The sequence below is a fragment of the Ranitomeya imitator genome, chromosome 1 (assembly GCF_032444005.1).
Source record: "Ranitomeya imitator isolate aRanImi1 chromosome 1, aRanImi1.pri, whole genome shotgun sequence".
Lineage (NCBI taxonomy): Eukaryota > Metazoa > Chordata > Amphibia > Anura > Dendrobatidae > Ranitomeya > Ranitomeya imitator.
The window spans coordinates 933,419,482-933,491,570 of NC_091282.1; the positions used below are offsets into that span (position 1 = coordinate 933,419,482).

At 45.5% G+C, this 72,089-nt stretch overlaps 1 pseudogene; it reads left to right on the forward strand.

The window, feature by feature from the left end:
- The first annotated feature begins 875 nt into the window (after nt 1–875).
- On the forward strand, nt 876–20,675 carry LOC138651042 (polyamine-modulated factor 1-like; annotated as a pseudogene).
- Nucleotides 20,676–72,089: the final 51,414 nt, after the last annotated feature.

Here is a 72,089-nt window from a genome sequence, read left to right on the forward strand (position 1 = left end):
TTCAGGTGAGAGGTTCCCTTTAACATAGGGACGCATGGACCTGCGTTAGCATCAGGATCAGTATGCAACAGGATTTTTCATGTGCTCTCAAAATGCAGTTTTGTTGCAAATTTTGGGTGTTAAAAAAATCTGCAGACATCCTGATACGTGGCAGCGAATCCAAAACAAATATGATTGTCAATGTAGATGCCCCAAATCAGGATGCCTGCGTCCAATCTGCATGTGGATGTCATAGTGCTCAGGCTCGGAGCCCCATTTTTTTCCTTTCACTTTCAGCAGTCTCTCTCCCCTCTCCTCTTTCCCCTCTGCCCCAGAAGACAGCATTTGACATTTCCAACAAAATCCTGATCAGGATGCAGTTCCGTGCGTTTGCTTCCGTTTGCAGAAAAAATATGGATGCAGATAAATTGTGTCTAAGAGGGAATGACTACAGCAATGTACAAAAACTGCCACATATTAGAAAGTAATATGTTAAGACTACTGTACAACCAAGTAGCACGGGCCCTGTTCACAAGAGCGAACAACCTGGGGAAACAGCAATGCTGAAAACACTGTCTGTGTTGCTTCACTAGATAGTTATCCAGGTCTATAATGAGGCTCTCTCTGTACAGGCAAAGACCTGGAACAATGACAGTGGAAAACGCATTTCTATTTTAAAAAGTGCTGGTTCGTGAGCTTAAAGAGTCGGCTCTTTATGGTGAGTGGAGCCGAATGAACCCGATCATGAAAAAGAACCGGACTGCCCATCACTAGTATCATTCCTGCTTCTTCAGACAGTCACGTGACATGCCGGAAGCTGCTCTTGTGAGTGACAGCCAGATCAGCCAATCAGGAAGTAAGAAGCGTGTGGCGGGAAAAACAGTGGATCAGCGACGATGGCAGAGAAGGTGGAAGTGGAGGAAAGAGCCTCGTTATCTGCAGCTGAGGCTCCAGAACCAGAGACTGCCGAACCGGATGAGTTCGGGCATCTCCTCTTGTTCAACATGGTGGTGGACAAGTTCCTTGCGGGGCTGATGGATGTGGGAAAGTGAGGTCCTCTCTCGCATCCTCATTCGATGTAATTGGTTGCTGTGACTTTTCTTATGTTGTCATTATTCCGTGTGTGTCGTTGTTAGTTGCTTCTGCGTCCTGATTGGTTGTGTGTTTTGTTAAACAGTTTGTGATTGGTTTTACGTTTCATAGGCTCATTTTGATTGGCTGCTTCTATGGTGACTCTTCGCACAATTTAGCTCTAAACTGAGGAGCTGACAATCCATATATTCTTACACTGTCTGCCTGCAGCGATGATCACACCCAGATGTCCTCACCCCGCATTTCATTCCCTGTCTTTTCCCATCCCTCCATTTTTATAGAAAACCTAACAAATTGCATACTGCACCCAGGGTGCCTTGTCACAGGATGTGAAGGTGTACCAAGATGGCGGCCCAAAAGTCATGCGAATACATATAAGTAGCCCCACCTCTGTTTAACTGTGCACATGCTGTCCCTGCAATTAACTGAGCTCTAAGAGGTTAAACTGCTGTGATCAGAGCAATTCCTGATACCAGTAGCAGGCATTAAGAGCACTGCTGGGAAGTGATGTCCAGCAGTGAAAAAAATGGGAAAATCCAGCAACCGCAAAAGTCATAAAACATTTATTAAATTTAACACATGAAAAGGAAAAATGTAAAAAACATAACGTTATTTTTTTTTCTTTTCATGTGTTAAATCTAATAAATGTGATGTTTTATGACTTTTGCGGTTGCTGGATTTTCTCATTTTTTTCCACTGTTCATTTACTCAGGAAACCAGCCTGAAGTCTCCATGCACTGCGCCCCTATTCTAGGAATTTCTCAACCCAGTGAGCTGGTGGTTGCTCCATTGTGTTTTTCTACCATGTCCAGCACTGCTCGGGTTCAGGTAGGTGACGTCCAGCACTGCTCTTACTGGTCCGGGTGCTGGTAGGTGACATCCAGCACTGCTCTTACTGGTCCGGCTGCTGGTAGGCGACGTCCAGCACTGCTCTTACTGGTCCGGCTGCTGGTAGGCGATGTCCAGCACTGCTCTTACTGCCCGGCTGCTGGTAGGCGACGTCCAGGACTGCTCTTACTGGTCCGGCTGCTGGTAGGCGATGTCCAGCACTGCTCTTACTGGTCCAGCTGTTGGTAGGCGTTGTCCAGCAGTGCTCTTACTGCCCTGCTGCTGGTAGGCGTTGTCCAGCAGTGCTCTTACTGCCCTGCTGCTGGTAGGCGATGTCCAGCGGTGCTTTTACTGTTTGGCTGTTGGTAGGTGACGTCTAGCAGTGATCTTACTACCCACCTGTTAATAGGTTCTGCACAGCAGTACTCTTTCTGCCCATTTTTTTAATATGTGCCGCCTAGCTGTTCTCTCCATGCTTGGCTGCTGGTAGCTGATGCCCAACAGTGCTATGTTAGTAGGTGATGCTTAGCAGTTTTCTTACGGACTGACTGTTGGTAAGTGACTCCTAGCTGTGCTGTTAATGTCCGCCTGTTAGTAGGAGACCACCAGCAGCACTCTTATTGTCCGGTTGTTATAAGGTGAAGCCTAACAGTGCTCTTACTGCCCGACTGTTTGTGGGTGACTCTCAGCAGTGCTATTACTGCCTGGCTGTTACTTAGGGACTGGCTGTTGATAGGTGACTTCTAGCAGTGCTATTAAGGCTTGGCTGTTGGTATTTGATGCTCAGCAGTGCTTCTTACCATCCGGCTGTTAGTAGGTGACTCCTAGCTTTGCTCTTAGAGCCTGGCTGTTAGTATGTGATGCATAGCAATGCTTTTACAGCCCGGCTGTTAGTAGGTGACGTCTAGCAGTGCTCTTGCTGCCCAGCTGTTAGTAGGTGACACCTAGCAGTGCTCTCACTGCCCAGCTGTTAGTAGGTGACACCAAGCTGTGCTCTTACCGGGCTTTCAGTAGGTGATGCCCAGCAGTGCTCTTACTGCCCGGTTGTTGGTAAGTGACTCCTAGCAGTTCTCTTTCTGCCTGTCTATTGATAGGTTACACCTAGCATTGCTCTTACTGCTCGGATATTAGTAGGTGATGTCTATCAGACCTCTTACTTCCCAGGTGTTGGTAGGTGCTTCCTGCAGTGCTTCTCACTGGCTGTTAGTTGGTGATGCCAAGCAGTGCTCTTATTGCCCAGCAGTTCTCTTACTGCCTGGCTGTTATTAGACGCCATCTAGCAGTGCACTTATTGCCCTGCTATTTGCTGCCTCCTAGCAGTGGTCTTAGTGCCCAGCTTCTGGTAAAAGACATACAGCAGTGCCTTGACTGCTTGGTTGTTGGTAGGTAACACCCTGGAGTGTATTTACTGCCCTGTGTTAGTAGGTGATGCTTACCAGTGCTCTTATGAACTGGCTGTTGGTATGTGGACTCCTAGCAGTGCTTCTTACTGTCCGGCTGTTGGTGGGTGACGCCAAGCATTGCTGTTACCGCCCATCCGTTGGTAGGTAACACCCAGCAGTACTCTTATTGCCCGGCTGATGGTAGGTGATGACTTACAGTGCTCTTACTTCCTGGTTGTAGGTAAAGGCCGCCCAACAGTGCTCTATTTGCTTGGCTTCTGGTAAGCAATGCTCACCACCAGTGCTTTTACTGTCTGTTGGTAGGTGCTGACTAGCAGTGGTCTTATTGCCTGGCTGTTGGTAGGTGACCCCTAGCAGTGCTGTTACTGCCCTGCTGTTAGGAGGTGACAATTAGCAATGCTATTAATGCCTGGCTTTTAGATAGTGAAATCTAGAGGTGCCCTTACTGCCTAGCTGTAGTAAGTGATGCCTAGAGGTGCTCTTAAAGTACGGCTGTTAGTAGGTGATGCCTAGCGGTGCTCCCACCGGCCAGCTGTTGGTGCATGACTCCTAGGAGAGCTCTTACTGATATGCTGTTAGTAAGTGATGTCCAACTATGCTGTTACCGCTTGGCTGTTAGTGGTTGACGCTCAGCAGTGCTCTCACTGACCGTCTGTTAGGTGATGCTTTGCAGTGCTCTTACAGCCCGGCTGTTGGTACAAGACTCCTAGCAGTTCTCTTCTTGCCAAGCTGTTTGTAGCTGACGACTAATAGTGCTGTTGCTGCCCAGCTATTAGTATGTGATGCCTTTTGCCTAGCAGTGCTCTTACAACCCGGCTGTTAGTAGGTCATGCATAGCAATGCTCTTATAGCGCGGCTGTTAGTAGGTGATGCCTAGCAGAGCTCTTACAGCCCAGCTGTTAGTAGGCGACGCCCAGCAGTGCTCTTACATCCTTTTTGTTAGTAGGTCATGCAAAGCAATGCTCTAATATCCCGGCTGTTAGTATGTGATGCCTAGCAGTGCTCTTACATCCCGGTTGTTAGTAAATGATGCCTAGCAGTGCTCTTACAGCCTGGCTGTTTGTAAGTGATGAATAGCAATGCTCTTACAGCCTGGCTATTAGTATGTGATGCTGAGCAATGCTCTTACAGTCCGGCTGTTAGTAGGTGATGCCTAGCAATGCTCTTACAGCCCGACTGTTAGTAGATGATGCCTCGCAGTGCTCCTTCAGCCTGGCTGTTAGTATGTGATGCATAGCAATGCTTTTATAGCGCAGCTGTTAGTAGGTGATGCCTAGCAGTGCTCTTACAGCCTGGCTGTTAGTATGTGATGCCTAGCAGTGCTCTTACAGCCATAGGCTATTAGTAGGTGACGACCAGCAGTGCTCTTACAGCGCGGCTGTTAGTAGGTGATGCCTAGCAGTGCTCTTACAGCCCAGCTGTTAGTAGGTGATGCCCAGCACTGCTCTTACAGCCCGGCTGTTAGTAGGTGATACCCATCAGTGCTCTAACAGCCCGGCTGTTAGGTGATTCCTAGCAGTGCTCTTACAGCCCGACTGTTAGTAGGTGATGCCTAGCAGTGCTCATACAGCCTGGTTGTTGGTAGGACATGCATAGCAATGCTCTTATAGGCTGGCTGTTAGAAGTTGATGCCTAGCAGTGCTCTTACAGTCCGATTGCTAGTAGGTGATGCCTAGCAGTGCCCTTACAGCTTGGTTATTACTAGGTGATGTCCAGCAGTGCTCTTACAGACAGGCTATTAGTAGGTGACACCCAGCAGTGGTCTTACAGCCCAGCTGTTAGTAGGTGACGCCTAGCAGTGCTCTTACAGCTCGGCTATTAGTAGATGATACCTCGATGTGCTCTTTCAGCCCAGCTTTTAGTAGGTGATGCCTATGAGTGCTCTTAGAGCCCAGCTGTTAGTAGGTGAAACCCAGCAGGGCTCTTACAGCCCGGCTGTTAGTAGATGATGCCTAGTAGTGCTCTTAGAGCCTGGCTGTTAGTAGGTGACACCCAGCAGTGCTTTTACAGCCCAGCTGTTAATACGTAATGCCTAGCAGTGCTCTTACAGCCTGGCTGTTAGTATGTGATGCATAGCAATGCTCTATCAGCCTGACTTTTATTAAGTGACGCCCAGCAGTGCTCATACCTCCTCGTTATTAGTAGATCATGCATAGCAATGCTCTTATAGCCCGGCTGTTAGAAGTTGATGCCTAGCAGTGCTCTTACAGTCCGACTGCTAGTAGGTGATGCCTAGCAGTGCTCTTACAGCCCAGCTGTTAGCAGGTGATGCCCAGCACTGCTCTTACAGCCCGACTGTTAGGTGATTCCTAGCAGTGCTCTTACAGCCCGACTGTTAGTAGGTGATGCCTAGCAGTGCTCTTTCAGCCTGGTTATTGGGTAGGTGATGGCTAGCAGTGCTGTTACAGCCCAGCTGTTAGTAGGTGACGCCCAGCATTGGTCTTACAGCCCGGCTGTTAGTAGGTGATGCCCAGCAGTGTTCTTACAGCCCAGCTGTTAGTAGGTGATGCCTAGCAGTGCTCTTACAGCCCAACTGTTAGTAGGTGATGCCTAGGAGTGCTCTTACAGCCTGGCTGTTAGTATGTGATGCATAGCAATGCTCTATCAGCCTGACTTTTATTAAGTGACGCCCAGCAGTGCTCATACCTCCTCGTTATTAGTAGATCATGCATAGCAATGCTCTTATAGCCCGGCTGTTAGAAGTTGATGCCTAGCAGTGCTCTTACAGTCCGACTGCTAGTAGGTGATGCCTAGCAGTGCTCTTACAGCCCAGCTGTTAGCAGGTGATGCCCAGCACTGCTCTTACAGCCCGACTGTTAGGTGATTCCTAGCAGTGCTCTTACAGCCCGACTGTTAGTAGGTGATGCCTAGCAGTGCTCTTTCAGCCTGGTTATTGGGTAGGTGATGGCTAGCAGTGCTGTTACAGCCCAGCTGTTAGTAGGTGACGCCCAGCATTGGTCTTACAGCCCGGCTGTTAGTAGGTGATGCCCAGCAGTGTTCTTACAGCCCAGCTGTTAGTAGGTGATGCCTAGCAGTGCTCTTACAGCCCGACTGTTAGTAGGTGATGCCTAGGAGTGTTCTTACAGCACAGTTGTTAGTAGGTAACACCCAGCAGTGCTTTTACAGCCGGGCTGTTAGTAGGTGATGCCTAGCAATGCTCTTACAGCCGAGCTGTTAGTAGGTGACGCCTAGGAGTGCTCTTACAGCCTGGCTGTTAGTATGTGATGCATAGCAATGCTTTTATAGCTCGGCTATTAGTAGGTGAGCCCTGGTAGTGCTCTTACAGTCTGGTTGTTAGTAGGTCATACATAGCAATGCTCTTATAGCCCGGCTGTTAGTAGGTGATGCCTAGCAGTGCTCTTACAGCCCAGCTGTTAGTAGGTGATGCCAAGCAGTGCCCTTACAGCCTGGTTATTAGTAGGTGATGCCTAGCAGTGCTCTTACAGCCCGGCTTTTAGTAGGTGATGCCTCGCAGTGCTCTTTCAGCCCGGTTGTTAGTAGGTGATGCCTATGAGTGCTCTTAGTGCCCAGCTGTTAGTATGTGACACCGAGCAGGGATTTTACAGCCCAGATGTTAGTAGGTGATGCCTAGTAATGCTCTTAGAGCCTGGCTGTTAGTAGGTGACACCCAGCAGTGCTCTAACAGCCCGGCTGTTAGTAGGTGATGCCTAGCAGTGCTCTTTCAGCCCGACTGTTAGTAGGTGATGCCTAGGAGTACTCTTACAGCCTGGCTGTTAGTAGGTGACGTCCAGCAGTGCTCTTATAGCCCGGCTGTTAGTAGGTGATGCCTAGCAGTGCTCCTACAGTCCGACTGCTAGTAGGTAAGACATGCATAGCAATGCTCTTATAGCCCGGCTGTTAGAAGGTGATGCCTAGCAGTGCTCTTACAGTCCGATTGCTAGTAGGTGATGCCTAGCAGTGCTCACACAGCCCAGCTGTTAGAAGGTGATGCCCAGCACTGCTCTTACAGCCAGGCTGTTAGTAGGTGACACCTAGCAGTGCTCTTACAGCCCGACTGTTAGTAGGTGATTCCTAGCAGTGCTCTTACAGCCCGAATGTTAGTAGGTGATGGCTAGCAGTGCTGTTACAGCCCAGCTGTTAGTAGGTGACGCCCAGCAGTGTTCTTACAGCCTGGCTGTTAGTAGGTGATGCCGAGCAGTGCTCTTACAGCCCAGCTGTTAGTAGGTGATGCCTAGCAGTGCTCTTACATTCCGGCTGTTAGTAGGTGATGCCTAGGAGTGCTCTTACAGCCCAGTTGTTAGTAGGTAACACCCAGCAGTGATTTTACAGCCCGGCTGTTAGTAGGTGATGCCTAGCAATGCTCTTACAGCCCAGCTGTTAGTAGGTGATGCCTAGGAGTGCTCTTACAGCCTGGCTGTTAGAAGGTGACGTCCACCAGTGCTCTTTTAGCCCGGCTGTTAGTAGGTGCTGCCTAGCTGTGCTCTTACAGCCCAACTTTTAGTAGGTGACGCCCAGCAGTGCTCTTACAGCCTGGTTGTTAGTAGGTCATGCATAGCAATGCTCTTACAGCCCAGCTGTTAGCAGGGGATGCCCAGCAGTGCTCTTACAGCCCAGCTCTTAGTAGGTGAAGTCTAACAGTGCTCTTAGAGCCCCGCTGTTAGTAGGTGATGCCTAGAAGTGTTCTTACCACCCAGCTGTTAGTAGGTGAAACGAGCAGTGCTCTTACAGCCCGGCTGTTAGTAGGTGATGCCTAGCAGTGCTCTTACAGCCCGGCTGTTAGTAGGTGATGCCTAGGAGTGCTCTTACAGTCTGATTGTTAGTAGGTGATGCCCAGCAGTGCTCTTACAGCCTGGCTGTTAGTAGGTCATGCATAGCAATGCTCTTATAGCCTGGCTGTTAGTAGGTGATGCCTAGCAGTGCTCTTACAGCCAGCTGTTAGTAGGTGATGCCTAGCAGTGCCCTTACTGTCTGGTTATTAGTAGGTGATGCCTAGCAGTGCTCTTACAGACAGGCAGTTAGTAGGTGACGCCCAGCAGTGGTCTTACAGCCCAGCTGTTAGTAGGTGATGCCTAGCAGGGCTCTTACAGCCCGGCTTTTAGTAGGTGATGCCTCGCAGTGCTCTTTCAGCCCGGTTCTTAGTAGTTGATGCCTATGAGTGCTCTTAGTGCCCAGCTGTTAGTAGGTGACACCAAGCAGGGCTCTTACAGCCCGGCTGTTAGTAGGTGATGCCTAGTAGTGCTCTTAGAGCCTGGCTGTTAGTATGTGACACCCAGCAGTGCTCATACAGCCCAGCTGTTAGTAGGTGATGCCTAGCAGTGCTCTTTCAGCCCGACTGTTAATAGGTGATGCCTAGGAGTACTCTTACAGCCTGGCTGTTAGTAGGTGACGTCCAGCAGTGCTCTTATAGCCCGGCTGTTAGTAGGTGATGCCTGGCAGTGCTCATACAGCCTGGTTGTTAGTAAGACATGCATAGCAATGCTCTTATAGCCCGGCTGTTAGAAGGTGATGCCTAGCAGTGCTCTAACAGCCCAGCTGTTAGTAGGTGATGCCCAGCACTGCTCTTACAGCCCGGCTGTTAGTAGGTGACACCTAGCAGTGCTCTTACAGCCCAGCTGTTTGTATGTGATGCCTAGCAGTGCTCTTACAGCCCGGTTATTGGGTGGGTGATGGCTAGCAGTGCTGTTACAGCCCAGCTGTTAGTAGGTGACGCCCAGCAGTGTTCTTACAGCCCGGCTGTTAGTAGGTGATGCCCAGCAGTGCTCTTACAGCCCAGCTGTTAGTAGGTGATGCCTAGCAGTGCTCTTACATTCCGGCTGTTAGTAGGTGATGCCTAGGAGTGCTCTTACAGCCCAGATGTTAGTAGGTAACACCCAGCAGTGCTTTTACAGCCCAGCTGTTAGTAGGTGATGCCTAGCAAGGCTCTTACAGCACAGCTGTTAGTAGGTGATGCCTAGGAGTTCTCTTACAGCCTGGCTGTTAGTAGGTGACGTCCACCAGTGCTCTTATAGCCCGGCTGTTATTAGGTGCTGCCTAGCTGTGCTCTTACAGCCCAACTGTTAGTAGGTGACGCCCAGCAGTGCTCTTACAGCCTGGTTGTTAGTAGGTCATGCGTAGCAATGCTTTTATAGCCCGGCTGTTACTGTAGTAGGTGATGCCTAACAGTGCTCTTACAGCCCAGCTGTTAGCAGGGGATGCCCAGCAGTGCTCTTACAGCCCAGCTCTTAATAAGTGATGTCTAACAGTGCTCTTAGAGCCCCGCTGTTAGTAGGTGATGCCTAGAAGTGTTCTTACCACCCAGCTGTTAGTAGGTGACACCAGCAGTGCTCTTACAGCCCGGCTGTTAGTAGGTGATGCCTAGCAGTGATCTTACAGCCTGGCTGTTAGTAGGTGATGCCTAGGAGTGCTCTTACAGCTTGGCTATTTGTAGGTGATGCCTAGCAGTGCTCTTTCAGCTCAACTAATATTAGGTAATGCCCAGCAGTGCTCTTGCAGGCTGGTTGTTAGTAGGTCATGCATAACAATGCTCTTATAGCCTGGCTGCTAGTAGGTGATGCCTAGCAGTGCTCTTACAGTCTGATTGTTAGTAGGTGATGCACAGCAGTGCTCTTACAGCCTGGCTGTTAGTATGTGATGCATAGCAATTCTTTTATAGCTCGGTTATTAGTAGGTAAGGCCTAGCAGTGCTCTTACAGCTTTGTTGTTAGTAGGTCATGCATAGCAATGCTCTTATAGCCCGGCTGTTAGTAGGTGATGCCTAGCAGTGCTCTTACAGCCCAGCTGTTAGTAGGTGATGCCTAGCAGTGCCCTTACAGCCTGGTTATTAGTAGGTGATGCCTAGCAGTTCTGTTGTGAACAGGTAATTCAGAACCACAATGGACCTTGAAGTTCAGAGCACACAAAGTGACCTGACAATTACCAAAAACATAGGACGAGCTCTGAGACGTGGGAACTCTGCTGACCGCAATCCCTAATCCTATCCAACCACACTAGAGGTAGCCGTGGAGCGCTCCTGACCAGTCCTATGCGCCTCGAGCACAGCCTGAGAAACTAGCTAGCCCTAAGAAAGAAAAATAAGCCTAGCTTGCCTCAGAGAAATACCCCAAAGGAAAAGGTAGCCCCCCACATATAATGACTGTGAGTTGAGATGAAAATACAAATGCAGAGATGAAATAGATTTAGCAAAGTGAGGCCCAACTTACTGAACAGACCGAAGATAGGAAAGATTGCTTTGCGGTCAACACAAAACCCTACAAACAACCACGCAGAGGGGGCAAAAAGACCCTCCGCACCGACTAAGGGTACGGAGGTGCTCCCTCTGCGTCCCCGAGCTTCCAGCAAGCAAGAAAAACCAATATAGCAAGCTGGACAGAAAAAATAGCAAACAAAAATAACACAAGCAAAACTTAGCTTATGCAGGAAGACAGGCCACAGGAATGATCCATGAGAATGCAAGACCAATACTAGAACATTGACTGGAGGCCAGGATCAAAGCACTAGGTGGAGTTAAATAGAGCAGCACCTAACGACTTAACCTCATCACCTGAGGAAGGAAACTCAGAAACCGCAGTACCACTCTCATCCACCAAAGGAAGCTCATAGACAGAACCAGCCGAAGTACCACTCACGACCACAGGAGGGAGCTTGGCCACAGAATTCACAACAGTACCCCCCCCTTGAGGAGGGGTCACCAAACCCTCACCAGAGCCCCCAGGCCGACCAGGATGAGCCACATGAAAGGCACGAACCAGATCGGCAGCATGGACATCAGAGGCAAAGACCCAGGAATTATCTTCCTGACCATAACCTTTCCACTTAACCAGATACTGGAGTTTCCGTCTCGAAACACGAGAATCCAAAATCTTCTCCACTATATACTCTAACTCCCCTTCAATCAAAACCGGAGCAGGAGGAACCACAGGTGCCACGTATCTCCGCAACAATGACCTATGGAACACGTTATGGATGGAAAAAGAAGCTGGAAGAGTCAAACGAAAAGACACAGGATTAAGAACCTCAGAAATCCTATATGGACCAATGAAACGAGGCTTAAACTTAGGAGAGGAAACCTTCATAGGAATATAACGAGATGACAACCAAACCAAATCCCCAACACAAAGTCGGGGACCCACACAGCGCCTGCGGTTAGCGAAACGTTGAGCCTTCTCCTGGGACAAAGTCAAATTGTCCACTACATGAGTCCAAATCTGCTGCAACCTTTCCACCACAGTATCCACACCAGGACAGTCCGAAGACTCAACCTGCCCTGAAGAGAAACGAGGGTGGAACCCAGAATTGCAGAAAAACGGCGAAACCAAAGTAGCCGAGCTGGCCCGATTATTAAGGGCGAACTCAGCCAAAGGCAAAAAGGACACCCAATCATCCTGATCAGCAGAAACAAAACATCTCAGATATGTTTCCAAGGTCTGATTGGTTTCGTTCAGTCTGGCCATTTGTCTGAGGATGGAAAGCCGAGGAAAAAGACAAATCAATGCCCATCCTAGCACAAAAGGCTCGCCAAAACCTCGAAACAAACTGGGAACCTCTGTCAGAAACGATGTTCTCTGGAATGCCATGTAAACGAACCACATGCTGGAAAAACAATGGCACCAAATCAGAGGAGGAAGGCAATTTAGACAAGGGCACCAAATGGACCATCTTAGAGAAGCGATCACAAACCACCCAAATGACCGACATTCTTTGAGAGACGGGGAGATCTGAAATAAAATCCATAGAGATATGTGTCCAAGGCCTCTTCGGGACCGGCAAGGGCAAAAGCAACCCACTGGCACGAGAACAGCAGGGCTTAGCCCGAGCACAAATCCCACAGGACTGCACGAAAGAACGCACATCCCGCGACAGAGACGGCCACCAAAAGGATCTAGCCACCAAATCTCTGGTACCAAAGATTCCAGGATGACCAGCCAACACCGAACAATGAACCTCAGAGATAACTTTATTTGTCCTCCTATCAGGGACAAACAGTTTCTCCGCTGGGCAACGGTCAGGTCTATTAGCCTGAAATTTTTGCAGCACCCACCGCAAATCAGGGGAGATGGCAGACAAAATTACCTCCTCTTTGAGAACACCCGCCGGCTCAGGCAAACCCGGAGAATCGGGCACAAAACTCCTAGACAGGGCATCCGCCTTCACATTTTTAGAGCCCGGAAGGTACGAAACCACAAAGTCAAAACGGGAGAAAAACAGTGACCAACGAGCCTGTCTAGGATTCAACTGTTTGGCAGACTCGAGATAAGTCAAGTTCTTGTGATCAGTCAAGACCACCATGCGATGCTTAGCTCCTTCAAGCCAATGACGCCACTCCTCGAATGCCCACTTCATGGCTAGCAACTCTCGATTGCCAACATCATAATTTCGCTCAGCAGGCGAAAATTTCCTGGAAAAGAAGGCGCATGGTTTCATCACCGAGCAATCAGAACTTCTCTGCGACAAAACAGCCCCTGCTCCAATTTCAGAAGTATCAACCTCGACCTGGAACGGAAGCGAAACATCTGGTTGGCACAACACAGGGGCAGAAGAAAAACGACGCTTCAACTCCTGAAAAGCTTCCACAGCAGCAGAAGACCAATTGACCACATCAGCACCCTTCTTGGTTAAATCAGTCAACGGTTTAGCAATACTAGAAAAATTATTGATGAAGCGACGATAAAAATTAGCAAAGCCCAGGAACTTCTGCAGACTCTTCAGAGATGTTGGCTGAGTCCAATCATAAATGGCCTGAACTTTAACAGGGTCTATCTCGATAGTAGAAGGAGAAAAAATGAACCCCAAAAATGAAACCTTCTGAACACCAAAGAGACACTTTGACCCCTTCACAAACAAAGAATTAGCACGCAGGACCTGGAACACCATTCTGACCTGCTTCACATGAGACTCCCAATCATCCGAGAAGACCAAAATATCATCCAAGTATACAATTAGGAATTTATCCAGGTACTCTCGGAAGATGTCATGCATAAAGGACTGAAACACTGATGGAGCATTAGAAAGCCCGAATGGCATAACCAGGTACTCAAAATGGCCTTTGGGCGTATTAAATGCTGTTTTCCATTCATTGCCCCGTTTAATACGCACAAGATTATATGCACCACGAAGATCTATCTTGGTGAACCAAGTAGCCCCCTTAATCCGAGCAAACAAATCAGACAGCAGTGGCAAGGGGTACTGAAATTTGACCGTAATTTTATTTAGAAGGCGGTAATCAATACAAGGTCTCAGCGAACCATCCTTCTTGGCCACAAAAAAGAACCCCGCTCCCAATGGCGACGATGACGGGCGAATATGACCCTTCTCCAAAGACTCCTTCACGTAACTCCGTATAGCGGCGTGCTCAGGTATAGATAAATTAAACAGTCGACCCTTAGGAAACTTACTACCAGGAATCAAATCGATAGCACAATCACAATCCCTATGCGGAGGTAGGGCATTGGACTTGGGCTCATCGAATACATCCCGGTAATCAGACAAGAACTCTGGGACCTCAGAAGGGGTGGATGATGAGATAGACAGAAATGGAACATCACCATGTACCCCCTGACAACCCCAGCTGGACACAGACATTGATTTCCAATCTAATACTGGGTTATGGACTTGTAGCCATGGCAACCCCAACACGACCACATCATGCAGATTATGCAACACCAGAAAGCGAATATCCTCCTGGTGCGCAGGAGCCATGCACATGGTCAGCTGGGTCCAATACTGAGGCTTATTCTTGGCCAAAGGCATAGCATCAATTCTTCTCAATGGAATAGGACACTGCAAGGGTTCCAAGACAAACACACAGCGCCTAGCAAACTCCAAGTCCATCAAATTCAGGGCAGCGCCTGAATCCACAAATGCCATGACAGAATAGGAAGACAAAGAGCAGATCAAAGTAACGGACAAAAGAAATTTCGACTGTACCGTACCAATGGTGGCAGACCTAGAAAACCGCTTAGTGCGCTTAGGACAATCGGAGATAGCATGAGTGGAATCACCACAGTAGAAACACAGCCCATTCTGACGTCTGTGTTCTTGCCTTTCAGCTCTGGTCAAAGTCCTATCGAACTGCATAGGCTCAGGTTTATGCTCAGATAATACCGCCAAATGGTGCACAGATTTACGCTCACGCAAGCGTCGACCGATCTGAATGGCCAAAGACATAGACTCATTCAGACCAGCAGGCATAGGAAATCCCACCATGACATCCTTAAGGGCTTCAGAGAGACCCTTTCTGAAAATAGCTGCCAGCGCACATTCATTCCATTGAGTGAGCACGGACCACTTTCTAAACTTCTGACAATAAATGTCTATCTCATCCTGACCCTGACACAGAGCCAGCAAATTTTTCTCTGCCTGATCCACTGAATTAGGTTCATCGTACAGCAATCCGAGCGCCAGAAAAAACGCATCAATATTACATAATGCAGGATCTCCTGGCGCAAGGGAAAATGCCCAGTCTTGAGGGTCGCCACGTAATAAAGAAATAATGATCTTAACTTGTTGAACTGGGTCACCAGAGGAGCGGGGTTTCAAAGCCAGAAATAGTTTACAATTATTTTTAAAATTCAAAAACTTAGCTCTATCTCCAGAAAATAACTCAGGAATAGGAATTTTAGGTTCTAACATAGGATTCTGAACCACTAAATCTTGAATATTCTGTACATTGATAGCGAGATTATCCATCAAAGAGAACAGACCCTGAATGTCCATGTCCACACCTGTGTTCTGAACCACCCTGATGTAAAGGGGAAAAGAAAGACAGAACACAGTGCAAATAAAAAAAAATGGTCTCAGAACTTCTCCTTTCCCTCTATTGAGAAGCATTAGTACTTTGGGCCTCCAGTACTGTTGTGAACAGGTAATTCAGAACCACAATGGACCTTGAAGTTCAGAGCACACAAAGTGACCTGACAATTACCAAAAACATAGGACGAGCTCTGAGATGTGGGAACTCTGCTGACCGCAATCCCTAATCCTATCCAACCACACTAGAGGTAGCCGTGGAGCGCTCCTGACCAGTCCTATGCGCCTCGAGCACAGCCTGAGAAACTAGCTAGCCCTAAGAAAGAAAAATAAGCCTAGCTTGCCTCAGAGAAATACCCCAAAGGAAAAGGCAGCCCCCCACATATAATGACTGTGAGTTGAGATGAAAATACAAACTCAGAGATGAAATAGATTTAGCAAAGTGAGGCCCAACTTACTGAACAGACCGAAGATAGGAAAGATTGCTTTGCGGTCAACACAAAACCCTACATACAACCACGCAGAGGGGGCAAAAAGACCCTCCGCACCGACTAACGGTACGGAGGTGCTCCCTTTGCGTCCCAGAGCTTCCAGCAAGCAAGAAAAACCAATATAGCAAGCTGGACAGAAAAAATAGCAAACAAATATAACACAAGCAAAACTTAGCTTATGCAGGAAGACAGGCCACAGGAATGATCCATGAGAATGCAAGACCAATACTAGAACATTGATTGGAGGCCAGGATCAAAGCACTAGGTGGAGTTAAATAGAGCAGCACCTAACGACTTAACCTCATCACCTGAGGAAGGAAACTCAGAAGCCGCAGTACCACTCTCATCCACCAAAGGAAGCTCATAGACAGAACCAGCCGAAGTACCACTCACGACCACAGGAGGGAGCTTGGCCACAGAATTCACAACACAGTGCTCTTACAGACAGGCAGTTAGTAGGTGACGCCCAGCAGTGGTCTTACAGCCCAGCTGTTAGTAGGTGATGCCTAGCAGGGCTCTTACAGCCCGGCTTTTAGTAGGTGATGCCTCGCAGTGCTCTTTCAGCCCGGTTGTTAGTAGGTGATGCCTATGAGTGCTCTTAGTGCCCAGCTGTTAGTAGGTGACACCAAGCAGGGCTCTTACAGCCCGGCTGTTAGTAGGTGATGCCTAGTAGTGCTCTTAGAGCCTGGCTGTTAGTAGGTGACACCCAGCAGTGCTCTTACAGCTCGGCTGTTAGTAGGTGATGCCTAGCAGTGCTCTTTCAGCCCAACTGTTAGTAGGTGATGCCTAAGAGTACCCTTACAGCCTGGCTGTTAGTAGGTGACGTCCAGCAGTCCTCTTATAGCCCGGCTGTTAGTAGGTGATGCCTAGCAGTGCTCATACAGCCTGATTGTTAGTAAGGCATGCATAGCAATGCTCTTATAGCCCGGCTGTTAGAAGGTGATGCCTAGCAGTGCTCTTACAGTCCGATTGCTAGTAGGTGACACCTAGCAGTGCTCTTACAGCCCGGCTGTTAGTAGGTGATGCCTAGCAGTGCTCTTACAGCCCGACTGTTAGTAGTTGATGCCTAGCAGTGCTCCTACAGCCCGGTTATTGGGTAGGTGATGGCTAGCAGTGCTGTTACAGCCCAGCTGTTAGTAGGTGACGCCCAGCAGTGTTCTTACAGCCCGGCTGTTAGTAGGTGATGCCCAGCAGTGCTCTTGCAGCCCAGTTGTTATTAGGTGATGCCTAGCAGTGCTCTTACATTACGGCTGTTAGTAGGTGATGCCTAGGAGTGCTCTTACAGCCCAGTTTTTAGTAGGTAACACCCAGCAGTGCTTTTACAGCCCGGCTGTTAGTAGGTAATGCCTAGCAATGCTCTTACAGCCCGGCTGTTAGTAGGTGATGCCTAGGAGTGCTCTTACAGCCTGGCTTTTAGTAGGTGACGTCCACCAGTGCTCTTATAGCCCGGCTGTTAGTAGGTGCTGCCTAGCTGTGATCTTACAGCCCAACTGTTAGTAGGTGACGCCCAGCAGTGCTCTTACAGCCTGGTTGTTAGTAGGTCATGCATAGCAATGCTTTTATAGCCCGGCTGTTACTGTAGTAGGTGATGCCTAACAGTGCTCTTACAGCCCAGCTGTTAGCAGGGGATGCCCAGCAGTGCTCTTACAGCCTGGCTGTTATTATGTGATGCATAGCAATGCTCTTTTAGCATGGCTGTTAGTAGGTGACGCCCAGCAGTGCTCTTACAGCCCAGCTGTTAGTAGGTGATGCCCAGCAGTGCTCTTACAGACCAGCTTTTATTAGGTGATGTCTAGCAGTGCTCTTAGAGACCCGCTGTTAGTAGGTGATGCCTAGCAGTGCTTTTACAGTCCGGCTGTTAGTAGGTGAAGTCTAGCAGTGCTCTTTCAGCCTGGCTGTTAGTATGTGATGCATAGCAATGCTCTTATAGCACGGCTGCTAGTAGGTGACGCCCAGCAGTGCTCTTACAGCCCAGCTGTTAGTAGGTGATGCCCAGCAGTGCTCTTACAGCCCAGCAGTTAGTAGGTGATGTCTAGCAGTGCTCTTAGAGCCCTGCTGTTAGTAGGTGATGCCTAGAAGTGTTCTTACAACCCAGCTGTTAGTAGATGACACCAACAGTGCTCTTACAGCCCGGCTGTTAGTAGGTGATGCCTAGCAGTGCTCTTACAGCCCGGCTGTTAGTAGGTGATGCCTAGGAGTGTTCTAACAGCTTGGCTGTTTGTAGGTGATGCCTAGCAGTGCTCTTTCAGCTCAACTATTATTAGGTAACGCCCAGCAGTGCTCTTGCAGGCTGGTTGTTAGTAGGTCATGCATAGCAATGCTTTTATAGCCAGGCTGTTAGTAGGTGATGTCTAGCAGTGCGATTACAGCTCGGCTATTAGTAGGTGACGCCCAGCACTGCTCTTACAGCTCACCTGTTAGTAGGTGACACCTAGCAGTGCTCTTACAGCCCGGCTGATAGTAGGTGATGCCTAGCAGTGATCCTACAGCCCGGCTATTAGTAGGTGATGCCTAGCAGTGCTCTTACAGCCCGGCTGTTAGTAGGTGATACCTAGCAATGCTCTTAGTGCCCAGCTATTAGTAGTTGATGCCTAGCAGTGATCCTACAGCCCGGCTATTAGTAGGTGATGCCTAGCAGTGCTCTTACAGCCCGGCTGTTAGTAGGTGATACCTAGCAATGCTCTTACTGCCCAGCTATTAGTAGGTGATGCCTAGCAGTGATCCTACAGCCCGGCTATTAGTAGGTGATGCCTAGCAGTGCTCTTAAAGCCCGGCTGTTAGCAGGTGATACTTAGCAATGCTCTTACTGCCCAGCTATTAGTAGGTGATGCCTAGCAGTGCTTTTGCAGCCCAACTGTTAATAGGTTATGCCTAGCAGTGCTCTTACAACCCGGCTATTAGTAGGTGATGCCTCGCAGTGCTCTTACAGCCCGGCTATTAGTAGGTGATGCCTCGCAGTGCTCTTACAGCCTGACTGTTAGTAGGTGATGCCTAGCAGTGCTCTTACAGCCCAACTATTAGTAGGTGATGCCTAACAGTGCTCTCTACAGCCCGGCTATTAGTAGGTGATGCCTAGCAATGCTCTTACAGCCCGGCTGTTAGTAGTTGATGCCTAGCAGTGCTCTTACAGCCCGTCTGTTAGTAGATGATGCCTAGCTGTGCTCTTACAACCTGACTGTTAGTAGGTGATGCCTCGCAGTGCTCTTACAGCCTGACTGCGCTCAGTCACACAGCTGTCCCATTAATTGCTCGCAGTATGTTTCTGGGCAGATGTGCGGATGACTGAAGTATGAAATTTTCTTTTGATGACACTTCTCCCCTCTTTCTGCAGTTATCAGAGATTCGACAACTGTTACTGCAGGTTGTACAAGATGGGACCGGAGATTACCCGGAGCATCTACGAGCAGTTTATGGCCCTGCTGCACTCCTTCATCAATGTTTGTATCTTGCAGAGCCCCTGGCGGGCAGTGTCTTGACCCAGGAGCACAAGTTTTCAAATCTCTTCCATTTTCAGGCAGAGATCCGGGAGCTTAAGGAGGATGGAAAGCTTGCGGTTCTGCTAGACTCTCTTGACAGCCTGGAGCGAGAGGCTGGAGATAACATTGAGCTGCAGTGGTGAGTGCCGAGGTCTTCATAACTGTGCACAGATTTCATAGCTGAGGGTTTGTTACAATTGTAGTCCCCCACCTTCAGGCATCCTAGTGGGATCCCAGAGGATGATGAGCGCAGCCACCTGGTGCCGTACCTCCTCAAGCAGCGGGAATACCTGCGCAGGCTCTTAAAGGAGAAGCGGCAGGAGGACGCACGGATGGCGCAGTCCGTCCTGGCCAGGAGGGAGAAGATAGAGGAGATGCAGAAAGAGATCCAGAGGCGGCAGCAGGTCTGGCAGGTAATTAAGGAGGAGCGATTCTATAATGACCTTGTATGTGGCATTCAGAGCAGAATTTGAATGTTTGCAGATGACACTCTGCAGGGTAATCAATACAGAGGAGGATAATTTTATATTACAGGATGATTTATGTAAACTAGAAGCTTGGGCTGATAAATAGCAAATGAGCTTTACTGGGGATAAATGTAAGGTCACGCACTTGGGTAGAAGTAATAAGATGTATAACTATGCGCTTAATTCTAAAACTCTGGGCAAAACCGTCAATGAAAAAGACCTGGGTGTATGGGTGGATGACAAACTCATGTTCAGTGGCCAGTGTCAGGCAGCTGCTACAAAGGCAAATAAAATAATGGGATGCATTAAAAGAGGCATAGATGCACATGAGGAGAACATAATTTTACCTCTATACAAGTCACTAGTTCGACCACACTTAGAATACTGTGCACAGTTCTGGTCTCCGGTGTATAAGAAAGACATAGCTGAACTGGAGCGGGTGCAGAGAAGAGCAACCAAGGTTATTAGAGGACTGGGGGGTCTGCAATTCCAAGATAGGTTATTACACTTGGGGCTATTTAGTTTGGAAAAACGAAGACTAAGGGGTGATCTTATTTTAATGTATAAATATATGAGGAGACCGAACAAAGACCTTTCTGGTGATCTTTTTAATCATAGACCTGAGACAGGGACAATGGGGCATCCTCTACGTCTGGAGGAAAGAAGGTTTAGGCATAATAACAGACGCGGATTCTTTACTGTAAGAGCAGTGAGACTATGGAACTCTCTGCCATATGATGTTGTAATGAGTGATTCATTACTTAAATTTAAGAGGGGATTGGATACCTTTCTGGAAAAGTATAATGTTGCAGGGTATACTGTATATACTAGATTCCTTGATAGGGCGTTGATCCAGGGAACTAGTCTGATTGCCGTATGTGGAGTCGGGAAGGAATTTTTTTTCCCAAAGTGGAGCTTACTTTTTGTCACATGAGTTATTTTGCCTTCCTCTTGATCAACATGTTAGGGCATGTTAGGTTAGGCTATGGGTTGAACTAAATGGACTTAAAGTCTTCCTTCAACCTTAGTAACTATGTATAACACAAGTACTACAACTCCCAGCAGTACCATATTTAGTCCTTGTCTTCTTCAATTAGATTCTGAGCCAGTAACAACAGGATCTGCTCCTCTCCCTTCACGGCTCCAGGGATGGGATCTGATTATCACGGCTCCGATTCTCCTGCGTCTTTCTTCATATTGTGAGACATTGACTTTGTTGTTTTCTGTGTCAATAAAGTTTTTTTCTTTCTCACTCCGTTTCCAGCAGTTTAGAATAAACCTATAGTAATATAATGTTCACCATCTAATGGCAGTGATGGAGGGGGGATTGGGGTCTCAGTGGTGCACACTCAGAGGGCTTCTGTGCCACCACTGTGAGGACATTCTACTGAGAGTACATTGGGAGTTATAGTTGTGAATGATGGAGGTCATGGTTGATACTGTGGTTAGAAATCACTGTGGTCCTTCCCATCTGTAACTAAACAAGGTGTGGTTTCACTCTCGGACCAAGGTCTGTGGCTGCTGTCTCCTGTGAACTCCATCCCCTCAGCAATGACATGTGGATGAGACTTTACTGCTATCAGTCCCAGCAGTGGAAAATATCCGTGCACCCCAAACCACTGCAAAAAATATACCTTCACCCCCATAGCATGGCAGAAAATATCCCTGCACCCCCAAACCACTCCTAAAAATATCCCAGCTCCTCACCCCAAAACCACTTCACCCACCAAACCATTGCTGAATATATCCCTGCCCCTCTACCCCACGACCACCTCATTGCGGAAAGTATCCCTGCACCCCTAAACTGCAGAAAACAGCCCTGCATAGCACGGCAGAAAATATCGCTGCAAAATGCAAATTTATATAATTTATAATGTGATTTTCTGGACTTTACTTTTGATATGCTATCTCTCATTGATAGAATTAACCTACCCTTAAAATTATAGACTATTCATGTATTTGTCAGTGGGCAAACTTACAAAATCAGCAAGGTGTCAAAGGGCTCATCTCCACTTGTGAGGAAAACGGACGAGTGCAATCCGATAAAAAATTGGATTGCACTCGGACCAATGTTAATCAATATGTGACACTCCATTTGCGATTTTTTTCCCAGCCGAAATCAGACTGAGAAAAATCTGTGTCGGCTGAGAAAAAAATCTCAGCATGCTGCGTATTGCTGAGATTCTCGGACGAGACTCGCCAATGCAAGTCAATGGGTGCGAGAAAAAAAACGCACAGCACTCGCACCATGCGAGTGCTGTACGATTTTTACGCACCCGTGTCCTTAGAAAAGCCGGCAATTCAGCCCAGAGTACAGTAAAATCACACTGACAGGTTAGATGAGAGTAGATATATACACATAGAATAGGTATATATACATATATATATGTCAGGGAGACACCTATATATATATATATTTGTATTTAATGCAGCGCGAGATAGCTTTAAAGCTGGTAATTCAATTACCGGCTTTTGCTTTCTCCTTCACAAACTCGACATGATATGAGACCTGGTTTACATACAGTAAACCATCTCATATCACCATTTTTTTTGCATATTCCACACTACTAATGTTAGTAGTGTGTCTATGCAAAATTTGGGCGTTCTAGCTATTATATTTAAGGGTTAAATGGCGGAAAAAATTGGCGTGGGCTCCCGCACAATTTTCTCCGCCAGAGTAGTAAAGCCAGTGACTGAGGGCAGATATTAATAGCCTGGAGAGGGTCCATGGTTATTGGCCCCCCCCTGGCTAAAAACACCTGCCCCCAGCCACCCCAGAAAAGGCACATCTGGAAGATGCGCCTATTCTGGCACTTGGCCACTCTCTTCCCATTCCTGTGTAGCGGTGGGATATGGGGTAATGAAGGGTTAATGCCACCTTGCAATTGTAAGGTGACATTAAGCCTAATTAATAATGGAGAGGCGTCAATTATGACACCTATCAATTATTAATCCAATTGAAAGAAAGGGTTAAAAAAATACACACACACATTATTAAAAATTATTTTAATGAAATAAAAACAAAGGTTGTTGTAATTTTTTATTTAACGCCCAATCCAGTCACTGAAGACCCTCGTTCTGTGACAAAAAAAAAATAATAAACCAACAATATACTTACCTTCCACAGATCTGTAAAGTCCAACGATGTAAAGCCTTCTGAAGGGGTTAAAACATTTTGCAGCCAGGAGCTTTGCTAATGCAATGCTACTCCTCGCTGCAAAACCCCGGGGAATGAGTCTAAATATAGATCAATGAGCTATATTTAGCTTCATTTGCGGTGAGGCGCCCTCTGCTGGCTGTTCATAGATCGTGGGAACTTTCCTTGAAAGCCTGGGAGCTTTCAAGGAAATTTCCCATGATCTAGGAACAGCCAGCAGAGGGCGCCTCACCGCAAATGAAGCTAAATATAGCTCATTGATCTATATTTAGACTCATTCCCCGGGGTTTTGCAGCGAGGAGTAGCATTGCATTAGCAAAGCTCCTGGCTGCAAAATGTTTTAACCCCTTCAGAAGGATTTACATCGTTGGACTTTACAGATCTGTGGAAGGTAAGTATATTGTTGGTTTATTATTTTTTTTTTGTCACAGAACGAGGGTCTTCAGTGACTGGATTGGGCGTTAAATAAAAAATTACAACAACCTTTGTTTTTATTTCATTAAAATAATTTTTAATAATGTGTGTGTGTATTTTTTTAACCCTTTCTTTCAATTGGATTAATAATGGATAGGTGTCATAATTGACGCCTCTCCATTATTAATTAGGCTTAATGTCACCTTACAATTGCAAGGTGGCATTAACCCTTCATTACCCCATATCCCACCGCTACACGGGAATGGGAAGAGAGTGGCCAAGTGCCAGAATAGGCGCATCTTTCAGATGTGCCATTTCTGGGGTGGCTGGGGGCAGGTGTTTTTAGCCAGGGGGGGGCCAATAACCATGGACCCTCTCCAGGCTATTAATATCTGCCCTCAGTCACTGGCTTTACTACTCTGGCGGAGAAAATTGTGCGGGAGCCCACGCCAATTTTTTCCGCAATTTAACCCTTAAATATAATAGCTAGAACGCCCAAATTTTGCATAGACACACTACTAACATTAGTAGTGTGGAATATGCAAAAAAAAATGGTGATATGAGATGGTTTACTGTATGTAAACCAGGTCTCATATCATGTCGGGTTTGTGAAGGAGAAAGCAAAAGCCGGTAATTGAATTACCAGCTTTAAAGCTATCTCGCGCTGCATTAAATATAAATATATAGGTGTCTCCCTGACATATATATATGTATATATACCTATTCTATGTGTATATATCTACTCTCATCTAACCTGTCACTGTGATTTTACTGTACTCTGCGCTGAATTACCGGCTTTTCAAAGGAGACCCGTGCGTAAAAATCGGACAGCAATACGGATGTCATATGGATGTTGCGAGAAAAAAATCGCATGACACTCGCATGGCACTCGCATGGCACTCGCAGACGTTACATCAGTTTTTTCGGTCCGTAAATCGGACCGTTTTTTTCTCACACAAGTGGAGATGAGCCCAAATACTTATTTCCCCCACTATATATCTCTGCACCCCTCCCAAACCACTGCAGAATAAATCCCAGCACTTCAACCCCCCAAAACCACTGCTGCAAATATCCCTGCAGATTCCCCTCCCCGACCAAGCAGAAAATATTTTTGCTCCCCCAAATACTGCGGTAAATATCCCCGCACCTCCACATCATTGCGGAAAATATCCAGCACCCTCCCTCTCCCACGCAAACCACTATATCCCTGCAATTCTCAGAATACAGCAGTTGTGTTATCGCTAGATGTGATGTACAGATCTGCACCAGAATGCTGACGAGGACCCTTGGGGCGCAGGATGACTCCCTGGCCCTGGTGCTCATGTGATCCTCTGGGCACACAGCATTACAGGACGTGGCTCTGGAGTCCCCAGCTGGTTGAGTTCTCTGGTTGCAGTGTGGGGGAAATGTTTTCTCGCTTGTGTTAATAACAGGGGAGATGAGCAGCGGATAATTCTATGTTGTTGATGCCATGGGCAGACATACTGCCTGTTCAACCTGTGCAACCGCACAGGGGCCCAGAGTGGGAGGGGGCCCCCGACGGACATAAAATGCAATGAATGTGAATGACAGCTGGTGGTAGAATTACTGCTAACAGGAGAAGCAGGGGGCCCGCTCTGCTGCAAGCATGTGATATGACAGTTAAACGGGTCCCCCTACTCACCTGCTAGCATATATTATGCTGCTGTCCACTGCTGCTGTCACTGTTGCGGTCTGCGGTGAGGCGACGGGTAGCAGACGCTAGACCAGGAAGAGGGGAGGGAGGGGGAGGGCCTCTCAGTCACAGTGAGTCACTGAAGCTTTTTCAGAACCTGTGATGAGGTAACAGGAGGGGAGGAGTCAGAAGTCACATGATCAAGGGCTACCATGTATTGCAGGACTCTGCTGTGCGGTCAAGGTGCTAGACAGTAAGCTTATGTGTGGTGTCAGGAGTTGTTTACAGTGTGGGTGTAGGAGAGCCGTGTGTGTGTACAAGTTGTACAGAGTGGAGCCATGTGTGTGAGGTGTACAGAGCGGAGCCGTGTCTGTGTATGAGGTGTACAGAGCAGAGCCGTGTGTGTATGAGGTGTACGGAGCGGAGCTGTGTGTGTATGACATCTACGGAGTGGAGCCGTGTATGCAAGGTGTACGGAGCGGTGCCGCGTGTGTACGAGTAACTATGTGTGGCAATTATACTGTATGCAGTATCATGTGTGGCCATTATACAGTATGTAGCATCATATGTGGCCATTATACAGTATGGAGCATCATGTGTGGCCATTATACAATATGGAGCATCATGTGTGGCCATTATACAGTATGGAGCACTGTGTGGCCATTATACAGTATGGAGCATCATGTGAGTGTGGCCATTATACAGTATGGAGCATCATGTGTGGCCATAATACAGTATGGAGCATCATGTGTGGCCATTATACAATATAGAGCATCATGTGAATGTGGCCATTATACAGTATGGAGCATCATGTGTGGCCATTATATAGTATGGAGCATCATATGTGGCCATTATACAGTATGGAGCATCATGTGAGTGTGGCCATTATACAGTATGGAGCATCATGTGAGTGTGATTATTATACAGTATGGAGCATCATGTGTGGCTATTACACAGTATGGAGCATCATGTGTGACCATTATACAGTATTGAGCATCATGTGGGGCTATTATACAGTATGGAGCACTGTGTGGCCATTTTACAGTATGGAGCATCATGTGTGGCCATTATACAGTATAGAGCACTGTGTGGCCATTATACAGTATGGAGCATCATGTGTGGCCATTTACAGTATGGAGCACTGTGTGGCCATATTTTTTTGTTTATAATTATTGTTTATGAAACAGTGTGATCAGCAATGCTAAATGGCTGTGGTTGGGATGTGGATATGAGTGTGACTAGTTGTGAAATCGGTGTGGTCAGAGGTGTAGCAGCACGCCACAAACTTTATCCCTCTTTCCCCTCTTCAAAAGTTGGGAAGTATGGTTTGACTGTGCCCCTACTTGTATATGTTTGAGGAAAAGGTGTGTGTAAATGGGTTTTGTTAAAAAATGAGTGTGATTTTCCTACACACAAACACAGAAACTGCTGTTAAAAATTTGAATCCCACCGCTGCCTATATGTTTACATATCTTTGTTGCACTATGGAGGGGGGGGGCGGGAAGATTTCTTGCACAGGGGCCCTCTGCAGACTGCATCCGCCCCTGCAAGTACCTGACCATCATGAATCTGAGCCGGATATATTAGCAGATTCACCTGACCAGTGAGTAGTGTTGAGCATTCCGATACCGCAAGTATCGGGTATCGGACGATATTTGTGGTATCGGAATTCCGATACCGAGTTCCGATATTTTTGCGATATCGGGAATCGGTATCGGGATGAAGATTGATGTGTAAAATAAAGAATAAAAATAAAAAATATTGATATACTTACCCTCGGACGCGCCCTAGTTGTAACCGCTGCAACCGCCATGCTTCTGTTCCTAAGCATGAGCGCGTGAAGGACCTTCGATGACGTTGCGGCTTGTGATTGGTCACGCGACCAATCACAAGCCGGGACGTCATCGAAGGTCCTTTACGCGCTCATTCTTAGGAAGGGAATCATGGCGGTTGCAGCGCTTACAACCAGGGCGCGTCCGAGGGTAAGTATATCAATATTTTTTATTTTTATTCTTTATTTTACACATGAATATGGATCCCAGGGCCTGAAGGAGAGTTTCCTCTCCTTCAGACCCTGGGAACCATAGAGGATACCTTCCGATATTTGTGTCCCATTGACTTGTATTGGTATCGGATATCGGTATCGGCGATATCCGATATTTTTCGGATATCGGCCGATACCATCCGATACCGATACTTTCAAATATCGGACGGTATCGCTCAACACTACCAGTGAGGCATGGGAATGCTCTGCCTTTATTACCCCTATTGGACTGATGCTGTTTGGCATGAAGAATGCCCCTGCCACTTTTCAGCAGATATGTGAAGAAAAAGACCTATGCATAAAATGCACACACCTCAGAATAGGAAAAATATACAAAATATCTTTATTGACCACAAATAGCACGGAATGAATAAAAACATTTAAAAGTCAAAAAATGACAATACAACAACCTTGGTACCAGTAAAGTCCATATGACTATATATGCATATATAATAATAATAATAATAAAGTGTATGCAACCCTTATAACTTTGGTACGGGGAGTACATTTACTTTATGCCCCTGCTTTCAACATTATCAGTTTATATTTAATGATAGATCCTCTCAGCACAAGCACTTTCTGATTGTTGCAATATTACTACATTTGCACTAGGAGAGTATATGTTTGCATGATCTTCCAATGCTTAAACTTATATAATTTGTGGAACTGTCTCTTACCCCAACCCCCTATTCTCAGGGTTTCCATTGTGGATCCTATAAGTTCCTTCCTCAATATTTTTTGCATATAAGATTATGTATGTTACTTATCATTGTATCAATAAAATAATGTTTAATTTTTGAAGTCAGCACTCCAATTATCTTTATTTATATATTTTAGGAGTTTCTGCTATAATTTTTATCCTCATTTTTTTATTAAGACTGCATTATTGATTATGCTCATTATATTAATCACAACTTGTCTTATAATCAATTACCCTGCAAATTATTTAATATTCAGTTGTCCCTTGTCAGCATATAAGTCTGTTCACAAATTGTATTTAGATAGGGCATACATATTCGTTAGCACTTTACATTGTCCCGTGCTGCCCAAAGACCATTGCTGACTTTTCCAGGCTCCTAAATGACACTTGTGTCTCTTTATTAAACTGTTGCTTCCCTTACATTTTCTAAATTTGAGCCCTTCCAAAACAATGGTGGTGGGGTATTGGCCAATTTCTGTACATTTTAAGCATGTCTAAGAGACAGAGTTAATACACTCCACAGACCTATTCAAGCTGCAGCCTTACACATATTGGAACATGGTCATTGCCATGCTAAGACCTTTAACTGAGCTTTGTAGCACTGCCTGTCACCTGAGTAATACATTCCACAGACCTTGACACTCTCTGGGACATATCTTGTAATTACTTCATTATTGCTCAAAACCATGCATAGGATACATTCTGCCTGGTTGGGTAGTTTCCAGAAGTGCATACGCTTGTGCAGATTGGTCAATGGCACTCCTGTCCCATTCCTTTGAGGAGGCTGCTTCCAAGTAAAAAAAGGATTGTACATACAGCTATGGAAGCGTATCTTAACGAGAAACAGCCGTTTTTTTTGCCTGTTTTATCTGCACTTGTCCTGCCCATAAAATTATGTCCATGAAAAACTTTTTGTAATAAAGGACTAAGGTTTACATGCCACGAAAGAATGAAGTGTTGCTGCTTTTTTTTTTCTCTTAATTGGATTAGTTTTGATAAATAACATTTTTGTTTTTTCTTTCCTGTTCAAAGATGAACAGATTTATGGCAGTTCCAACTCTTGAACAGGTTATGTAAAGTTGACCATGAGAAAAGCATGGAGATTGCAAATCGATCCCTACTAGTGATGAGCGAACGTGCTCACCACTACTCGGTACTTGCCCGAGTATCACTATACTTGGTGTACTCGTCGAGCACCGAGTATTTCCGGGATTATTCAGCAGGAGCTCGGGTCTCCTCCTTTTAATTTTGGCACTTTTTAGAGCACCAACCAGCATGCAGGGATTGTCTGCCATGCACTGTAATACCGCAGCCATCTTTGTTGTGATACTACAGTGATTGGCTGGCCGCACAGCATCATCAGGTCTATAAGAGACCTGGCGCCACCCTGCTCACCGCATTCTGCTCCAGACACAGCTAGTGTAGGGAGAGTTACTGCTGAGATAGGGTCAGATTCTTACATTTATTATTTAGTGTGGTTCTACTAGTGTTCAATCCACAAATTCTGATAAACCAACAGTTCTTTTTAGGGCTAATTCGCGGGTACCTAAATTGCAGCTCTACGTAGGCAGGGGAGTCTATGTACAGATATCCACATCAGTGCAAGGCATGCAGGCACTGTATGTGAGTATATAGATCTGACTGCATGCCTCAAAAAGCTCAACTCCTGTCTGCTGCTGCATATTTTATATATACGCAGCTGCAGGTATCCGTGGCAATTTTTTTTTTTTTTTTTCAGCTTATACTTGCTAATTTTATTAGAAAGCATTCCATAGCCCTCTTTTTTCTACATTTATTTGCTTGGTCATGCTGCAAACTAGAGCAAGGTCATTGCAATACAAGAGTGTAAAAATCTAACAATTTAAACAAAAAATGTCTCAAGCATCAGATGTCAGTGCGCAAAAAAATCTGGCCTTTTTTGTGCTCTATTATTTTTTGGAGTGTCTTACAACATTTTTGGACACCATTTTGCTGTCGCAAAAATCTGTAGCTGTAAAAAAAATTTTAGCTATAGTTCTTATATTTATCACTGTGGTTTGTATGCCACACGTATCACATATCATTGCGCTAAATATTTTACAATTTTATTACTCCGATTTTTTTTTGTGTCATAGCCTACTTATTGACACAATTTTGGTGGGCCCCCAAAAAATCAAGACCACATTATTATCAGTCTGTTACCTCCATCTGATGCCTGGTTTATCTGTGGTCTCCAAAATCTTGCTTTTCAGGCACACATTGCATTTTTTGGTCTGCCAGCCTTGGTCTACTCAGTATTTTGTGGTTTAAAACTTTTTTTTTTTTTAAAAAGCCCACATATTTAAACAGTCTGTTATGTCCATTAGGCGCCAGGTGTATCTTTGGTGTCAAAGTCCTCGCTTTGCTGGCATGCATTGTATATTTTTGTCTGCTAGCCTTAGTCTATTCAGTATTTTGTGGTTTAAATGGTTATTTTTTTTAAAAGCCCACATATTTAAACAGTCTGTTATCTCCGTCAGATGCCCAGTGTATCTGTGGTGTCAAAATCCTCGCTTTGCTGGCATACATTGTATTTTTTGTCTCCTAGCCTTGGTCTACACTGTATTTAATGGCTTAAAAAAAGGTTTTTTTTATAAAAAAAAGGCCACAAGTTTAACCCCTTAATGACAGCCAATAAGTCTTTTAACTGACCTGAGATATAAGAGAATAGCCTTCCCATACAGGTGACAATCCAATAGCTGTCGGCTGTCCACTATAACTGACAACTTGCTGTATCAGCCACGATCAGTGTTTGCACAGTCCAACTCTGTTTAACCCCTTAGATGCTGCTGTCAATAGTGACTACATCATTATAAATGGTTAACAGAGTGTGGGGGCTTCCTACTTAACCAAACTGGTGCCCTCAGATCTTGATTTTGTGGTCCTGATGTTTGCCATGTCAATTCATGACCAAATCGTGGCCTTAGGGTACCGTCACACAGTGGCATTTTGATCGCTACGACGGCACAATTTGTGACGTTCCAGCGATATAGTTACGATCTCGCAGTGTCTGACACGCTCCTGCGATCAGGGACCCCGCTGAGAATCATACGTCGTAGCAGATCGTTTGAAACTTTCTTTCGTCGTCTAGTGTCCCGCTGTGGCGGCATGATCGCATGGTGTAACAAAGGTGTGCACGATATTGTATACGATGTGCGCATAGTAACCAACGGCTTCTACATCGCACATACGTCATGAAATTATTGCTCCAGCGTCGTACATTGCAAAGTGTGACAGCAGTCTACGACGCTGGAGCGATATTGTTACAATGCTGGAGCGTCATGGATCGTGCCGTCGTAGCAATCAAAATGCCACTGTGTGACGGTACCCTTAGAGTCTGATTGCTGTAGTAATCTGTTCAGAAGTTAGAGACATTTAGGTGGTAAAAATGCACATTTTCATTCCCAGCATGCCACTTTGCATTAATTACTGTAAAGCACCTGAAGAGTTAATAAACTACCTGACTGCAGTTTTCAATATGTCAGGAGGTGCTGTTTTTAAAATGGTATAACGTTTGGGGGTTTCCCAATATATGAGACCCCTAAAGTAACTTCAAACATGGGTAAGTCCCTAAAAAAATACATTTTGTAAATTTCCTTGAAAAAGTGAAAAATTGCTGCTACATTTTTAATCCTCCTAAAATGCTAACAAAATAAAATAACATTTTACAAATGGTGCTGATGTAAAGCAGACATGTGGGAAATGTTATTTATTAATGGTTTGCTGAGGTATGGCCATCTGGATTAAAGGGATAATCATTCAAAGTTTGAAAATTGCTAATTTTTTAACATTTTTCTCAAATATTTTATATTTTTTATAAATAAACACAAAACATATTGACCTAAATTTACCATCATCATAAAGTATAATGTGTCACAAAAAACAGTCTCAAAATCACTGGTATTTGTTGAAGCATTGCAGAGTAATTACCACATAAAATGACACTGATCAGATTTAAAAAATTTGGCTCCGTCACTAAGGGGTTAAACACTGTTATCTCCATCAGACACCGGGTGTACCTGTGGTGTCAAAATTGTTGCTTTGCAGGCATACATTGTATTTTTTTGCCTGCTAGCCTTGGTCTACTCATTATCTAGTGGTTTAAAGACTAAAAAAAGACACATATTTATACAGTCTGTTATCTCCGTCAGACGCCCGGTGTATCTGTGGTCTCCAAAGTCTTGCTTTTCAGGCATGCATTCCACTTTTTTGTCTGCTATCTTTGTTCTATACAGTATTTTGTGGTTAAAAGAAGCAATAATAAAAAAGTCACATACTGAAACCATCTGTTATCTCCGTTAGATAACCGGTGTATCTGTGATGTCCAAATCTTTGCTTTGCAGGCATACATCTACTCCTCCTCCTCTCCAGCCTCTATCTCTGAACTTTGAAATGAGCATACCAGTCAGAAGCTGGAAGCACTGCCGCACTGCCTCAGCCAAGCGGCAATAGGCTGTGCTGAAGCTAATCTGCTTAGGTGACAAACCGCACAATGCTGAAGAGTTGTGGACAGCGCTGAAAGAGCAGTCAGATTTTTGGATGACACCGCTGAACATACAGCCAGGCATGGTCGTTAGCGTTGAGCGACCTTGACCTTTTTAGAGTCGAGTCGTGTTTCGCGAAACCCGACTATCTTAGAAGTCGAGTCGAGTGGAATCGGCCGATTATCGCGAAAAGTCGTGTATCGACCGAAACACGAAACCCAATGCAAGTCAATGGGGGAGCATAGTCGGCAGTGAGTGGAGGCCAGGAAAACACCTACACTGCCCATTTTAATGGCAAAAACATCCATTCTTGTTACAGAAGCTTGTCAATTGTAATTTACCTTATAATAATTGGAAGGCATTTGAAATTGAGGGTCATTTGGCTAAAGTTGTGGGGGGTAGGGCTGGTTCAAGTAATTAGTGGGCCCAGTAAATCTGGACCACGTCACGGCAGTGGAGCAGGGAGAGGTAAGTATTTCAACTTTGCAAGTGCTGTGATCCTGAGCAAGCAGGGGGGGTCCACTCGTTAGCATTGGCACTGGCACAGGGCCCCTCAAGTACAGCGGTGTGTTTGCACGGCGGGGGCGCCTCCCACCGGCAGCAACACTTTTGCGTACTATGAGAGGCCCTATGCCAGTGACGTCGCCAACTAGTATTCCTCCCCCCACCTGATGAAGGAACCTGCACTTTCATCTGCACCTTCCTCTTTGTCCCCGTGTAAGGTGGTATGGTATGCGGGAAGAGGAACCTGACTTTCAGCAGGGTCACAATCTTGCTGTGTAGCGTGCACAGGGAATGTTGCATTATGGGTCAATGTACCAGCAGACTCATCTATCACTGGCTGGGCAATGGGCAGGATGAGGAGGAAACACAGATATAGGCCCAAAGAATAAAGTGGGCTAAATGCAGTTCAAAATTGGTAACACAGGAGTAACCAGGGGGCATTGCAGTGGAGGACAACTGGAATGAGAGGCTGACACAGAGAGTAGGCCCAAATCAGTAAGTAGTCGAAATGCAGTTCAAAATTGGCAACCGTAGTAAACAGGCGGCACAGCTTTGTTCAGTGGAGGAGAACAGCAAGGAGTGGCAGACACCGATAGTAGGCCCCAACCCAACTAGTAGGCCAAATGCAGTCTAACATTAACAACTACTTAACGAGAGCCTGAAAATGGAATTTCAGGACATGAAACCAGGAGAACAGCAAGGAGAGGCAGACACTGTTAGTAGGCCCCAAACCAACTAGTACGCCAAATGCAGTTGTTCCATTTAACCACTATTTAACAAGAGCCTGAAGATAGAAGCTCAGGAAAGGCAACCTGGAGAACACCTTGGAGTGGAAGACACCGTCTCTACACCCCATACCCAATTTGTAGGCCTAATGCAGTGTAGTTTCCAACAACTACTAAACAAGAGTAGGAAGATCGAAGCAATGTGGACGAAACCTGGGGAACACCTTGGAGTGTAACACACCGTCTCTCTACACCCCATACCAAATTTGTAGGCCTAATGCAGTGTAGTTTGCAACAACTACTAAACAAAAGTAGGAAGATCGAAGCAATGTGGACGAAACCTGGGGCACACCTTGAGGCGGCAGACACCGTTAGTAGGCCCTACCAAAGTTGTAGCCCCAATGCAGTTTTAAAATTCCTAGAGGCTGAAAACAAGACGATTGACGCTCAGATTTTTTCAAAGGAACACAGCTGTATTGAGTGGCGCAGACAGACACAGGTAGTAGGCCTTAAACCAAAAATGTGGCTCACTGCAGCTTAAAAAAGGTTACAGGGGTACACGGGCAGCAGTGGTCTGGTCAGTGTAGGAGTAGTAGAAAGAACGGGCCGCAGACAGGCTTCGAAGGCCTAACATAATAAAATATTGGGCTGTAGGCACTTTTAAATAGGTTCCAGGGGAACACAGGCAGCAGTGGTCTGGTCAGTGTAGGAGTAGTAGAAAGAACGGGCCGCAGACATGCTTCGAAGGCCTAACATAATAAAATTGGACAGGCTGTAGGCACTTTATAATTGGTTCAAGGGGTACACGGGCAGCAGTAGACTGGTCAGTGTAGTAGTAGTAAAAAGAACTGGCCGCAGACAGGTTTCAAAGGCCTAACATAATAAAATATTGGGCTGTAGGCACTTTTAAATAGGTTCCAGGGGAACACAGGCAGCAGTGGTCTGGTCAGTGTAGGAGTAGTAGAAAGAACGGGCCGCAGACAGGCTTCGAAGGCCTAACATAAAAAAATATTGGTCTGTAGGCACTTTTAAATAGGTTCCAGGGGTACACGGGCAGCAGTGGTCTGGTCAGTGAAGGAGTAGTAGAAAGAACGGGCCGCAGACAGGCTTCGAAGGCCTAACATAAAAAAATATTGGGCTGTAGGCACTTTTAAATAGGTTCCAGGGGTACACGGGCAGCAATAGACTGGTCAGTGTAGTAGCAGTAGAAAGAACGGGCCGCAGACAGGTTTCGAAGGCCTAGCATAAAAAAATATTGGGCTGTACACACTTTTAAATAGGTTCCAGGGGTACACGGGCAGCAGTAGACTGGTCAGTGTAGTAGTAGTAGAAAGAACGGGTCGCAGACAGGCTTCAAAGGCCTAACATAAAAAAATATTGGGCTGTAGGCACATTTAAATAGGTTCCAGGGGTACACGGGCAGCAGTAGACTGGTCAGTGTAGTAGTAGTAGAAAGAACTGGCCTCAGACAGGCTTCAAAGGCCTAACATAAAAAATTGGGCTGGCTGTAGGCAATTTAAAATTGGTTCCAGGGGTACACGGGCAGCAGTGGTCTGGTCAGTGTAGGAGTAGTAGAAAGAACGGGCCGCAGACAGGCTTCGAAGGCCTAACATAAAAAAATATTGGGCTGTAGGCACTTTTAAATAGGTTCCAGGGGTACACGGGCAGCAGTAGACTGGTCAGTGTAGTAGTAGTAGAAAGAACGGGCCGCAGACAGGCTTCGAAGGCCTAACATAAAAAAATATTGGGCTGTAGGCACTTTTAAATAGGTTCCAGGGGTACACGGGCAGCAGTGGTCTGGTCAGTGTAGGAGTAGTAGAAAGAACAGGCCGCAGACAGGCTTCGAAGGCCTAACATAAAAAAATATTGGGCTGTAGGCACTTTTAAATAGGTTCCAGTGGTACACGGGCAGCAGTAGACTGGTCAGTGTAGTAGTAGTAGAAAGAACGGGCCGTAGACAGGCTTCGAAGGTCTAACATAAAAAAATATTGGGCTGTAGGCACTTTTAAATAGGTTCCAGGGGTACATGGGCAGCAGTAGACTGGTCAGTGTAGTAGTAGTAGAAAGAACGGGCCGCAGACAGGCTTTGAAGGCCTAACATAAAAAAATATTGGGCTGTAGGCACTTTTAAATAGGTTCCAGGGGTACACGGGCAGCAGTGGTCTGGTCAGTGTAGGAGTAGTAGAAAGAACGGGTCGCAGACAGGCTTCGAAGGCCTAACATAAAAAAATATTGGGCTGTAGGCACTTTTAAATAGGTTCCAGGGGTACACGGGCAGCAGTGGTCTGGTCAGTGTAGTAGTAGTAGAAAGAACGGGCCGCAGACAGGCTTCGAAGGCCTAACATAAAAAAATATTGGGCTGTAGGCACTTTTAAATAGGTTCCAGGGGTACACGGGCAGCAGTGGTCTGGTCAGTGTAGGAGTAGTAGAAAGAACGGGCCGCAGACAGGCTTCGAAGGCCTAACATAATAATATTGGACAGTCTGTAGGCACTTTATAATTGGTTCCAGGGGTACACGGGCAGCAGTAGACAGGTCAGTGGAGGCCTAGTGGAAGGAGGGACCGCAGACAGGCTTCGAAGGCCTAACATAATAAATTGGGCTGGCTGTAGGCAATTTACAATTGGTTCCAGGGGTACACGGGCAGCAGTAGACAGGTCAGTGGAGGCCTAGTGGAAGGAGAGACCGCAGACAGGCTTCGAAGGCCTAACATAATAAATTGGGCTGGCTGTAGGCAATTTACAATTGGTTCCAGGGGTACACGGGCAGCAGTAGACAGGTCAGTGGAGGCCTAGTGGAAGGATGGACCGCAGACAGGCTTCGAAGGCCTAACATAATAAATTGGGCTGGCTGTAGGCAATTTACAATTGGTTCCAGGGGTACACGGGCAGCAGTAGACAGGTCAGTGGAGGCCTAGTGGAAGGAGGGACCGCAGACAGGCTTCGAAGGCCTAACATAATAAATTGGGCTGGCTGTAGGCAATTTATAATTGGTTCCAGGGGTACACGGGCAGCAGTAGACAGGTCAGTGGAGGCCTAGTGGAAGGAGGGACCGCAGACAGGCTTCGAAGGCCTAACATAATAAATTGGGCTGGCTGTAGGCAATTTACAATTGGTTCCAGGGGTACACGGGCAGCAGTAGACAGGTCAGTGGGGGCCTAGTGGAAGGAGGGACCGCAGACAGGCTTCGAAGGCCTAACATAATAAATTGGGCTGGCTGTAGGCAATTTAAAATTGGTTCCAGGGGTACACGGGCAGCAGTAGACAGGTCAGTGGAGGCCTAGTGGAAAGAGGGACCGCAGGCAGGCTTCGAAGGCCTAACATAATAAATTGGGCTGGCTGTAGGCAATTTAAAATTGGTTCCAGGTGTACACGGGCAGCAGTAGACAGGTCATTGGAGGCCTAGTGGAAGGAGGGACCGCAGACAGGCTTCGACGGCCTAACATAATAAAATTGGACTGGCTGTAGGCACTTTATAATTGGTTCCAGGGGTACACGGGCAGCAGTGGTCTGGTCAGCGGAGGCCGATTGTAATGGGTGTCTGCCAGTTAGTAGTCCAAAACAATAAATAAATGTAAATGTCTCGCATTAAAACAAAACGAAAACACTAAAGGGTGCAATCATTAGGTACAGGGGTGGGATCCTCTGCGTAGTTTCAGACCTACTAATTTGGTGCAAAGTATTTACTTTGGTAAATAGAGGACACTGCCCCTGCCTATGTTAAGTACCATCATACATGTCAACACAATGGTATTGTCAGTGGCAGGAATGGAAGGATGTCAGCGCATAGACTAAACATTGGTGGAAGTGTGAGAGATAACTGTGGAAGTGGTAGAGCAATGTTTGACCTGGGGGTGGGTGAACTCTCTTGTGGCCGGCGGTACAGGCCCAGGGCCTCTCATGTTACAACAGTGTGTCTGACGTTGGGTGCGCACCACCACCGCCAGAGACACTTTATTGTACTATGAGGGACCCAGTGGCAGTGCTGTCGACCAAAAGTGGGCACACCCACCTCTTCAGACAAACAGCACTCTCACGGGTGCTTGCGCCAAGTCGCGATACCACGGCCCCGTGTGGGGAGTTTGGCCATTTAGGGAGGTGTAAACATGTCGTATGATGGACAATCAGCTGCAGCAAATTAAGACATTAGAAAAGTAATTCACAGTAATCCACAAGCAAGAGCTTTTCATAGGAAAGCTAGGTGTCGGCCGGGCAAGGTGGGGCAAAAGAATTCGAAATCCAGTTGTGGTTCTTTTAATGAATGTTAGATCATCAACATTTTGGGTAGCCAGACGAGTCCTTTTTTCGGTTAATATTGAACCTGCAGCACTGAATACTCTTTCTGATAGGACACTAGCTGCCGGGCAAGCAAGCTCCTGCAATGCATATTCTGCCAATTCTGGCCAGGTGTCTAATTTGGATGCCCAGTAATCAAATGGGAATGACGGTTGAGGGAGAACATTGATAAGGGATGAAAAATAGTTTGTAACCATACTGGACAAATGTTGTCTCCTGTCACTTTCAATTGATGCAGCAGTACCTGTCCTGTCTGCGGTCATAGCAAAATCACTCCACAACCTGGTCAGAAAACCCCTCTGTCCAACGCCACTTCTGATGTGTGCACCCCTAACACTCCTGGTCTGCTGCCCCCTGGAGCTCGTGTGAGAACGATCACGGGCGCTGTGTGCTGGGAATGCCTGAAGCAAACGGTCAACAAGAGTTGATTGTTTGGTTGCTAATATTAGTTCCAAGTTCTCATGTGGCATAATAAGGATCAAGGAGGCAGGCCAACCAGTAATCGTCATCGTTCATCATTTTCGTAATGCGTGTGTCCCTTTTGAGGATACGTAAGGCATAATCCGCCATGTGGGCCAAAGTTCCAGTTGTCAAATCTGCGGTTGTGATTGGTTGAGGGGCAGTTTCAGGCAAATCTACGTCACTTGTGTCCCTCAAAAAACCAGAACCCGGCCCTGCCAAGCAACCAATTTCCAGTGCCCCCGGGAAAGCTTCCTCATTAAAAATATACTCATCCCCATCATCCTCCTCGTCCTCCACCTCCTCTTCGCCCGCTACCTCGTCCTGTACACTGCCCTGACCAGACAATGGCTGACTGTCATCAAGGCTTTCCTCTTCCTCTGGTGCAGACGCCTGATCCTTTATGTGCGTCAAACTTTGCATCAGCAGACACATTAGGGGGATGCTCATGCTTATTATGGCGTTGTCTGCACTAACCAGCCGTGTGCATTCCTCAAAACACTGAAGGACTTGACACATGTCTTGTATCTTCGACCACTGCACACCTGACAACTCCATGTCTGCCATCCTACTGCCTGCCCGTGTATGTGTATCCTCCCACAAAAACATAACAGCCCGCCTCTGTTCGCACAGTCTCTGAAGCATGTGCAGTGTTGAGTTCCACCTTTTTGCAACGTCTATGATTAGGCGATGCTGGGGAAGGTTCAAAAACCGCTGATAGGTTTGCATACGGCTGGACTGTACAGGCGAACAGTGGATATGTGAGCAAAGTCCACGCACTTTGAGGAGCAGGTCGGAGAACCCAGGATAAGTTTTCAATAAGCACTGCACCACCAGGTTTAAGGTGTGAGCCAGGCAAGGAATGTGTTTCAGTTGGGAAAGGGAGATTGCAGCCATGAAATTCCTTCCGTTATCACTCACTACCTTGCCTGCCTCAAGATCTACTGTGCCCAGCCACGACTGCGTTTCTTGCTGCAAGAACTCGGACAGAACTTCCGCGGTGTGTCTGTTGTCGCCCAAACACTTCATAGCCAATACAGCCTGCTGACGCTTGCCAGTAGCTGGCCCATAATGGGACAACTGGTGTGCAACAGTGTCAGCTGCCGATGGAGTGGTTGGGCGACTGCGGTCTGTGGAAGAGCTCTCGCTTCTGCAGGAGGACGAGGAGGAGGAGGAGGGGGTGCGAACGCCTACAGCCAACTGTTTCCTAGACCGTGGGCTAGGCACAACTGTCCCGAAATTGATGTCCCCTGTGGACCCTGCATCCACCACATTCACCCAGTGTGCCGTGATGGACACGTAACGTCCCTGGCCATGCCTACTGGTCCATGCATCTGTAGTCAGGTGCACCTTTGTACTCACAGATTGCCTGAGTGCATGGACGATGCGCTGTTTAACATGCTGGTGCAGGGCTGAGATGGCTTTTCTGGAAAAAAAGTGTCGACTGGGTAGCTCGTAGCGTGGTTCAGCGTACTCCATCAGGGCTTTGAAAGCTTCGCTTTCAACTAACCGGTAGGGCATCATCTCTAACGAGATTAGTCTAGCTATGTGGGCGTTAAAACCCTGTGTATGCGGATGCGAGGATAAGTACTTCCTTTTTCTAACCAGAGTCTCATGTTGGGTGAGCTGGACTGGAGAGCTGGAGATCGTGGAACTAGCGGGTGTGCCGGTGGACATGGCAGACTGAGAGACGGTTGGAGACGGTATTGTTTCCGCCGGTGCCCTAGATGCAATATTTCCTCCTACAAAACTGGTGATTCCCTGACCCTGACTGCTTTTGGCTGGCAAAGAAACCTGCACAGATACTGCCGGTGGTGCGGAAAATGGTGGCCTTACAGTGACAGAAGGGATGTTGCGTTGCTGACTAGCTTCATTGGCCGAGGGTGCTACAACCTTAAGGGACGTTTGGTAGTTAGTCCAGGCTTGGAAATGCATGGTGGTTAAATGTCTATGCATGCAACTTGTATTGAGACTTTTCAGATTCTGACCTCTGCTTAAGCTAGTTGAACATTTTTGACAGATGACTTTGCGCAGATCAATTGGATGTTGTTTAAAAAAATGCCAGACTGCACTCTTCCTAGCATCGGATCCCTTTTCAGGGATTGCAGACTGAGCTTTAACCGGATGGCCACGCTGTCCTCCAACAGGTTTTGGCTTTGCCACGCGTTTTGGGCCAGATACAGGCCCGGCAGATGGAACCTGTTGCGATGTTGATGCCTGCTGCGGCCCCTCCTCCAGCTCCGCTTCAGAACTACTGCCGCCTGCACCCTGTTCCCCCAATGGCTGCCAATCGGGGTCAACAACTGTGTCATCTATTACCTCCTCTTCTAGCTCATGTGCAACTTCGTCTGTGTCACCGTGTCGGTCGGTGGTATAGCGTTCGTGACGGGGCAACATAGTCTCATCAGGGTCTGATTGTGGATCAGTACCCTGAGAGGGCAATGTTGTGGTCTGAGTCAAAGGACCAGCATAGTAGTCTGGCTGTGGCTGTGCATCAGTGCACTCCATGTCAGAATCTACTTGTAATGGGCATGGCCTGTTAACTGTTTCACTCTCTAAGCCAGGGACGGTATGTGTAAAGAGCTCCATGGAGTAACCCGTTGTGTCGCCTGCTGCATCCTTCTCTCTTGTTGTTGTTTTTGCTGAAGAGGACAAGGAAGCGACTTGTCCCTGACCGTGAACATCCACAAACGACGCGCTGCTTTTACATTTACCAGTTTCAGAAGAGGAGGCAAAAGAGCTAGAGGCTGAGTCTGCAAGGTAAGCCAAAACTTGCTGTTGCTGCTCCGGCTTTAAAAGCGGTTTTCCTACTCCCAGAAAAGAGAGCGTTCGAGGCCTTGTGTAGCCAGACGACGAACCTGGCTCCACAGCTCCAGACTTAGGTGGAATATTTTTTTTCCCACGACCACCTGATGCTCCACTACCACTACCATCATTACCAGCTGACAATGAACGCCCACGGCCACGACCTCTTGCACCAGACTTCCTCATTGTTTTAAAAACTTAACCAAAGTAACTTTATTTGTTGCTGTCAAACTACTTACACGGTGAGCTATAACTTCAGTATGATTTCGATATCCCTTTACAGGTTGGTGAGACCGCAAGGAAAATCAGGCACAATGTTACACACTCTGTTTTCTGTGGCACCAAATCACAGAGATGCCCCACACGCAGGACTGTCACTCAAGCACAAATGTCAATATTAATCTCCAATTTTTTTTTTTTTTTTTTCAGGGAGACTTTAGAAACAAAATAAAATAAAATGATTTTTTCAGGGAGAATTTAGAAACCAAATAAAAAAAAATAAATAGGCTTTCTATGGCCCACTGAGTGAGAGATGGCACACACAGGAGTCAGGAGTGGCACACAAGCCCAGAGGCCAATATTTATCTCCCACTGATTGATTTATTGATTTTTTCAGGTAGAATTTAGAACCCAAATCAAGCAACAAAATAAATAGGCTTTCTATGGCCCACTATTTGAGAGAGAGAGAGAGAGAGATGGCACACCCAGGAGTCAAGACTGGCACACAAGCAGAAAGGGCAAGATTAATCTCCCACTGTTTTTTTTTTTTTCAGGGAGACGTTGTTAGGACTGGCGGAACGCACCAAGTACAAGAAGAAATGGAACTAGGTGCGTTCACAGTCCGAGGTCCACCGTGCAGGTAAAAACCCTGCTGCTAGTAAGACGGACTATATGGCGGTACTACAAGTATACACGCACGGGTTAACTGCACCCTGCGTGAAGGAAGCGATCCTGTTGCGTTACAGGACCGCGGTACCGCACATAGAGCGCGAGCAATAAGTCAGCGAACTCAACCCCAACTAGGATTGAAGTCCGATTAGACACTTGCTGGCACAACACCGCAACTGGGTGTGTAAGGAAACTAAATAATAATATAAAGGCACAAGAGTGCGTGCGGTGCCGCACAGACGAACGCCACTAACCACCCAGGCTTGGGTCAGGAAAGCGCAGAGCAAGCGCACGGCGCCGTACAGGCGGACACAGCAACTGGTAGCTGTAATGTGTGTTACGTGCTGTTGGATAAGTCGGGCGCTAGATAGCAAACATACACCTTCCGCGAACAGACATTCAATAGGGAGGGTATTTTATAGAGCGACTTTCACTCACAACACACACACATATTTACAAGACAATACTAGCACATGGCCGTGCGGTCATGCGCAGTTTATATAGCTGCAGCACAGGAAACAGCTACAGAAGTTTGGCCCTTTCAGGACCTGCCAAAAGGACCAATGGGATGTGCTGCAGTACCTGAGCATGTGACCCTCGATCTCCAACAGGAGATCTTGCCCTGGGCATGCTCAGTGTGTGCAAATAAGGACTTAGATCCAGAAACGTCCAGTCGCCGCTGCCCAGCACTGGCTTCAATGGCAGAAGCAGGAAAAGCAGCAGTAACTCTTCGCACAGAGTCAGACTGAGCGAGACACTGGGATCGCTGTCCCTGCTGAGCAGACTCCACTGCGGCTGGAAGAGAATGGGAGACCGCAGCGGAGATGGATCGAGATTCCCCCTGTGCAGCAGAGGAAACTCGACTCCTAACAGACGTTAGAAACAAAATAAAATAAAATGATTTTTTCAGGGAGAATTTAGAAACCAAATAAAAAAAAAATAGGCTTTCTATGGCCCACTGAGTGAGAGATGGCACACACAGGAGTCAGGAGTGGCACACAAGCCCAGAGGCCAATATTTATCTCCCACTGAGTGATTTATTGATTTTTTCAGGTAGAGTTTAGAACCCAAATCAAGCAAAAAAATAAATAGGCTTTCTATGGCCCACTGAGTGAGAGATGGCACACACAGGAGTCAGAAGTGGCACACAAGCCCAGAGGCCAATATTTATCTCCCACTGATTGATTTATTGATTTTTTCAGGTAGAATTTAGAACCCAAATCAACCAAAAAAATAAATAGGCTTTCTATGGCCCACTATTTGAGAGAGAGAGAGAGATGGCACACCCAGGAGTCAAGACTGGTACACAAGCAGAAAGGGCAATATTAATCTCCCACTGATTATTTTTTTTTCAGGGAGACGTTAGAAACAAAATAAAATAAAATGATTTTTTCAGGAAGAATTTAGAAACCAAATAAAATAAAATGATTTTTTCAGGGAGAATTTAGAAACCAAATTAGAAAAAATAGGCTTTCTATGGACCACTGAGTGAGAGATGGCACACACAGGAGTCAGGAGTGGCACACAAGCCCAGAGGCCAATATTTATCTCCCACTGATTGATTTATTGATTTTTTCAGGTAGAATTTAGAACCCAAATCAACCAAAAAAATAAATAGGCTTTCTATGGCCCACTGAGTGAGAGATGGCACACACAGGAGTCAGGAGTGGCACACAAGCCCAGAGGCCAATATTTATCTCCCACTGATTGATTTAGTGATTTTTTCAGGTAGATTTTAGAACCCAAATCAAGCAAAAAAATAAATAGGCTTTCTATGGCCCACTGAGTGAGAGATGGCACACACAGGAGTCAGGAGTGGCACACAAGCCCAGAGGCCAATATTTATCTCCCACTGATTGATTTATTGATTTTTTCAGGTAGAATTTAGAACCCAAATCAACCAAAAAAATAAATAGGCTTTCTATGGCCCACTGAGTGAGAGATGGCACACACAGGAATCAGGAGTGGCACACAAGCCCAGAGGCCAATATTTATCTCCCACTGATTGATTTAGTGATTTTTTCAGGTAGATTTTAGAACCCAAATCAAGCAAAAAAATAAATAGGCTTTCTATGGCCCACTGAGTGAGAGATGGCACACACAGGAGTCAGGAGTGGCACACAAGCCCAGAGGCCAATATTTATCTCCCACTGATTGATTTAGTGATTTTTTCAGGTAGAATTTAGAACCTAAATCAACCAAAAAAATAAATAGGCTTTATATGGCCCACTGAGTGAGAGATGGCACACACAGGGATGGCACTCTAGCAGAAATGCCAATCTTAATCTCCCACCAAAAACAAAACAAAACAGGGACTGTCCTACAATTACTATCTCCCTGCAGTAATCTCAGCCAGGTATGGCAGGCAGCAATAAGGAGTGGACTGATGCACAAATTAAATAAAAAGTGTGGACAAACAAAAAAGATAGCTGTGCAGAAAGGAAGGAACAAGAGGATTTGTGCTTTGAAAAAAGCAGTTGGTTTGCACAGCGGCGTACACACAGCAATGCAGCTATCAGGGAGCCTTCTAGGGCAGCCCAATGAGCTACAGCGCTGAGAAAAAAAAAATGTAGCTTCCACTATCCCTGCACACCGAAGGTGGTGTTGGACAGTGGAAATCGCTACAGCACAAGCGGTTTGGGGGTTAATGGACCCTGCCTAACGCTATCCCTGCTTCTGATGAAGCGGCAGCAACCTCTCCCTAAGCTCAGATCAGCAGCAGTAACATGGCGGTCGGCGGGAACGCCCCTTTATAGCCCCTGTGACGCCGCAGACAGCAAGCCAATCACTGCAATGCCCTTCTCTAAGATGGTGGGGACCAGGACCTATGTCATCACGCTGCCCACACTCTGCGTTCACCTTCATTGGCTGAGAAATGGCGCTTTTCGTGTCATTGAAACGCGACTTTGGAGCGAAAGTCGCGTACCGCATGGCCGACCCCGAACAGGGGTCGGGTCGGGTTTCATGAAACCCGACTTTGCCAAAAGTCGGCGACTTTTGAAAATGAACGACCCGTTTCGCTCAACCCTAATGGTCGTGTGTGACAATGGCCGGAACCTGGTGGCAACTCTGGGGCAAGGTGAGCTCACACACGTACCTTGCCTGGCCCATGTGCTTAACCTTGTCGTTCAACATTTTCTCAAAAGCTACCCGAAGCTGCCAGATCTGCTAGTGAAAGTACGCTGCCTTTCTGCCCATTTTAGACAGTTAGCTACAGCTTCAGCCACCCTTGCCATGCTTCAGCAGCATTTGCATCTTCTGGCTCACCGACTGGTGTGTGATGTCCCCACGCGTTGGACCTCTGCACTGCATATGTTGGAAAGGATTTTTGAGCTGAAGAGGGCAGTTGCTGACTACCAGCATCAACAAGGCCATCGATATTCAGTTCAGACTCCACAGATAAGACCTCAGTAGTGGACATAGATGTCAGACATATGTACCATCCTCAAAAACTTTGAGGACTGCACCAAGATAGTGAGCTGCGATGATGCCATAATTAGCATCACCATCCCACTTCTCTGCATTCTGAAAACCTCTCTGCTCACAATTAAAGAGGATGCATTGCAGGCGGAGCACGAGGACAAGGATCAAGGAACCATACAGGGTGATTACACTCAAACCAGCCTCATGTCGTCCCAATGTGGTTTGTTTGACAATGAGGAAAAGGAGGAGAAGGAAATGGGAGCTACTTTCATGCACTATAGACAGAACTACAAGCACAGCTGTCACGCTGTCGGTCTAGCGTGGATGGTCTGAGGACAGGGAGGAGGAGGAGGACAGCATGGTCAGTTGTCTTGTTGGTGAGGACACGGAAGTCTTGCCTGTTAGCAGTCTGACACGCATGGCTGACTTTATGTTGCACTGCGTTTCTCGTGACCCCCGCATTTTTAAAATTTTTGGTGACCCTCATTACTGGTTGGTAACACTTCTAGACCCATGCTACAAGGAGAACTTTCAATATCTTCTTCAAGAGGCAGGCAGGTGTACTAAAATGTTGCAGTATCAGAGGGCCCTTGTAACAGAATTACTAAAAAAATTCCAATCTGAGAACTCTGGCAGCAGAGTTTGTTGTACAACCAAGGAGTCCAAGTGAGAAAAACAGAAGTAAATCAAGCTCAGGCAAGGGAACAATGGCAAAGTTCTGGGACAGTTTTCTCAGACCCTCCCATCGTTACATCACAGAGGCAAGGGGTGCTGTCACAAGAAGTGTAATGTTTGGGAACATGCTGATGGAGTACCTTGCTGATCGTACAAATGTCCTCCGTGATTCCTCTGTACTCTTTAAGTATTGGGTATCCAAGCTGAACACGTGGCATGAAATGGCTCTCTACGCCTTGGAGGTCCTGGCCTTCCCTGCTGCTAACGTTCTGTCAGGGCGGGTTTTTTAGTGCCGCTGGTGGAATTATAACAGATAAGCACATCCACCTGTCAACTGAAAATGCTGACAGGCTGACAAATGAACAAGGGCTGGATTGGGCAAGACTTCTATACACCATCAGATAAAAACAGTGAAACATAACCTTAAATACATTGTCTTTTTTGTGAAGATGTATTCTCATGCACCTCTTCACAACCACACATGGGTGTATGCTTCCTAATTTGGTCTGTTTGGTGTTATCTACCACCTTATCCTCATCCTCCTCATCATCCACATCCATACGAACACCGGGGGGAATGTATTCCGTGATGCAAAAGTCACTCATTTCTTGTGATAGGGTGTTTTTAATAATTTTAAACAAAATAAAAATTTACTCCCCAGGAGGAATGTTTGTCAGCCCATACACATAATGTTTGGGCATTAGAAGTCTAGGAGACCCGCTCCTTTACATTGGGCCTAGTTTTTAATGAGGCCTTCATCAATGTCTCATCATTCTCCTCCACTAGATCACCATAATTAACGTGTTCCGTGCTGCTACAACCAGTCCCAATTTTTTGGCCAGGGTGTCTATGATGCCCATAAAATATTTTTAAAAACTGTACAACCCATGGGGGAAATGTTTGTCAGCCCATGCACGTAGTGTAAGGGCATTACAAGTTAAGGAGACCCGCTCCTTTAAATTGGTCCTAGTTTTAAATGAGGCCGTCCTCAACATCTCATCATTCTCCACTAGATTACCAGCGTTTATGTGTTCCTTTCTGCCACAACCAGTCAATTTTTGGGCAAAGGCGTCTATGATCCCCATAAAATATTTTTAAAAAATGTACCCCCCATGGGGAAATGTTTGTCAGCCCATGCACTAAGTGTATTTGCATTACAAGTCTATGAGACCCGCTCCTTTGTAATTGGACAATTTATTATGAGGCCCTCCTCCATGTTTCTTCCAAGGGGGAATTGTGTTGAGTGCAAATTTGGGTCAAGGCGGCCCTTACATTCAATGCATAAAGAAACAGGATGGCAGGACCAACTGAAGAATGTGAAGTGTATTTTCCAGTGGCCATCCAGTATCTGGGTTCAAAGACTTATTGGGGTGCATATGACTTGGTAGCAGGGCAGGCCTTGCTGTTAATACATAAGAAAAAAGTATGGCAAGACCAACTGAATAATGTGAAGTGGGTTTTCCTGTGGCCTTCCAGTACCTGGGTTCAAAGCCTTTTTGGGGTGCATATGACTTGGTAGCAGGACAAGCCTTGCAGTCAATACATAAGAAGACAGTATGGGATTACAAAATGACTAATGTGAAGTGGATTTTCCTGTGACAATCCAGTACCTGGGTTCAAAAGATTCTTGAGGTGCATATGACTTGATAGCAGGGCAGGCCTTGCATTCAATGCAACATTTTTTCAGGAAGCCCACCTGTATCTCTCATGAAATGGGTATTGGGGTGTCTCGCATTTCTTAGCAGCCCAGCTGCTCACTGCATAGGCAATAACAGCATAGGAGACCCACTGTTTAATAATGGCCTTTTAAGAATATTATAGGGAACCTGTCACCCCCCCCCAGGCGTTTGAAACTAAAAGAGCCACCTTGTGCAGCACTAAGCACAACACAGTGCTGTGTCTTCTGATTTGTTCACACTGCTGGGTGGGATCTCGGGCAGCACGGCCGCATAGGCGCAGTCAGCAAGACATCAAATGATGTCAGAAGACGTGCAGCGCTAACTGCGCATGCCGAAGGCATAAGATAACAGCGCAGGTGCCGGGACAGTTGAGAACAATGCTGAGGAGGCGGCACCAGGCACCAAGAGGGCATAAGTGACGGCCGTGCTGCATCTGCATTTGGGGGGAAAGACCTGCCCCCCAGGACTATTTCACAGTATGTTGAACAAATTGCAAAATTGATTATTTCTGCAGTTACAGCACCAAGAACTAAAAGAGCCACCTTGTCAGAATGCAGAATTGGTGCTTCACAAGGTGGCTCTTTTAGTTACAAACGTATGGGGGGGTGGACAGGTTCCCTTCAATGCCGCCTGATGCCCCTCTAAATATAGGCTTTGTGACTTTAAGAGTCCATCTTCATAAATGAAACAAGATGCGTCCTTATGTGTCACACAACACATGGCCAGCTAGGGTTGTTAAATGTTACAATGACATTTCCCAGTGAATGCATTTGTATTGGTTGAAAGCAATGTTAAAGTTGAAAAACACATAAAAATGCTGCGTGTGAACATATCCCAAGTGGTGGAGGAACATTTTGGTCTGGGGTTAATTATTTTGCCTTATATACAAGTCATTATCCTGGAAAGGATGTACCTGAACATATTTCCCAGCAAAATCCATTTTGGTTTTGTTTTTGTATGTTTTTTGGTGCCCCTGCAAATATGGCGTGAAACTCTGACAACATTGCTTACAGCTGTGACCAAGGAGTCAGAAATGCTTCCAAGGGCGATCCCCATTATGTTTTTGTGTCATTTGAGCAGTGTTTCCATCATTTTAAGATGTTTTTAGACCTTAAAAGGACCCCCGGGGGTGATCACGGTAAAAATACTCGGGTTTCTCATAGACTTACATTGGGCTCGTTGCTTGGGTTGAGTACCCAAGTATTCCAATTTGCTTGACCCGAGCAATGAGCACCCAAGCATTTTAGTGCTCACCCATCACTAATCCCTACTACTTTCAAGGACTGGCCTTGAGCCTTGTTAATGGACATTACAAATGCCAGTCAAACTGGAAACTGGAGGCGTTTAAAATCAAAAGGCAAATCAGATGGAATGAGTGGAATTCTTGGAATGAAAATGTCAAGAGTCTGGTTCTATTACACAGCTTTGGTGGATCTAAAATTCTCAATAGCCGAATAGGTGCTAGGTGCTCCAAGTTTTAGAAAGAGTTTATGTGGGCTGTGTATCTAATCCTATCCTGTGTGACACTGTCTGCTGATCTATGTATCTAATTCTAACCTATGTGCTACTGTCTGCTGAGCTGTGTATCTAATCCTATCCTGTGTGTTATGGTCTGCTGAGATGTGTATCTAATCCTATCCTGTGTGTTATAGTCTACTGAGCTGTGTATCTAATCCTATCCTGTGAGATACTGTCTGCTGAGCTGTGCATCTAATCCTATCCTGTGTGATACTGTCTGCTGAGCTGTGCATCTAAACCTATCCTGTGTGATACTGTCTGTTGTGAATTCTGTTGTCGAGCTCCCTCCTGTGGTCGTGAATGGTACTTCGGCGAGTTCTGTCTATGGGCTCCCTCTGGTGGCTATGAGTGAAGCTGCTGCTTCTGAGGTTCCTTACACAGGTGACGGGGTTTATCCTTTGGTTGGGTGCTCTATTTAACTCCTCTCAGATCGTTACTCCATGCCAGCTGTCAATGTTTTTTGCATTGCTTCAGTTCGCTCCTGGATCTCTCTGGTGACCTGCCTTCTCCTGCAGAAGCTAAGTTCCTGATAGTCTTTATTTGTTCACTGTTTTCTTGTCCAGCTGGTTTTCATATTTTGTCTTGCTAGCTGGAAGCTCTGGGATGCAGAGTGGCCCCTCCGCACCGTGAGTCGGTGCGGAGGTCTTTTTTGCACACTCTGCGTGGTCTTTTGTAGGTTTTTGTGCTGATCGCAAAGTTACCTTTCCAATCCTCTGTCTATTTAGTAAGTCTGGCCTCCCTTTGCTGAATCTTGTTTCTTTTCTGCGTTTGTAACTTTCATCTTTACTCACAGTCAATATATGTGGGGGGCTTCCTTTACCTTTGGGGAATTTCTCTGAGGCAAGGTAGGCTTTATTTTCTATCTCTAGGGCTAGCTAGTTCTTAGGCTGTGACGAGGTGCCTAGGTCTGGTCAGGAGCGCTCCACGGCTATTTTTAGTGTGTGTGATAGGATTAGGGCTTGCGGTCAACAGAGCTCCCACATCCCAGAGCTCGTCCTGTATGAGGTTTAACTATCAGGTCATTCCGGGTGCTCCTAAACCACCAGGTCACAACAACTGTCTGCTCAGCCGTGTCTCTAAACCTATCCTGTGTGATACTGTGCGCTGAGCTGTGTATCTTATCCTATCTTGTGTGTTACTGTCTGCTGAGCTGTGTTTCTAATCCTTTCCTGTGTGGTACAGTATGCTGAGCTGCATATCTAATCCTAACCTGTGTGATACAATCTGCTGAGCTGTGTATGTAATCCTGTCCTGTGTGATAGTCTGCTGAGACGTGTATCTAATCCTGTCCTGTGTGATACTGTGTGCTGAGCTGTTTATCTAATCCTATCCTGTGTGATGTCTGCTGAGTTGTGTATCTAATCCTATCCCGTGTGGTACTGTCTGCTGAGCCTTGTATCTAATCCTCTCCTGTGTGATAGTCTGCTGAGCTTTGTATGTAATCCTATCCTGTGTGATACTGTCTTCTGAGTGGGCATGGCTATGTGGAGTGGGCGTGGCTTGATACATACACACAAACACATACATACACTCAGCTTTATATATATAGATGTTTGGGTGTCTGAATATGTATAGGAATTTGCTACATTTGTGCCAAATTTGAGATTGGTGAACGTTTTACGAAAAAGTTCGTTCATCTCTTGTTGTAACCATTGCTTGATGCTAACCATACTCCTGTCATCACACAAGCAATCAATCATGCAGCTTGTCATGCTTGCTAGCACAACAAGGGTCCCTTAGATTCACTTTCTGTACCCTGCTGCATCAGTTGGCCATCATTGCAAACATCAAAGTCGTCATACTTAATTTCAGAGTCATGCGCCATTGTACCTGAGTTCAGGTCAGCTTTCTGTGGTGATGCAATTTTCAGCAATATGTAAAAAAGATGATGGCATTTTTTTGTCGATTCATTCAAATTTAATTGCAAAGTGTTTAAATTTGAATTAATTCACTCATCTCTAATGCACAAAAATATGGTACAAGCATATATGATAAAAAATAACTAGAAATATTTTTTTGTGGCATTAATATCTTGTTTGTATCACCATATGGGGAATCCACAAGAAAAAAAAAACATGGAGATATTATAATATAATATATAAGCATAGATATAATTGAGCTTAGGTATGTTTCTTTTTTCTCTTTCATCGAAAAACAACCTTGCAAAGCATGCTTCTAATTGTGCACATTAGAAGAGGCTAAAAAGCTTTCTGACTTGGAAAACTAATTAGGAATGATCTAAAACCAACCTAATCAAATCTGAGTCCAAATACAAGAACTTAATTCTTAAATAGCAGCTAACTGGACTCAACCACGTAACTGCTAATTCATCAGTTAAAAAGAGGTGTCAGAGTCACTTTTCAGCCATCTTGTTTCATCAGCTGACAACTTGACTGTATTTCTTGCCGTTGATGACTAGTCTACAAATCATGATAATGAATGTGGGAATATGATTTTTCTGTGTTTTCTTTTAAAGTCCAAGATATATTATGATTAATTTCTACCTAATGAACAATTGTGAAACTCTGAATCTAACAAAATTAAACATTTCATTGTATAAATAAAAAAAATTTAAATGTCGATAGAAATTTTAACTACCGTAATTAATTCCTAAAAGACAAACGGTAAAATGAACTTTTTGTCCGTGACTATCCCAAGATTTAGGTCAGTTTTTCACATATCCAAAGTAGTACCCCAAGAGATGTGATGGATATATGCAAACAAAGAAGCTTCAGCAAACAAAAAGACAAGAGATAGAAGCTTATAATACATCACACTTATAAAATGCAGCTAAACTTACAATTTTGCGTATATTTGGTAGAAATATTTGCAGATGGCACATTTTGTGCTCTTCATAGTAAACATTGGCTACTATTGATATACAGTGGGGGAAGTAAGTATTTGATCCCTTGCTAATTTTGTAAGTTTGCCCTCTTATGGCTTTGTAGCCCATTCCAGCTTTGTTCAGGTCTATGATCTTGTCCCTGACATCCTTATAATGCTCTTTGGTCTTGCCCATGTTGAAGAGGTTAGAGTCTGACTGATTAATTGAGTCTGTGGACAGGAGGCTTTTATAAAGGTGACTATGTATGACAGCTGTCTTTAATGCAGGTAACGAGTTGATTAGGAGCGTCTAACAGGTCTGTAGGAGCCAGAACTCTTATTCGTTGGCAAGGGATCTGTTACGCCTCAGGGAGGCGAGATAACTTGAGTGGACCCTCTTGACTGTGGAACCAACCCTCCCCTGGGCAAGCTGACCTAATGAGGACCAACCTCTATATAGAGACAGAGGTCTCTAATACCACAGCAGCTGATACCAAGAGGGGTGGCTCGTAGGGAAGCAGGGGATGAGAAGGGGAGGATCTGAAGGGAGATGGATGAGAGAGGGATACAGGAAAAGGGACATGGACTAAGGACGGAAAGGACAGGACTTCTGATGGATGGCAGAGGCAGGCACTATGGAGAGAAGCAGAGTAAGCAGGATGAGGAAAGTGCAGGCAGTGCAGCGCACAGAGGAGCAAAATGGGCCAGAGTTACTAAGCAGGGGAAACCCATATGATAATCAGGCACCTCCTCTAAGAGGAGGCAGCCTAATATACCCCATACCTCACCCCAATTGCTGTTTGTGGAAAAACAGCAGTAGCCAGACGCAGAGTATCTGCCTGAGCCAGATGCTGGGACTGACGTCTCCGCTGAGCAGGCGCCACTGCGGCTGGAGAAGAATGGGAGACTGCAGCAGAGATAGCTTGAGATTCCCCCTGTGCAGAGGCAGGAACTCGAGCCCTAACAAAGAGTTAATACATTTCTTGAATGTGGTTTTGAGCACCTTGAGGGCTAAAGTTTTTGAACTGATGTAATTTTTGGTTATTTTCTGTCATATAGACAGAAAAAAAATGGATTTCTAAATTTTGTTGGAAACATTAGAAATTGCTGATCAACATTTAACCCTTATAACTTCCTAAAAAAAAAATGATGTTTCAAAAATTGTGCCGATGTAAAGTAGACATATGGAAAAAGTTATGTATTAACTATTTTTTGTGTGATATATCACTGATTTAAGGGCATAAAAATTCAAAATTTTAGCCAAATTTTCATTTTTTTTTTAAATAAATGCAAGTCATATCAAATAAATTTTACCACTATCATGAAGTACAATATGTCAGGAAAAAATAATCTCAGAATTAGTGTGATCCGTTGAAACATTTCAGAGTTATTACCTCATAATTGGCTCGGTAAAGTGTCGACATTGACTGTTAGGATTGCTACTTCCAATAGGTGGCACTAGAGTTCTAAATCTCTTCCTCTCTGAAGAGACAATTTGCATATTTCCCAGAGGAGCATTGCGGCTTTAAGTCTCCTCACCTCGACATGCTTATGATGTCAATCTCCACAAGGAGAAACAATACTTCTTGGATACCTCATAAATTGACACAGGTCAGAATTGTAAAAATTGGCCTGATCACATGCAATCAACCTTAGGGGTTAAAGAATACAACTTATCTTCCAATAAAAATATCTCATACAAAATTGTCAATGAAAAAGTAAAAATGTGCCTCTTTTTGTTTGTTTTTTTCATAAGAAAAGGGTTTGGCTGTTTCTGGAAAAAAATCTGACCTTTTTCTACTTCTGTACAATTTATGTTGGTTACCTATATTATTGCATTAGGTTTCACATGCTTCATAGTAGTGTTATTGAAAATCACCAGACTTTAGACACCAATATTAAAATCTAAAGCAATATAAATCATCATTTGTATATTTAGGCATATTCTACTAGAGGAAACATCAATGCAATTTCTAGTTAAGCCAAATAAAATAACTACCTCAAATTATATATATATATATATATGTATTTCATGATCTAAAATACTGAAATTGTGAAGTGAAAAGTAAAGAACAATGATTTCATATGAAAAAAATCATACAAGAAGCCTATCAAAATTGTAGAAAAATAAATTACCTGAGAGTCATCATTATGATAGTTAATGGCTTTAGGGATGACATTAAATCAGACAATATGGCCAAATGAAGCCTCCATCTGTGCTCTGGCTGTCAAGGGAAATAGTTTGACATCATTTCTTATCGCTTCTTATCACTTTCTAGGTCCCTGTGACAAAAAGACTGTTAGGAACTTCAATCTTGGAAATGAAGTTACTAATGAAGGGTAATAAGATGGGACTATTGCTACTTATTTTATATCAGAGAATGTTTTTCTCCTTTGATGTCTTGTTCATAATTTGCACATTTGTCATTGTTAAGTAGAATAAAACACAGTGCATATAACAATTTATGAAGCAAGCTTAGAAAGGTGAATAAATGAATAGACTATCTAATATAATTTCTAATAGTAGTCAATGTCAAGTAGGAAGTTTCCTTTAGAAATCCGATTTTTTTTGTCATGCAAATTTTATTTCTAAGTGCTTAGGAATATATATATGTGTATACACAGTGCTCAGCGTAATTGAGTAAACCCAATAGATTTGCAAGAAAATCTTTAGTTTACTTTCAAAAACAAATTCTCTATACGATTCCATATTACAAAATGCTCTAAAATATGTAGACCAAGAGTTGTTATTTTTCACACCCTAAACATTTTTTTTTACTAACAAATTAATTAAAGACCATTTTGCAAAACTGAGTACAACCAAATGAAAGTCTTATGAACAAAGTTAAACTTTAGACTATAATACTCCAGTTAGCAAGAATTCAACCACAGGTAAGTTTAATTATTCATTAAAGGGACCTTGTCAGCTGGTACATGCTGTCCAAACCATCTTCGTGGCACTGCTCACATCATTTCTAATCCAATCTCCATCTATTATTGAGTCCAAGGCAAAAGTGGGATTTCTCGCTAAAGAGAACCAACCTCCACTCCAGCTTCTGGTTAAGACATCTGGTGGTTGGCAATTGATTGCAAAGTGAGCTGAAGTGGATCATAATTATTTGCATGCCCACATGCATTCAGGTTGGCAGAACATTATTCAACCATTAGTAACCTCACTGTTAGCATGCCAAAATATGTAAGTGCATATTTCTTTCATGTAAGGCTCATACTTGATACTGAATAAATTTGGTTGTTTGAATTTTTTCATTTCATTTGCATATCATTAACATGTCTATCAATATTGTGATTTCCATAAGTCCACAACTTTTCTTTTTTGGTGTTGAAATTTTATTGTTCAGGAGTATTTTATATATTCATGACTGGAGGTATTTTTGTTTTTGCTTTTTTGTTTTTCGCTCCCCTTCTTCCCAGAGGCATAACTTTTTTATTTTTCGGTTAATGTAGCCATGCGAGGGCTTGTTTTTTGGGGGGACAAGCGGTACTTTTTAACTTTATAATTTTCTTTTTGATTAAAAAAAATAGCATATCTTTATCTAGCAATTGTGCTCTCTATCTCTACCTCTTGTAATAACTGCAAAGTGTATTGTGATGCCCCCAGTCCCCATCACGGCATCTTTCAGTTTGTCTGAGAGAGCCCCCTGGGGTAATTTTTTGAAACCTTTGCACTTGTGCAATGGTGATAATTGTACTCTCTATCTCTACCTATTCTAATAGCTGCTAAATTTATTGTGAGGTCCCTATGACAGCCACTTTCAGCACGTATGACACAGACCCTTTTGGGTAATTTTTTTAAACCTTTGTAGATTGTGCAAAGGTAAAAGTTCTACTCTCAATCTCTATATAGTCTATCATTAGAATTTTTTTATTGTGTTGTCCTTCTCATGGTCTCTTTAAGTGTGTATCTGGTAGCCTGATGTTGATTTTTGGATCTGCACTTGGGTATTTTAGTATATGAATGCATTAATATGCTCCACACAATTCTTCAGGTTTCATCCTTGCACAGAATAATATTAATATGAGAAATTAAACATGGTCTATATATGTACTGTTAGTTAGAAAATCTTACCCACACATCCCTTTTATAAAGGGAAATTCGATATAATACCTCTGAAGGTATGCGCCTTATACTCCTCATATACACAGCACCCCAGTAGGTGGGTGGAACACCTGGGTACAAAATCTGTGTCTGATGGTGAAACCAGTGGCCCTTCCACTGTCTTAGGGTATGTTTCCACATGCCGGATTACATCCAGATTAGCTGCGGATTGAACGCTGCGTACAGCCGCACCTTTCAACCCGCAGCATCCAGATGTTACAGCATAGTGGAGGAGATTTTATGAAATTCTGTCTCCGCTATGCATGCAAACACGCATCTGGCGGCCCTGCGTTTACGACCATGCAATGCATCTTTTTAGAATGCTGCATGTCTGTTTACCTTGTGGCGACGCTCCGTTGCTGCAAGGTAAATCACAGGGCCCTATGAATGTGGTGCAATGAACACATCCGGAATCACCATGCATACAGAAGGGAGCTGTGCTTTGGGCAGAGCGGGGTTTCCACTCCGTCCACAGCACTGGCATTACGGACTGTGGACATGCACCCTTAGGGGATGTGTCCACGTTCAGGATTACATCCAGATTAGCTGCGGATTGAATGCTGCATTCAGCCGCAGCATTCAAACCGCAACATCCAGATGTTACAGCATAGTGGAGGGGATTTTATGAAATCCCATCTCCACTATGCGTGCAAACACGGATCTGGCCGCCCTACATTTACGGACATGCGGTGCATCTTTTTAGAATGCAGCATGTCTGTTTATCTAGCGGTGACATAGCGCCGGATGTCAGCTCTGATAATCAGCTGACACCCAGCCGCGATCAGCTGCGCTCCCCCAGGACATTTATCAGGATATCTCCTGCTTGTCTGTGGTTTCCAGTAACTTTGCTATCCACCAGACTGTGGATTCCAGTATCGCTATCTACTTCTCTGCAGTTTCCAGTAACGTTTCTGCCTGTCTGTGGAGGACCACACATACGTCCTTACAGTTTCCAGTATTTCTACCTACCTGCCTGCGGTTTTCAGTGTCATTATCTACTTTGTCTGTGGTTTCTGGTAACCTTGCTACTTTGAGCGAATATTTCAATGTTCCGTTCTGTTTACGATCACCAAATTTGCAATATTCGCCGATTAATTCATCAAATATTCACTGAACATAGCCAAATGCCTTTCATATCAATAGGATGCAAAAACAAACGCATGCACAATATTTTATAAAGGCCCCAAATGCTCCTAAAACACTTCAAATGAGCGACAGATACATTTACACAGTACAAATTGAAGCATGGCACTACAGCAATCAGTCAGGCATGAGGTATCAGGGTCTGGGACAGCATTTACAGCTTTTCATTGAATGTCACAGTAAGACGAAGTGGTTGGGGGATCACTGTAGGCCTCCTGTACTGAGAGCCCTGATACCACATGCAAAGGCTCAACAAGTGGCAGCAGGCGAAAACTGTGACCCAAGGAGAGACAGAGAGGTGACACCAGTTGCTACTCCATGGTAGACCTACAGAAGGTGGCAGCTGTCCCCTACAGCGGGTAAGCTACTATGGTCTGAAGGAGGGATGAAAAATTCAGCCAGGCACTATACAAGCTCTGGAACCCAGGGTGCAGATGGGACCGGCTGAGGAACAGAAAAGCACTGGCAGATGCGGGCTGGACCGGGTGTTAGAAGGATGGGCTCTGGCAGGTGCGATCTGGACCAGCTGATGGACTGAAGTGCACAGACAGGTATGAGCAGATGGGCACAGACAGGTAAGAGCAGATGGGTACAGGGTAGACAAGCAGACCTGGGGAACCTGACAACTAGCAAGCATGCAAGCCAAAGAAACAACATAGCTCAGGCACCTCCATATTGGAGGAAAAGCATTAAATAGAAGGTGTCGCCCAGCTATAGACTGGAAATACCTAAAGTTGATGCAGGCAGTCTCTTGACGAGGGAGGAAGCGCGAGCGTGTCCCCTAAGCATAGTTCCCAGTCCTACAACTGAACCTTGGTGGACACCGACACATAGGGGGTGAGATGAGGACATGGTGTGTGAGTGTGAGACACTGAATATCCTGTCTGTTAGGTATGAGGAGATTCAGCAACAGGCCAAGTCTGTAATGTCAACAGATCAGAAAGTCTGTAGTAAGAGGGAAAGGTTCACTGTGTCGAAGGCGGATGCCAGGTCCAAGAGAAGGAGGAAGACAAACTTGCGTTGCTTTCATTTGGTGGTTATTATGTCGTTGATGGCTTTACTCAGGGCAGTTTCAGTGGAATGGTGTGGTCTGAAGCCAGATTTTAAGCAAAGAGGGAGCAAGAGGAGATGTGGTAGAACAGTTCAAAATGGAAGTGTTTTTACAGCAGTTTGCAGGCATAGGGGAGAAATGATATGGGGCGCTAGCTCGAAACAGAGGATGGATCAAGGGTGGGCTTTTTGAGGATGCGTGTGATCGAGGTATGTTTCAATCAGGATGGAAGACACCTGTTTGTTCTTGACAGGTTTAAGAGGTGAGCTAGTGTAATAAGATTATGCTATTGTTCTATGGAGACCGATGACGTGAGTCAGAATGACGACAAACACGGTATATCACAGTTCAAGATATATACCGCATATACTCGAGTATAAGCCGACCCGAGTATAAGCCGACCCCCCTAATTTTGCCACAAAAAACTGGGAAAACTTATTGACTCGAGTATAAGCCTAGGGTAGAAAATGCAGCATTTACCGGTGAATTTCAAAAATAAAAATAGATGCTCAATACCGTTCATTATTGCCCCATAGATGCTCCATATACAACTGTGCTATATAGAATGCTCTGCACCTTTGATTATGGCCCCATAGATGCTCCTTATAATGCTGTGCCATATATGCTCTGCACCTTTGATTATGGCCCCATAGGTGCTCCTTATAATGCTGTGCCCCATATATGCTCTGCACCTTTATGGCCCCATAGGTGCTCCTTATAATGCTGTGCCCCATATATGCTCTGCACCTTTATGGCCCCATAGGTGCTCCTTATAATGCTGTGCCCCTTATATGCTCTGCACCTTTATGGCCCCATAGATGCTCCTTATAATGCTGTGCCCCTTATATGCTCTGCACCTTTATGGCCCCATAGGTGCTCCTTATAATGCTGTGCCCCATATATGCTCTGCACCTTTATGGCCCCATAGGTGCTCCTTATAATGCTGTGCCCCATATATGCTCTGCACCTTTATGGCCCCATAGGTGCTCCTTATAATGCTGTGCCCCATATATGCTCTGCACCTTTATGGCCCCATAGGTGCTCCTTATAATGCTGTGCCCCTTATATGCTCTGCACCTTTATGGCCCCATAGGTGCTCCTTAGAATGCTGCTGGTGCTGCCATAAAAAAAAAAAAAATCACATACTCACCTCTCTTCTCAGGACGCCGGCGCTTTCAATAATTACCTGCTCCTCTGCGGCTCCGTCTCCAGCACTGACGCTCAGCAGAGGGCGCGCACTGACTACGTCACAGCGCCCTCTAACCTGAGCGTCATTGCTAGAGGACGCTGCAGACGGAGCCGGAGCGAGGAGCAGGTAATTATAGCGCTGCGCTCCCCTTACCTGCTGCGGCGCGGTCCCTGCAGTCCCTGGCTTCTCCGGCGCTGCAGCTTCTTCCTGTAATTGAGCGGTCACATGGCACCGATCATTTACAGCAATGAATATGCGGCTCCTCCCCTATGGGGGTGGAGCTGCCTATTCATTTCTGTAATGAGCGGTGCCATGTGACCGCTCAGTGCAGGAAGAATCTGCAGCGCCGGAGAAGCCAGGGACTGCAGGGACCGCGCTGGGAGCAGGTAAGTATAACTACACAGCCCCCGCTCCCCCTCCCCTGCTGACACCCGGGTATATGACTCGAGTATAAGCCGAGAGGGGGACTTTCAGCCCAAAAAAATGGGCTGAAAATCTCGGCTTATACTCGAGTATATACGGTATATATATATATATAGTAGGAAGATGAACTTCAGATAACTGATGCAAACTGCTGCTTTACAGATAAGCAATTAAACAGTCTCAAGAATATGCAGATATTAGAAGTACAGACCGAGGGTGCAAGTACAAGTCCAGCAATGCAGTATCCAGAGGTCAGAGTCCAGGCTGGCTCCCAGCTGAGGGGCAGACCGTAGCAGAGGTGGGTGCAGAGCAGGTGAAGAGTAACAGAGTCTTTCCGGTGGTACGTAGATCCTGAAGCAAGCGGGGTATCCTGAGGAGTAGAAGAACAAGCAGGTTGCAAGTCCTTGAGCTTGGTAGCAAGTGAGATACAAGATACACAAGCAAGGTATAGTGTGCAGAGTTCCTTTATATATGCAGCAGACAGGAAACAAGGAGTATCAGACAGGAAACAAGATGGCCCCCATGAAGCCAGCCACTCCATCTTGGGTAAGGGCAGAATCCAACAGAACTAAGGGCAAGAACAGACAAAAACAGGTATGCAGCCTCAGTCCTTACAGCTAGGCTTGCGATGAAGACTGTGGTAAAGTTGGAAATGAGGTGGGATGATTTTGTGTCAAGTTCACAGGTGGTGAGTAATGTTGAGCATTCCGATACTGCAAATATCGGGTATCGGCTGATATTTGCGGTATCGGAATTCCGATACCGAGTTCTGATACTTTTGCGATATCGGATACCGGAATCGGAAGTTCCCATAGTGCAATGATGCACTATAATGAAGTGTGGGTGGTGCATGGGAGGAGAATGCATGTGTGTGTGCGGGTGGGGTCTGTGCATTACCATGGGAGGTCTGTGGGTGCCTGCCGGGGGTCTGTGTGGGCTGCCGGGGGTCTGTGCGTGCCTGCCGGAGGTCTGTGTGGGCCTGCTGTGGTTCTGTGTGGGCTGCCGGGGGTCTGTGCGGGCCAGCCGGGGGTCTGTGCGGGCTGCCAGGGGCGGGGGTCTGTGCGGCCTGCTGGGGTCTGTGCGGGCCTGCCAGGGTTCTGTGCCGGCCTGCCGGGGCTCTGTGTGGGCTGCCGGGGCTCTGTGCAGGCTGCCGGGGGTCTGTGCGGGCTGCCGAGGGTTGGTGCGTGTGTGCAGGGATCGTCGGACTACATATATATATACTACATACATACTACATTCATACTACATACTACATACATACTGCACGCATACATACTACATACATACATATTACATACATACTACATACTACATACATACTACATTTATACATACTACATACATACTACATATATACATACTGCATACATACTGCATACATGCATACTGCATACATACATATTACATACATTACTACATACATACTACATACTACATACATACTACATAATACATACCTACTACATACCTACTACATACATACTACATACATAGATACTACATACATGCTACATAAATACATACTACATACATACTACATACATACATACAACATACATACGTACATACATACATACATACTACATACATCTATATATATAACTAGATTGTGGCCCGATTCTAACGCATCGGGTATTCTAGAATATGCATGTGCCCGTAGTATATGGACAATGATGATTCCAGAATTCGCGGCAGACTGTGCCCGTCGCTGATTGGTCGAGGCAACCTTTATGACATCATCGTCGCCATGGCAACCATTATGACATCACCGTCGCTGTGCCCGTTGCTGATTGGTCAAGGCAACCTTTATGGCATCATCGTCGCCATGGCAACCATTATGACATCATCGTCGCTGTGCCCGTCACTGATTGGTCGAGGCCGCCAGGCGGCCTGGCGGCCTCGACCAATCAGAGACGCCGGATTTCCAGGACAGACAGACAGACAGACAGACGGAAAAACCCTTAGGCAATTATATATATAGATTGTCTAAGGGTTTGTCTGTCTGTCCTGGAAATCCCGCGTCACCGATTGGTCAAGGCCGCCAGGCCTCGACCAATCAGCGACGCGCACAGTCTATGATTGGTCGAGGCCGGCTGGCCTGTGCCCGTCGCTGATTGGTCGAGGCCGCCAGGCGTCGACCAATCAGTGATGGGCACAGTCTCTGATTGGTTGAGGCCAGCTGGCCTCGACCAATCAGCGATGGGCACAGTCTGCCACGAATTCTGGAATCATCATTGTCCTCCACTGCTGTCAAGTGCCGCCATTGTGTTGTCTAAGGGTCTAATTGTCTGTCTGTCTCGGATATCAGCCAATCAGCGATATTAGTGCGGGATTTAAACACCACTGACAGTGCAACATACATAGATACATACATACATACATATTCTAGAATACCCGATGCGTTTGAATTGGGCCAACATCTATTACTACATACATACATACTACATACATACTACATACTGCATACATACTACATACATACTACATACAATACATACAATACATACATACAAACATACAGTAAATATAACATAGAGTAAATACTCACCATCACTTGTCATTTTGATCCCCGAAGCCAGTGTCATCTGTAAAATAACAAACAACCAATATACTCCCTGATCCGCTTAAATCCACGAGTGTCCCAAGACGATCTCCTGTGGAGAACGGCAGCATCAGCTGATGTGACCGCTCTCCAGGGGCTCCAGGAATCCAATGACAGGAGGAAAGTATTCTTCTGCACTGTATTCCTACGCCACTGTAAAAAAATAGTCCCTAGTCTCACTTATGGTATTGCTGGGTGAGAAATTTTCCCACGCAGCAATTCCCATAAAGTGAGACTTTGAACTATAGTAACCTCAGTGATGCACTGCAGGAGCCATTGTCTCCTGTCAGTGTGTCACTGAAGGTCCTATAGAGCAGTGACATCACCTGATGTCACTTTTCTATAGGGGAGATTGTCGTGGAACACTTGTTATTAATTGGACTACGGCGGACAGGTAGTATACGGTTTATTATTTTATGTTTTTTGAAGGTGCTGAAGTATGGTAAGTATGGTTAAATTAAGAATATTAAAATACTTTTTCCTAATATGTGTGTGTTTTATTAACCCTTTATTACTATTGCATTAATAATGGATAGGTGTCTTATTGACACCTCTCCATTATTAACCCGGCTTAATGTCACCTTAGAATAGCAAGGTGACATTAACCCCTTATTTTCCCATTTTCCACCACTACACGGCAGTGGGAAGAGAGGGGCTAAGTGCTGGGATTGGCGCATTTTACAGATTTCTGGGGCGGCTGCGGACTGGTATTTGTAGCCGGGGGGGCAATATCCATGGCCTCTCTCTTGGCTATAAATATCAGCCTTTCTAGCTATAAAATATAGGGGGCCCCACATCATTTTTTGGGGATGTCCCCCTATTTTAATAGCCAGTAAAGGCTACGCGTACAGCTGCGGGCTGATAATCCTAGCAGGCTACAAATATTGGCCTCCGGCCGTCGGCTCTTCCCCTCTGGAGCAGAAAATTGCGCGGGAGCCCACGCCGTTTTTTCCTTTTTTTTTAGATTCAACGCTCATTAACCCCTTTCTGACCTCGGACGGGATAGTATGTCCAAGGTCAGAAGCCCCGCTTTGATGCGGGCTCCGGCGGTGAGCCCGCATCAAAGCCGGGACATGTCAGCTGTTTTGAACAGCTGACATGTGCCGTAATAGGCGCGGGCAGAAACGCGATGTGCCCGTGCCTATTAACTAGTTAAATGCCACTGTCAAACGCAGACAGCGGCATCTAACTACCGCTTCCGGCCGGGCGGCCGGAAATGATCGCATCGCCGACCCCGTCACATGATCGGAGGTCGGCGATGCTTCTGAATAGTAACCATAGAGGTCCTTGAGACATCTATGGTTACTGATTGCCGGTAGCTGTGAGCACCACCCTATGGTCGGCGCTCACAGCACACCTGATTGTGTAGCAGGGGCGATCGTGTTGTGCCTGCTTCTAGCCTCCCATGGAGGCTATTGAAGCATGGCAAAAGTAAAAAAAAAAGTAAAAAGAAATGTGAAAAAAATAAAAAAAATATAAAAGTTTAAATCGCCCCCCTTTCGCCCCATTCAAAATAAATCAATAAAAAAAATGCTATAATTAAAAACGCCAGCGCGGCACGCAAAAAATAATCCCTCACCCGACCCCAGATCACGAAAAATGAAGACGCTACGAGTATCGGAAAATGGCACAATTTATTTTTTTTTAGCAAAGTTTGGAATTTTTTTTCACCACTTAGATAAAAAATAACCTAGTCATCTTAGGTGTCTATGGACTCGTAATAACCTGGAGAATCATAGCTGGTCAGTTTTAGCATTTAGTGAACCTAGCAAAAAAAGCCAAGCAAAAAACAAGTGTGGGATTGCACTTTTTTTGCAATTTCACGGCACTTGGAATTTTTTTCCTGTTTTCTAGTACACAACATGGTAAAACCAATGATGTCGTTCAAAAGTATGACTTGTCCCGCAAAAAATATGCCCTCACATGGCCAAATTGACGGAAAAATAAAAAAGTTATGTCTCTGGGTAGGAGTGGAGCAAAAAACGAACACGGAAAAATGAAAAATCCCAAGGTCATGAAGGGGTTAAAGGAGGGGGCCCAGACACAGTTCTTGCACAGGGGCACCAAGCTGTCAGTGTCCGCCCCTTTCCAGGGATCAATTGTACTCACATCTTTCAGAAGTGAGTCCAATTGAGGCTCTGACTGCCGGGTCAGAGCGACATGAGCAGCGTGATCAGATCATGCTGCTGATGTTGCTCACTTGTGCTGCAGAGGCAAACACTCGTAGAAAGTGCTCCAGTGGAGCAAAAGACACCGAAGATTAAGTGCACAGGGGGGAAATTGGAGTGGGGATGGGGAGATTTATTATGTGTGGAGAACTTGAGTGGGGATGGGGAGATTTATTGTGTGGGGATGGGGAGATTTATTATGTGTGTGGAGAACTTGAGTGGGGGTGGGGTTATTGTGTGTGGGAGATTTGTAGTGGGGATGGGGGGATTTAATGTGTGGGAGATTTGATGACACAAAATGAAGAGCAAAGGGGGAGGTTGGGAAACAGTACTGGGCAATGGGGAGCATGTATGAGGAAACAGTACTGGGAAATGGAGGGCATATTTGAGGAAACAGTACAGGGGAATGGGGGCATGTATGAGAAAACAGTATGAAGGAATGGGGGTCATGTATGAGGAAACAGTATGGGGCAATTGGGGGCATGTATGAGGAAACCGTACAGGGGAATGGGGGCATGTATGAGAAAACAGTATGGAGGAATGGGGGGCATGTATGAGGAAACAGTATGGGGGAATAGGGGGCATGTATGAGAACCAGTATGGGGGCATATACGAGAAAACGGTATGGAGAATGGGGGATGTATGAGGAAACAGTACTGGGGAATGGGGGCATGTCTGAGGAAACAGTTTGGGGAATGAGTGCAAACAGTATCGGGAGTGTACGGGGGAATATATGTGGACGCAGTATGAGTAGTGATGTCAAACATGTATGTGTACAGAGTACGGTGAGTAAAGGTGATGGGATGTGTGCAGACACAGTATGGAGAGTCAGGTGAGCAGGCAGTATAGAAAGCGAGAGGGAAATATATGAGGAGACAGTATGGTGAACAGGAGGGATGTGAGAGGAGACAGTATGAGGAAGGAAGGGAATAGTGTGAGGAGACAGTATGGGGGGAGAAAAGTGAGTGGGCACAGAATAGAAACTGAGTAGTGGAGGAGTAGCATGGAGGGACAGTGTAAGGGCACAGCCAGGAGAGGACAGTATACCGAGGAGGTGGAGTGTGATGAGAGAGTACAGTATAAATACTGGGCCCCTATAGGGGGGACACAGTGTGAGAGGACACTGCGAAGAGGGGGCCAGTATGGAAAGGTCAGTGTGAAGAGCATGTACCATAAGAGGGACAGTGTGGGGGTCATATTTTGTGCAGACAATATAGTGAGGGGCAATTTTTTATTCAGGAGCATTATTATTATTATTATAAATATTATTTAATATTATAGTGCCATTTATTCCATGGTGCTTTACATGTGAGGAAGGGTTTACATAATAAAAACAGGTACAATAATCTTGAACAATAAAGTCACAACTGGTACAGGAGGAGAGAGGACCCTGTCCACGAGGGCTCACAATCTACAAGGGATGGGTGAGGATACAGTAGGTGAGGATAGAGCTGGTCGTGCAGTGGATATAATGACACTTGTATCTTTAAGGGCATCATGTGGAGATTTTCTGCCAAATAACGGAGAAGATGGAAGTCTGCACAGACCGCTGTGGATGAAAAGACTCATCATGGGGACAAGATGAAGAAAAGGAGGAGAACGGCTACAGAGATGACATCATCTATAAGGTACCTGGATGTAAATGTCGTTTGTGATACTGACTAGCTCTCATGTTTTTATTTATGTTAGGAGCATTAAAGGGAATGTCCAGGTTTGTAATGAGTCTGCAGTCATTCTTTGTGACTGCAGACTTCTGAGTTCTCACAGTGCGCACTGCATGCTGAAAGGATTCTCTCATGCTGGCGATTTACATACATGCAGTCACGTGCTGACTAGATATGTGTGGCCTCACTCAATGAAAATGAACTGAGTGAGGCCGGGCACATCTAGTCAAAATGTGATCAGAACTATACAAATCACATGCTTGTGCTGACATGACTGTCCACTGGCAAGGGAGAATCCTAAATGTGTGCAGTGCATTAGTTGTGAGAATTCAGAAGCCTGCAATGTCAGGATTCAGCTCTTCAGGTTCCAGAAGTCGTCACATTGTGATTTTCATACTTTTGATCCTGTGACAGCAAGCTTCTCTTCTGCTTCTCTGTTTTTCACTGAACATTGAGAGCATTAGTGACAGGAGTTGGTGGGTACATGACTAAGTGTGAATATCCCATATGTCCTTGGCAGGGAGGGGGGGGGGGTAAGCCAAAATTAATTCTTTCCCCGGGTGCCAGAAACCCTAGATACACCTCTGCCGGTATGCTACTGCGAGCGGTGATTACCGGATCCGGTGGAGAGAGGTCTGTGCACAGTGCAGCCCAGGCATTGAGGCAGGGACTGAGGGTGTGCACAGAGAGAGAATGGAGACCTGGAGACTGCCCGTTCCAGTCTACGCCGTAGCCTGGAGCCCTCATTATCGTAGGAATATGTCAGTTAATAAATTGTTTTTCTAAAGCTATATAGTATAGTTTTAGGTCAGAGAGGGATGGTTAGGGATGAGCTAGCAAGGTGCAGGGACAGGTAGTGATAGCTACTTGCGGACATGTGCGGCACTTGCGGTTTTGCACTTGTGTGAGACAAAAAACACTGCTAGCAGCATTTTTTTTTCTATTGCTGCAAGTACCGCATTTGCCGGATCGCAGCAATACCGCAAGTGCTGCACATGTGCGCAAGTCCCATAGGGAATGAATGAGACTGAACGCAGTGTTGCCGTAAGTGATCCGTTACACGGCAGATGCAGAAAAAGTGCCGGATCTGCTGCAAAAGGCTACTTTCACGTCAGCGATTATTGCCAAAGTCATTGCTGAAAGTGTCATAGTCACCAATGGGGAAGACAGCACTAAAAGTGCCTAGGGCAGCAGAAACTCTAAATACGGCCCTCACTGTAGTTAAGCATCTTTTTTCTCATGTTTAAATTTCAATAAGTCCTTATATTTAACTCAGACTTGAACATAATACATAAGTAAAATATAATAAAGTTTATTTAAGCTTTTTTTAAAGGTACAAAGGATTTCTTGAATATAAATGCAATAAAAAGAATGCAACATTTTAAGATTTGTGCTAATTTTAAGCATAATATTGCATGTATGAATTATAATTGGTCAATTGACTTTAAATGTATTTATGAAGATAAAACTGTATAGTACAGTCATAATTAGTATTATTAATATTGACTGTTTTTCTTCCTTGTATTAAGCATGATATATTTTAAGATTGATGAGTTTATTTAAAAGGAAATTAATCTCTTTGAACATTTTTGTCTCTAACCACTTGTAAAAGAAATCTCAAAGCTTTTCACATGACTTTTCTGCTGTGCACATTACATACTGAGTGAATCATTATTCTAACAGTATCACAGACTTTTTACATGTGCAGTAAAATTTTCTTATGATAGATACAAATAGCATGAAATAGACACTGACCGAACTCTGACCTGTAAATGTTTCTGGTTATTGTACATGACAGGGAAGAGCTCTAAAGTACAAAGACTGAAGAAGTTATCTTAGAAATGTTAGTAGTGATTGAAAAGGAACCATAAAAGGAGAATGTTATCTTAGAGCTATATTTCTAATGGCTGGGTGATAAGTGGAGCAATATGAGTTAGTCTAAGATGTTTATTTTTTTTTTCAACTTTAAACTTGTGTTTTTGTTATATTTACGGCCCGTTACTTTGAAGTGAATGTCTATGATCTATGAAGTGAATTTGATGATTATAATGAGTTATACATGTGCTTAAAGGTTCAAAGTCTCCATAAAAACTATTTCTAATTACTTTGACAGATAGTTGCACAATTTTTATTCTATTGTTGAAAATATTGGAATTAAGGATGAGCAAATCTTTTGAAATTCAAATTCACCAATTCACCAATTTTTGTTTTAATTGTATTTGCACTGAATTTGCATTGAATTGCAATACTACAAAGCCTATTATTGCCATGAAAAGACTTATGTAATGCTCTCAGATCTTCTAGGACAGTATCCATCTCCTTTCAAAGTTTTTGGCACACACATAGCCTCAGTAATGGCAAAGGAACCTCACAAAAGAAAAGGATGTTAACTGAACAGTAACCAACAGCTCATTTAATAACACAGCACACTGACAGATTTTTCTTTTTTTTTAAATTAAAAATAGTCCAAAATGTATCCCACTTAGTCATTTATGGTGATGGGTGATTTTTTTCTGTGTCATTTCTTTAAATATTTTTTCAGTGTGTTGTCTTTTCTTTTTATGTATTGTGTTACTAATGTGGGTGTCTGATAGAAGCCTTTCCATTACTAATCCTTGTGCTTTATGTCAGCGGATATTACACAGCTGACATCAACCCCACAATCCCATTACCCTGATTACCATCAGGGCAATCGGGGAGAGCCGGGGCTTAAAGTGACAATTGGCGTATTTAATGGACGTGCCATTTCTAAGGCGGTTGATGGCTGGGAAAGGGCAAATATCCATGGCCATTCTCATCTTTTTACTATCAGCCCCCAGCTGTCTGCTTTGCCTTAGATGGTTATTAAAAATAGCTGTGACCCCACATCATTTTTTTTAGGCTATTCCCATCTATATATATATAATTGTCTAAGGTCCATTTCCGTCTGTTTGTTTGTCTGTAACGGAAATCCCGTCGCGCCCAGCCGGCCGCGACCGATCAGCGACAGGCTTTACTATTGATGCTACCTATGCAGCATCAATATTAAAAAGATATAATGTTAAAAATAATCAAAAAAATAAAAAATCATGCTATTCTCACCTTCCGGCGGCCCCCGAAGCCTTCCCCATCCTCTCGATGCTCTCGGCAGCTCCGTTCCCAGTAATGCTTTGCGAAATGACCCCAGATGACATAGGATTACGCGAGACTGCTACGTCATCACGGGTTATTGCCACAAAGCATCACTGGGAACGGACCTAGCGAGAGCATCGCAAACTCCTGGGCTGGATCTGAGGGCCGCCGGAAGGTGAGTATATAACTATTTTTTATTTTAATTATTTTTTTAACCGGGATATGGTGCCTGTCACGATATGGTATGAAATATCATAAGTAGTTCTCTTACTAGCCTGCGTGGGCTAAGCCCCCCTTCTTGGAGTGATGCTGCAACAGTTTGTAGCTTCAAATTCCTGACTGTCAACTCCCAAGCCCCCCTTCCCTTTCATTCAGCCAAGAGCTGCTTTGCCAATGTACTGGGGAGTTTTAAGGCCGAGAGGTATTTACGACTAGGCTCAAATTTTCCTCTAGCAGAGAACTGTTTAGAAGTGTCTAGAAGTTTCTGGGATCCATGAAAGATTCTTTGTTTGGTTTTTGTACGATATTATGCACCATGTTTACGTTAAGAACACGAAAATATATATTCGTATTCTCACTCGGTGGACCTACCCATTCCCCCAAACACGGGCTTCTAACTCCGTCTGGTAAAGAAGTAGGGTTTTCTCTGTAAATATGTATCCCAGATAGGACATATTTGATCTCATTAGAATGATCACGTTAATCCGAGATGAATGATGGGTTTGTTATGACTCTAACATGTTTTGTAGTGAAGTTATAGAAATCAGAGAAAATAGTTTAAAGTTTACTCAGAATGTAGAGAGGAGGGTCTGGATAAGCCAGCCTTTCTGTGATGTCACAGCCTTAAGGTTTTAAGTGTGTGGCAGGCTTCCCCAGCTCAGACTTCTTCTTGACTTCTTGTCTTCTCCTGAAGCCAGCAGCACGTCCAATGAGCTGGGACGTATGGAAAAACTCCACTAGCCTGGTTGCCTGCCATGCTTTGAACATGTGAGTGTTACCTTTTCTCATTTAATCCCTGTTTATTTCATAATTACCCTTGTACATATTTGCAATTGTCTCATTTGTAACATCTTCATAAAATATTTTTGATAAAGCACTGCCTAAATTTTTATGGGATATACTATTATATGTTAGTTCATTCTCCATGCTCTAACAACCGTACCCTAAGTCTTCTGAAGGGAAATACGCTACTGTTACTGTTGTGTTTGGTTAGCTTCGGACCCGTTTAATCGAAGCTGGTGGCAGTGATACCGTGTGCAGACTGTTGAGTGATGCTGTATCGGCTGCGGCGTTGATAATTATTGTTCCTGCCTGAGTGGGAGTAGTTATCGCGTCGCTGCAGCGTGCCCAATAGCCAGTACGTAGCAGGCAGCCTTTCTGGCGACTAATTACCCAGGGTGCAATATCTATTCTGACCTGAGAGTAAGGGGGCGCCAGAGAGCTGCAAGTGTTAAGTGGAACTGTAAGCGGGATATACATAAATCCCTGCAGTTTGTGGTATATTGAAAGCAGTGGGATACCTAGAATAAGCCCCTGCTGTAAACTAAGAGGTCAATAGCCTTGTGTATGTTTTCTCATCACATTGTTTAACAGTGGAGGGATAACTAAGATAAGCCCCCTGCACATGTGATAGCCGTCTGTTGGCCTAAAGTCACCCCAACCCATTACGTAGGGGTGACGGTCACGGTGTGAATCGTGATGAATTGGTGGCAGCGGTCAGGGGATTCCTGACAATTGGTGGCAAGGCGGTACAGCATTAGTGATTTGGTTTGAGTAATCATTCCTCTCACTAAAAACTTGCAGAAAGTTCTTGCGAGGACTCTGCACAAATAAGTTTGGAGAACGAACTCAATGTTTTATTAGTCTTGAGACAATTGCGTACTGGTAATTATCCCCTCCCTTTCTCTTCGTTTTTCTATCCTATCTTTTATTTGGCAACCATGGCTGCGAAAGGGGAAGCCTGGTACAACCAGCAGAAGAAGGACATTCTTGCTGGGATATGCATGTACCATGGCCTGAACCCCTAGGACAAGTCCAAGGCTCAAATGGTCGCTGACCTGGTGCAATTTGAAGCCGACCAAGCCAGGCCACAGAGCCCAGAGGCCACAGAAGCCAGCACCAGCGAACATGGTACTGCAGCAGAGGTCCAACCACTGAATGCTGGCCCTGTTAGCGATCCGGGCGAATTGGACCCCCACCTGCAGGCGGCCCTGAAAGAATTCCCCACTGACGACCATGAGGGACGTCGGCAGCTGATTCAGCAATACCGGCAGGAGGCCCAGCGAGCTGAGAGAGAGGCCCGAGCCGAGCGGCAAGCCGAGCGAGAGGCTCAGGCCCAAAGAGCCGAGCGGGAAGCGGAGCGGGATTACCAGCTGCAGTTAGCCCAACTGCAAATGCAGGGGTCGTCCCAGACCAACCGTGAGCCCAGCAGCGCTCAGATACCTAAGCCCCGGCCCGATCACTTTCCTGTTATGGAGAAGGATGGAGACTTGGACACTTTTCTGCGGGCCTTTGAGAAAGCCTGCAGACAGTACCGGCTGCCTACAGATGAATGGGCCCGATACCTGACACCAGTGCTGAGAGGTAAAGCTCTGGAGGTGTTTGCTGCCCTCCCTCAAGAACAAGATTGTGACTATGAGGCCATCAAACAGGCTCTGATAGCCAAGTACCAGCTTACACCCGAGGTGTACCGTAGAAAGTTCCGGACCCTCCAATGTGGCCCACACGACAGTTACAGTGATGTGGTGCATGGACTGGGGACCCACTTTGACCAGTGGACCCAAGGACTGTCAGTGACCACCTTTGCACAGCTGCGAGACCTGATGATCAAAGACCAGTTATTTCATCTTTGCCCAGCTGAGGTGCGACAGTTCGTGATGGACAGAGAACCCAAAGACGTGACAAAAGCAGCGCAG